A 72,089-nucleotide genomic window follows, 5' to 3' on the forward strand; every position below is an offset into this window, starting at 1 on the left:
AGAAATGATTTTTAAAGTGATTTTTCTCTGTCAGAATAATATGACTGTCCCCTCATTCATAGTATTCTAAAACAGGGGTCTTCAAACTTGGCCTTTTTATGACTTGTGGACTTCAACTCCCAGAATTCCTCAGCCAGGCATGCTGGCTGAGGAATTCTGGGAGTTGAAGTCCACAAGTCATAAAAGGGCCAAGTTTGAAGACCCCTGTTCTAGAATGACAGGACTATTTGGAATACAGGTGATGCTCAGCTCAGAACCACAATTGCAACCGAAGCTTCCATTGCTAAGTGAGTGCACTTGATGTTATAAGCTTTATTGCTGTGGCCATTAAGTAAAATACACAAATATGCGTGAAAAGGGGGAAAAAATGGAATCCAGAAAAGTTAAGTAGGCTCCAGCAATTCTGCTGAACTTTTCAGGCAATCGCAGAACACTTTAGTTGATTTGGATGGTGCAAAAGCAACTCTGGATGGGTTAAGCAACAAAAAACTGGTGCTCCTTCTTGCCCTTCCTTAGATGCTGGGATGACATATCCCATTGGTCCACCTGCCTCCGTGATATTCAACATTTTCCCTGTCCTCACTCATATCTGTCCAGAATAAATGGTGTTTTGTGTTGTGCCCAGAAGAAAACACCAGAAACAGGTATATTGTGCACAGTAGGCTGTAAGCAGTTTGGTACATGCACATGCCTAGTTTGAACCAGGAATAGAATTATGTGTTCACAAAAAGCCAATTAACAGAGGTTTCCTTTCTCTATGCTGTAATGAATAAAAGAAAATATTTAAAAGTTGGAAGAAAGAGAGGATAAAAAGAACAGACACATCTTGGTAACAAGACTATGTTTTTAAGCAGAGCAGGGCTTTAGCAACCATTTTAAAAGTCAAACATTCAAGACCAACATGTAAAGAACAATATTTACATTTTGATCTTTGTAAAGGTCAGGTATTCCATTACAGAGTTCCTTAATGAAAAGAGCACAGGAAACAAAATTAAGAATGAAAGCAACCCTTTGTTTTAGCAGCTAGGCCATCTGCTGTTCTTCCTTGGGCTGGTGTTGGTACAAAGAACATAGCTTGGGTGTTTGTTGCTTGACAACTAAAGGAAAATGGTTGGATAAACACGGACTTGCAAACAAGATATAAAAGAAAATATTTGCTGAACAAGACTGAAAGAGCATATAGGCTAAACAAAGGCATCACGAAAATAGTAGCTTAAATAATAATAAAGGCAGTTATCCCTTGTAGTAGAAAATATGGGATGGCAAGAAGAAAATAGCAATCCTAGTTTTTCAAGATAATTCCGAGCTACTTTTTGTTAAAGTCAAATCTCCCTTTCAATCTCTTATTTTTGCTGGCAGTAAAAAGAGTGCAACAAAATCATTTCCTTCACAAGAATTCCTCTTTCCACTGTTTAGGGAAATAGCTCTGAGCAATTAGGTTAAATGGCTTGTGGGAAAAGATAAGGAAGAATATTGTTAAAGATGTGGGAATTCCAGAAGCTGATATGGAGTAGGAATATGCAAAATCCACCCAATCTGGTCTAGTGTGCTTTGGAGATAAGGCAATCTTACTTTATGTCTGCATCCCAGAGTGAGATGCAGAAAAACAAAACTCCTTCCACAATTTAATATAAAAATAACAGGTGGCATATTGGTTTTTTTACCAGAAAGAAGTTGAAGTCACACAGTCTCTAATATCTAAGCTCAGCGTAGCATGGTGATTACAGTACTGGCATGTAGTATATTGCTGTTTTGAAAGCCAGCAGAAATTAATAAAACAAACAGAACTATTTCTCACTTAATATTGGTAATTAGGATCAGAAATTCCATCATTAAGTGATATTGGCATAAAGCATGATATCACATGACCATACCACATTGTTTTAGAGTCCTCAGTTACCACTGTTAAGCAAAGCACCATGGATTTGTTAAGCGAGGACTTCACCCAGTGGTGGGATTCAGCCAGTTCGCACCACTTCGGCAGAACCGGTAGCTAATTTTTTGTTGCCCAGGGCCAGAATGGATTTCGGGAAGCGGCATCCACACAGAGAACTGGTTGTTCACATATTTGAATCCCTGCACTGACTTCACCTGATTGCAAGTTTCAACTTGCATGCTTCCCCACTGACTTTGTTTGTGGGAAGTCAGCAGAGAAAGTCACAAATCATAATTATGTGACCAGGGGATGCTGCAACCGTCAGAAATCTGGGCTGCTCATCAGTTCCTAGACTGCAATCACATGGCCACAGGGTGTTGCAACATCCAGAACTTCAAGAATTGGTCATAAGTAACATCATTCAGGACGACTGCAACTTCAGGTGCTGAACAACTAGTCATTAAATGAGGACATGTATGTACAGGCAGTGGTGGGATTCAAATATGTGAACAACTGGAACTGGATGCCAGTTCCGGAAGTCCATTCTGGGCCTAGGCAACAAAAAAATTAGCTACCGGTTCTGCCGAAGTGGTGCGAACCTGCTGAATCACATCACTATATACAGGTAGCCCTGACTTGTCAATTGCCCTCCCCATTTGAACATTGGAAGTTCAATGAAAAAAGTAACTTTATGAGGGTCCCCCCCACTAACAATAATTGCAGTGTCTCTGCAGTTACATGACCAAGATGTCTTTGCAGCTGCAACCATTTACAACCATGACAATGTCCTGTGGTCACATGATCATCATTTGCACCCTTCACAGCTAAGTTCCAACAAGCAAAGTCAGTGGACGGTTGCCAGTACGAACTAGGCAAAAAAATTAAAAAAAAAATAAAAATCAATCTACTGCAACATGAAGGCCATTAAGATTATGAACTCTAATCGACTATATGTGATCCGGTGCAACTGATAGATGTTTTCTGAGGTCTCAGGCTATGCCTCTATGGCTTTGAGAGAATTTTGGTCCAAAGTCACCCAGCCTGCTTCTGTGTCAAAGTGAAGGTTTTTTGCTCCTAGAGGGAAATAACTATTAACTACTATACATATATATATATGTGTATGTCTCTGAAGAAATGATGGAAGAATGCATTTTTGCATTTATGTTTTAAAGAATGGGAAAGGAGGTAGTTTCAAGGAATGGAAAATAGTAATTTAAAAAGTGCAAGGGTTCAAACCAGCAACATCCTATATGCCAGGCAATTGTAAAGCATTGCCCTGTTGTAGTGCCATTATAAAGATTGCTTTAAAGAATTTTGCAACTGGCTGTTCTGACTGCATGTATGTGTACTGCAATACTTTAATTTTGTATAAAAACCATTTAACTTTGGAGAGGCAGATACATACATACAGGCAAAAAGTATTCATGTTCAGTAATCCCCACCCAAAGAGAGCAGCATCAGGAAAAATTTTCAGGGGGAGGGTATGCCAGCCTGCTGCCCAGACTGAATACCTTACAACATTTTTTCCCCAACCTTAGCAACTTTTAAGATGTGTGGATTTCAACTCTCAGAATTGCTGGGGAATTCTGGGAGTTGAAGTCCACACATCTTAAAACTGCAGAGATTGAGAAATACACACAAACACACAAAGGAGTAGCTCAAGGGCTCAGTACAGATATGTTCGGAGAGAGAAAAGAATTAGACCTACTAGAAGTCTGCGCTTAAGCATTAGCAGTTCTGCAACAACAGATGAAAGGGAACTGGCCAAAAAGATAATGCAAAACAACAATGGGATAAACTTCACCCAAAGTCAATCCGAGGCAAAAACGGTAACTGTTTGTAAGTCATGTAACAAGCCCAAGCGTGAGAAATCATCAACTTTTTCGTAACTTGAACTACGTACGATTTTAGGGGGGGGGGGTTTTACACCTTGTAATGTAAAATGCAAACTAATCCATCCTCAGCGCTGCCTACGGATGGAGAAGTCGCGTTACCTCTTTCATCTTTCACTCCACGGCGAAATGACTACCCCTTATGTACTACACCGGAGATACTACAACCTATACCACACTATAAACCAGGGGTCTTCAAAGTTGGCCCTTTTATGACTTGTGGACTTCAACTCCCAGAATTCCTCAGCCAGGCATGCCCTGCTATAAACCGAATGAAGAGACGCCTCTTCGGTCCGCTCTCGCCGTTCCAGTCTTCCACAGCTCCGATCTCGGCCCGTTTCCTCAAGGACCCAACGCGCATGTGCATTCAAATTTGGCCACGCCCAACTACGATTTCTGAAGTGGGAGGCGGCTTAAGCGTGTTTGGGATCGGGAAGCTCGGCAATCGGCTGCTCTGCCTTGGCGGAAAAGGAAGGAAGCGTCCCGGTCCAAACCTATCGCTTGCCGAGGTCGCGGTCGTCGCTTTCTATCACCTTTTCTGGTCAAGCGCCGGCGCTGCTGTCCGAACGCTGCCGACATGGTGAGAGGCGAAGCACCGGGGTGGGCCGGCGGGGTGCGGGGAGGTTTGGGCGAGCGCGGAGGCAGGGGAGGGAGAGGCCGCGCTTTCGTTCTCCGGGGCGATAGATGTGACTCAGCACTTGCCGGCGGTGGCAACTTTGCGGCCCAGATTGCCTTGTTTTTATTGCCATTCCACCCCCCACCCCCCCATTTTGCAAACCTTATACTCACTAGGAGTGGTCTGCATGTCTCCGGTGCTTGGAGTTTCCTGCTCCGTGTGGTTCAGTCCTTGCCCTCCTCCTCCATTTTTTGCATTCTCATCGGCCCTTCTCGTGGGCAGCCCAGCAGACTTTTCTACTGAAACAAGCATTCATTTCCTTTTTTTGTTTCGTTAATGTATCTTTAATAAATTGAGACGCTTGAGTCGCTGGGAAAGACTTTCTAAAGAGTTGTGCTTTCGCACTGTATTCAAACCAATGCAAAATAGGGTATCCTTTATTCTTGTATACGTTTCTTTAAAGTCAGGACCCCGCTAAAGGAAGGGACTCCCAATCCCAATTTTCTCCCTATATACCTCTATTGTTGTACCTCCTAACACGATCGCCCCACTTCGTACGTGTGAATACACATGCATGAATCAGCATTTCTGTTTTCCAACCTTTTGCTGGATTTGGTTGCAGAGAGGAGCGAAGGAGATGACCGGATCTATAGTTTTACATGTCTAGTTATGCATCCTATGCCTTGTAGAGTCCTTGTGATGTCACAAAATAAAATCGGACAACAAAAAGCCAGTCTAGCACAGCAGTTAAACGTGTGTCAACAAATATAAGAGCAGTATAGTTACACGTTGTAGATAGTATGCTACAGAGATGCATCTTAATAAAGTCTGTTGCATTGAAAACAATTGTTGAATGGATTTTTCTCAATTTCAAAAGGGGATATAACTTAAAGTACATTTTAATTTCTCACCTTGCAGTCCTACAAATAATCAGAAGTAAATTTCATTTGCCTAAACCTGAATAGGTATAGGATATTGATGTAGTAGTTAAAAAAAACATTTTTCTTTTCTTTCTTTCTGATCCCTGTTTCATCAGTCAATAGTTGTGCAATACTGTTCTTACTGAAACTGAAAACAAAACTGTTTTTACCTAGTTAGATTATTAGTTTTAGTTTAGAGATCTCCACATGAAAATTGGAAATGTGGGCTTATTTCTTATCATATTTTTTGAAATGAACTGCTGGATATTAGTTTAGCAAACATTTCCATGTTTGCCTTGATTTATAACACAGTGACTTGGTTAGATGTCCACATTGTAAATGTTCATTTACTATTTCCTTCATGATGCTTTTTTCAACCCAACTTTTATTTTCCTTTGTCAAGCTTCATCCCCTGAATTTCTTAATAAAGTTTAATAAGTATGAGTGGTATACTTGCATGTATTGAACAAACCAAAAATACTATTTGGTAAGGATGTGCAATTTCCCCAAATTGGGAATGTTTGAATTTGACTTAACATATGTGCTATATTAATTGGTAATATTGTAAAGAAGCTGTATGCTTTTTGTAATATTGCAAGGTGCTGCCAATAGGTATGAGAATTTTCACATTGAATCTGAAGAATCTTTCCTGCTTTGAACCTGCATTCTGCACACCTCTACAATTTTGCTCAACCCTATCTTGAAAAGAAAATTAGTTATTAAATGCCATACCAAAGTTCTATTTCCATAAACTTTTTTCAGTTACAGAAATGATAATCCATAGTACAGATGAGATTTTGTTTTAATTTTTCTTATTTTAATGGCAGTCATATTAATCAATTTCTTTTGTTCACTTTAGTTTCGCAACCAATATGATAATGATGTCACTGTATGGAGTCCCCAGGTATCATTTTTGTCTTTCTATTTTTTGTATATTTCCTTTTCTCATCAGTTGAATAATAAAAGGATTTAAATCCTTTGATATCTTTTACTTTCAAAGTAAGATTTAAAACTTACTTTGAAAGCAAAAGTAATAAGAAATTTGTATATGTGAAATGTGTTCATTATAGTAACAACCTGCATGAGTGATTTATACAGAAATACCTTTCTCAACTGGATTTTCTGTGCTAATAGCTATGGGAAATGCAGCTTAGCCTACTTATTGTTACTTGTGTGATGCTAGGCCCAGGAGTATGAGACAACTGAGTCAATGAACAATAAGATAATCATTATAGTCTGTTGTTTCCTAATTTCAGGGACAATAAGGGATATCTGCATAGATTAGAATTTGACAACCTAGAATAGTTGTAGCCTTAGAGGGAATCTAAGTGTAAGAATGCTATACTCACATTCTTTTTTATAAAGTTATAACTAAAATTATGTCAGATTGAGTTAGGTTTATAAAAACCATGGTTTGTTGATTAAACCAGTGACCCCCCCAACCTTTTTGATGCCAGGGACCGGTTTTGGGGGAAACAATTTTTCCACAGACCAGCAGTGAGGTGTATGTTTCACACGCTACCTATATCCTGCAGATGCTCAGATGATGCTTCTCTTGTTTGCATGGCCTGGTTCTTAAAAGACCATGGCCTGGTACCGGTCCGTGGACCAGGGGTTGGGGAGCCCTGGATTAAACCATACTTGGCAAGGTGCACATAACATTCAAATCCAAACAAACCATATTAGGACTAAGCATGATGTAGAAACCAAAACATTAATTCTATTCCCCGTTCCCTGCTTTCATCTGAATACGTTCTGGAAAACTCAAAAGTTCTACCTATACTGTGTCATTTTTTATTGGTCTGATAAAGATGTTTGCCGTACTATGGAATTTAGTGGGCATGCTGTGCACAGAGATTGTTACTAATTTGTGCTCAAATGTCCTGATTTAATGCAATTGTGATAAACATAACATTTAGTCTTAAAACTATCATGGAATATTTTTATTCACTAAAGATAATGTTAAGTAACGTTTGAAGGAAGCAACCATTGCAATGAAAGAAGCAAGAAAAACAAAGTGTTAATTAGTTGTAACTCATTGGGTAATTTGGAGCCAGCATCTCTCTCTCTGCCCAGCCTGCCTCAGGGGATTATTGTGGATGAAAGTAGGACAACGAAGCCACACACATACACACAAGCATATACGGTATACATATATGCTGTGAGTTCCTGAATGAAAGGCATTCATTCTCATATTATTCCAGGAGGCTCATCTCATTTGCACTATCAGCATGTTCATAAGGCTATCTTTTGTTTTTTAGGGTCGAATTCATCAAATAGAATATGCAATGGAGGCTGTCAAACAAGGATCTGCAACTGTGGGGCTAAAATCAAAATCCCATGCTGTTTTAGTTGCCTTAAAGGTAAACTCAAGAGGAAAGCAAGTTTGTTTTTTTTTAAAAGCATATGTGATACATAAAACATTATAATATTCACAATCTTAAAGTAGTTTTTTGAAATCTAGAAAATGTACCTGTTGGCCAAGAAAAAAATTGTTGTAATCACTTTTGGTTTGTAGGGGCAAGAGCTGAGAAAGTCTGTTCTAAATAATTACAGTATTCAGCTTGAAAATACTATCATATTTTAATTATTGTACTTCTTGTTTACCTAGTACCAGGTGGGGAGATAAGTGGGACATAAATTATTATAAATAAAGTTTGGAAACATGAAATGCTACACACAAGAACATTTTTAGAATAAAATGATAGGAAAGAGCCAAGCAATTTTGTGGGGCCAGTGAGAGATCATGTGGCAAAAACATCAGGTACATTATTTGATTGTAAATGCAGTCAGAGAGCATTGCAAATTTTTATTACAGTAAGGCTATATGTGCTATAAATAATAGATAATGGTTCCATTTCCAGCAGTAAAGACCACATAGTTTTTCTTGGAGAGAAAAACAATGGTGGGATATTACTGCAGAGGCTATTTTTGGGTTCTCAATAGGTGCATCCTTACTAGGCCTGGTATGTAGGACAGGAGATTAGGGATGGAGTTACAAGTGTTAGCTTATTGAGCAAAGACAGACACAACACTTGCACTATTAGGAGTGTACTAAATTTATTGATTAGGGAACAGAAAATTAAGTTTTCTAGAATGCTCCATTGCATTCTAGACCAGGGGTGTCAAACTGCTGGCCCGTGAGCCAGTTTCATCATACCGAAGCCGCGCCCACCCCTTTGCTGGCAATGCAAAAAGAGTCGCGATGCGTCACGACACATCACGTGACGTGGCGAGTTTGACACCCATGTTCTAGATCGTGTCAAATTTCCTTCCAAATTACACTATACAGAGATGGTTTGCAGGTTTTTGGAAGTAAATGAGAAGCCATTTAAGTCGTCATAAAATAATTGCATTAAGCTTCTTATGTTTACATAAGGAATAACAAGAGTTCAACAATCTTTACTATAACTGTTTAAAATACTATTATTAATTCAGTCAAACCTTAATCCACTGGGCTTTAGATCCAATGAATAAACTTCCCACTATATTAATGTCATTTTGTATGTTTTTCTGAAATGACATTATATACAAAGTGTTAATTTCTGCAATGATTTGCAAATTATATAATTGGTGTCATTTGCTGTTGTCACTACAGATTTTATTCTCTCTAGTTTAACAAACAGTGAGAAATAATGCATACTTTCTCTCCCCCCCCCCTAAATTTGTTTAGAGGGCACAATCTGAACTGGCAGCTCATCAGAAAAAAATCTTGTATGTTGACAACCATATTGGTATTTCCATTGCTGGACTTACTGCTGATGCAAGACTCTTATGGTAAATTTGGAATTTGATTTATTTGATTGATTGAATGAGGACTTGTTTTAAGTTTATAAATATACATGGAGTGGGTTTGTATCCAATTCCTAATTCAAGCCCTTGGTTCCTGAGATTGTATCCATGTTTCTCTATTCTTTACCTTGTCTAGTGCAGTTGCTGCACACCATAACCAGGTCTCCCAATAAACCTCTGCTGAATTTAACTATATGTATGAAAATTGTTCTTAGTCATTTGTGAGGATTGTATATAAGAATAGTGGTGGGGAAGATTAATTCCACTGCTCCATCCACACAGTTACTGAAAATACTGAGGGACTGAGAGTGGACCTGATTGAATTGCTGCTGTAGGAGCAGAACGAAACACCTGGAACATACTTGCTAAGGAGCATCCAATAATTTCATGCCAAAATGAGTTTATTCCCCTTGCCTGTCTTAACTCTTCTATAATCAAATAGTATTATAATATCCATACAAGTAAGCTTTCTATTGAATAAATCTAAGAAGTCCTGAAATTACTAATGGAATAAATTCTATTTTACTCCTGCAGCAATTTCATGCGTCAGGAGTGTTTGGATTCCAGATTTGTATTTGACAGGCCTCTTCCAGTATCTCGATTAGTGTCTCTGATTGGAAGCAGTATCCTTTTTTCTGTGTGATCATTATTGAGGGTTTCTCACAGTTGCCAATATATTGTTGGATAATCATCTTACTGCAAAGGATTCAGGTAGTTTTATTGTATAATAGCAATAGCACTTAGACTTATAGACTGCCCCATAGTGCTTTAGAGCCCTCTCTAAGCGGTTTACAAATGTCAGCATATGGCCCCAACAATCTGGGTCCTCATTTTACCGACCTTGGAAGGATGGAAAGCTGAGTCAACCTTGAGTGGATCAGGATCAAACTCCTGGCTATTACTATTACTTTTAAGGAAAGTGAGGCAATACAGGGAATTATGGACTGTTCACTGATGCTAAAAATCTACTCATTGATTGAAAATCACAGCCACATAATAAAAAAATAAAAGTTGAATAGTAAAATGAGAATTTTCTGGATTTTAGATCAAATTCATCTATTCAGGCAGACTCATCCACAAATTTTACTTCAACATTACATAATTTGGATGAATTAAATTTCATCACTTTTAATAATTTAATGTTGCCTCTTATCATTTCAAAGATTTCCATAATAGTTAATACAACAGATGTTGAACATTCCTATTGAGTATTTTGGATTTTGTTTAATCATAATCCCATGATTTATTTTTTGATGTTTAATTGGAGATGACACTGGGGGTCAGTTTAACTCTGGTGATTATTTTAAATTCTATGAATAAAATCCAATGCTAGTCTTTTTCTGATGGAACTTCAGCTTTCTGAGAAGCTGAATGATCACTGCTACTGTTATTTTCCATTTGTGTCCTATATCTTAAAGCCTGACGGGGGTGGAGGTGGGGGTTATATTTTAAATCTTGAAGAGTGTATATGAAAGTTTTCATAAAAAAAATATGAATGTGTAAATCAGCTTTTTGAGATGTATTCCTCAGCTTGTTTAAGAAACACAGATACCAACGCAGCGTTATGGCAGAAGACCATATGGTGTGGGACTTCTTATTGCAGGCTTCGATGTAAGTGCATCAACTGTGGGAGACATGTTATTGTATTTTTTTTTTCTGGAGAATTTCACTCCTAGAGTAAACATAGTAGAACTGCAGCAAAAAGAGTTCGGAGTCTTATTCTGTGTCATAAAACAATTTGTAAGTAATTATGAACATTGAATAGGAAACTTGGATTTGGAACTTCTTGCAAGATACATTTCAGTTTTAGTATATTATTCAGATGTTTAGGAATTAGGTTCCCATCAACCCAAGCCAGTATAGACAATGCTATGTAATATTTCAGACTGTTTTTGAACATCAAGCTCTGTAGAATTTTGGTTTTTTTTTTCCAAGGAGGCTGTTGTTTCAGACGTGAAGGGAGCTGTTTTAAAAATGCTTGAACTAATTTTGCATTTGAAGTGGGAGGTTTTGGAAAGATTGCACTTAAAGCAGTTCAGAATGAAATGTGTTGGATGCCCTTAATAGCCAGGGGTTGTAAATTACACTGTAAAACAGCTCAGAAAGTATATATATTTTTATTTGGATGGTGAGATCAAAACACTGTATGTAAGCTGTCTGACAGATTCCTCCTTTTTTTTTTAAAAAAAATGTCCTTTTAATTTGTCAGGATATGGGTCCCCATATCTTCCAGACTTGCCCTTCTGCAAATTATTTTGATTGCAAAGCAATGTCCATTGGTGCACGATCCCAATCAGCTCGAACTTATTTGGAACGACATATGACCGAGTTTTCTGACTGTAAGTACAGCATGTTTGCAGTATCTGTCTGTCTATCTATCTGGTTCATTGCTGAACTTACTTGGCTATCAGAAATGTGATGAAGAAGTTGACAGTGTGTTTAACCCATTCAGTCCAGAAGATACAGCTTTTCTGAACTAGTCATAAATGTAGTTATTTTGCAGGTAACCTGAATGAATTAGTGAAGCATGGACTGCGTGCTCTGAGAGAGACACTTCCAGCTGAACAAGATCTAACTATTAAGGCAAGGCTGAGATTTTTCTTCTTCTCGCAATTCAATCTGTTTCTGAAACACGGCTAATGGTAGTTATAAACATTGTGGAAGAGTGACACATGTATTTTTGTAAAGCAGAACCCAAATTTATAATTAAACATTCACATATAAGAGTATGGAGAGATGTGCTTTGAACATTAAAATAATCTGAGAAATCAACTCCTGGCTCTAGGACATATAGCTCTGAATTTTACAGATTCTCTGTCCCTGATAATATATTTTTGTAATCATATAATTTTTAAATACATGCTTTAAACATTGTTTTTATATGAGTCTATAGGGCCCTAGATATCCTTTTTTGGTAGGGAAATAATGTATATTTTCAAGTATGTATCTAAAGTAATTCTGACGCATGGAACATCTCAATGTATTGAAATATTAATATGATTCAGTCCAATTATGGCTTCAGCAAGTTCAGTAAAATGCATTCTTATTACCCTTTTGAATTGTAACATAATATATATTTTGTATTACTTTCTTGGGAAAGATAATGAATTTCTCTCCCCCCCCCTTTTTTTTTTTTATATTTGTCATTTAACAGAATGTTTCTGTTGGGATTGTTGGTAAAGAAATGGAGTTTACAATTTATGATGATGATGATGTAGCACCATTCCTGGAAGGTCTGGAAGAAAGACCACAGAGAAAGGTAGGCAACTCACAGTTTATAAGTGTTTCATTAGGCTATTTTCTTTTTTGCTATATATGCTTATCTCAGTATTTTTTTTCAATCTTGTAACTCAGTAGCTGGATCACATTATGAAACTCTCCATTCTGAGGACTTTTTCTAGATCAGGGGTCCCTGACCTAGTGGGCCGTGGCCTATTGGCCGCTGGGCCACAAGTGGCTGGCCGGTACACATGTGTGCGTGCGTGCGCACAGTCCCACTCGTGTGTTTGCAGCCCTGTTCATGCAAGTATCATCATGAATGTCACGGCATTTGCGGCCCCACTTTCGCAAGCATTGCAGGCATTTGCAGCCCCACACATGAATGCTCACATCAACACGAGTGTCGCGGGCGCTTGTGGCCCCACTCGCATGAGCGCTCGCGGCTCTACTAGCACGAGGGTCGTGGGTGCTCGTGGGCCCATTCATGCTAGTGTCGCAGGTGCTCGTGGCTCCACTTCGCCAGTGCTCAGGGCCTCACACGAGCGTCATATGTGCTCTCGGCCTCACTCGTGCGAGCATGCATGCACCCCTGCCCCTCCCACAAAACCATCCCCCACCAGCTGCCAACCGGGAAAGCTTGCAGAACTCTGTTCTAAATCGCCTGTCCTCCAAGATTAGATGACTGGTGACATAAGAGAATGCCTTTGGAGTGTGATATTCTGTCTCCTGCTCTCCTCGTAATAATTGTAGTATTTACTCATTTGACAGTAAAAAAAACCCTTTACTTAAGTCTTTTTAATCTGACTAATAAGCTTTTGATTTTAATTTTTGCAAAAAGTGTATTCCTCTCTTGCTCTTTCAAGGATTCTTCCCAGTATCATGCAAACACATTTCCCATTTTTTCTTTCTCTTATTTTCAAAGCAGACTTTTTAAAAAAGGGGGAGATTTGATTTCTTTCCATATATACATTCCATTGATATATTAAGAAAATTGGACGTTTTGCTTAACAGACCAAATGATTATTTTATACACATTTATGCCCTACATATAAGCATTTTAAATGTATATACTGTATGTCTTACAAATAATAACTCTGAAGGTATGAGCCAATTAACAAGTGTAGAAAACGTGAATATTCAGTTTTTCTGGGGATTGGGCTAAGTTTTATGAAATATACAAAAGGAACAACACATTTTAAAATACTGTATATCAAACCAAATTTTGCCACTGTTGAATTTTTAAAGCAGAAAAATTGAAGTATTGGAAATCTCCCAGTCTATTTATTACAACACTGAATATTGGGGGATTGTGTATTTGTAGAATATTTTGTTAGGGGTTTTTTTTCACAGTGATGGTTATCTTTATTTCTTTTATTTTTTTAAGACTGCTCAGCCTGCTGAAGATACAGCAGAAAAGCCTGAGGAACCAATGGAGCACTAAATGCACTGCATAATGTATGCGTTACTTCAGAGGAAATAGTGCGAGGAGCACTATTTGTATTGTGGTAACTTTAAAATTCAAGGCATAATGTAGTGATAAAACACCAGTGTTTAAAAGAATTACAAAAAAAACACCTTATGTTGACAGAAAAAAATAACTGACTTCTATTAAGAAATGATGTCATTTTCTAGAAAAGACTGAAATACTGTTTTATATGAAAAAGCATGTTGCTTTTATGTTGTAAAAACATCTCTGAAATAAATTTTCTTTTATGAAAAAATGTGACTTTTTTATACTCAAATTTAAAAAAGTATACAATATTATTGGATCCCATGCTTTTGGGATCCTGTACTATGCCAGTATTTTTAAATATCATTATGAATTTCATACCAAGTTAAATCAGAACGTGTAATCTATTTGTAACTATCAAACCAGTTGAAAATATAAAATGGGATCCAATTAATTTAAAGACATTCACAGAGAGATTTCTGCCAGGGATGTGCAAGATGGACTCTTGCAATATTCTGAATTTCAAAAATTATTTCTGGCAAAGAATAAAAAAGGGAAATAAAAAAATGTGGCTGATCTTAGAGCCACTAAATTATAAATGACTTAGATGAGGGAATAAATGACTTAGATGAGGGAATAGGAGGGGATCTAATCAAATTTTCAGATGACACTAAGCTGGCTGGAATAGCCAGCACCCCAGAAGATAAGCTCAGAATCCAAAAAGATCTTGACAGACTTGAACAATGGCCCTATCTGACAAAAAGATATTTAATGTGGAGAAAATCAAGGTTTTACACCTGGACAGAAAAAACCAAAGGTACAAATACAGATTAGGCAAAACCTGGCTCAAAAATAGTAACTGTGAGAGGGACCTTGGAGTCCTAGTGGACAATCACTTAAACATGAGCCAGAAATGTGCAGCAGCAGCCTAAAAATAATAATACAATCCTTGGTTGTATAAACAGGTATAGAATCAAAATCACGTGAAATATTAGTACCGCTTTATAATATGGTTTTGGTCACCATATTAGAAAAAAGATGTTGAGACTTTGGAAAAAGTGCAAAGAAGAACAATTAAGATGATTAAAGGCCTGGAGACTAAAACATATGAAGAACGGTTGCAGGATTTGGGAATGGCCAGTCTAGAGAAAAGGACTAGGGGGAACATGATAGCAGTATTCCAGTATTTGAGAGGCTGCCACAAGGAGGAGGGGGTCAATTTATTTTCCAAAGCAGCAGAAGGCAAGACAAGAAACAATGGATGGAAACTAATCAAGGAGAGAAGCAACCTGGAATTGAGAAACTTCCACAGGACAATTAACCACTGGAACAATTTGCCTTCAGACATGAGCGTGCCATTACTGGAGGCTTTTAAGAAGAGACTGGACAGCCACTTGTCTGAAATGATAATAGGGTCTCCTGCTTGAGCAGGGAGCTGGACTAGAACAGAGGTCCCCCACTTTTTGGGCACCAGGGACCAGTTCCATGGAGAAAGGTTTTTCCAGAGACTGGAGAGTGTGTGGTTTTGTGTGCTGCCTGAATTCCACGGATGGGGCTTTGCTTGGTTGTGTCGACCGGTTGCTGGCATGCCACAGCCCGATACCAATCCACAGACCAAGGGTTGGGGACCCCTGGACTAGAAAACCTCCAAGGTCACTTCCAGCTCTATTCTGATTCTGATATCAGAGTGTTGGAGAGCTTTCAAGCATGAAATGTGGAGGTAGAGCAATCTCAAACCTTGCTGTAAAAAAGTGGATTAAAGTTTGTAAATTCTGTGGATTTGGAAGTTAAGGTTTTAACACTTTCCATGATATCTGATGGACCCCTTGGCTGCTGTGAAACAAAGAACCAAGGAGAGTTCAATTTAGGACTTCAGACAATTTATACAGTAACCTTTCAAATGAATTCAAATCATTCAATTCCTGATAACTGGTGTTTTCAAAAGTGATTTAGTTTTGCCTGCTTCCTAGGGTTAAAAGGGAGTGATTGTCCCAAAGTCACACAACTGGCTTCATTCCTAACACAGGACTAGTTTCTAGCCTGGTGCTTAACTACTATACCAAACTGCTTTCCGCACCTAGGTACACAATTGTGCACACATTCTGTTCCCTTAAGACATTTTTTTAAAAGAAAGTAAGGAGGGAGGCTACTATATTGTGCAAAATTTGTTATAGGAAAAAAAGCTGTCACTTTAAGGAAAACCTGGTTCTTTAATAAGCCAGGTTTATATTAATGGTCCATCTAAGTCGGGTCTGCAACCTTGACAACTTTAAGACTTGTGGACTTCTGGGAGCTGAAGTCGACAAGTCCTAAAGTTGTCAAGGTTGCAGACCCCTGATCTAAGTAGCCGGAATGTAAATAATGATGCGCTAAACCAGTGTTTCTCAACCTGACAATTTTAAGGCATGTGGACTTCAACTCCCAGAATTCCACAGCCAGCATTGCTGGCTGTGGAATTCTGGGAGTTGAAGTCCACATGCCTTAAAATTGTCAAGGTTGAGAAACACTGCGCTAAACAGATTCCAGGGAAAATGTATAACAAGTGACTAGGTTAGGTGCTTCCCCTGTGCTTAAGTTAGCGATTCCTGTGGGCAAGTTTTGAAAAAAGTACTCTGTGGCAACTACACAAGGTAACTTCCCAGCCACGTGTATGAAGGCGAACCCACGCTCGTCCTCTTCAGTCAGCCTTCCTCCGCGCTTCCGCCCGAGCCGCGCAGCTCTCGAACTTCGCCAGAAGAGGACGGCGTTTCTCTGAAGCTACTGAGCGCTTTTGCTAACGGAGGAGGCGTGTCCTGAAAGGGCCGCCGTAGTAGAGAGGTGGCCTGTGCGCCTAGGGCTTCCACGTCAGCTGGAGCGGGCGGCGGACGCCAGCAGGACCGGAGAAGGGAGCAGCAGCTCTGCGACGGCCGACTGAGCAAGAGGAGGCGGCCGCCGGTGCCGCCGCGCGGGTTCAACAGCCGCGTCCGATTCTGCCACGGGATCCCCTCGGCCGAGGTAGCTGCGGCGGCCACCGGGTCGTTTGCAAAGGGCTGGGAGGGCAGGCGGGCCAGGGAAGTGCCCGCGTAACGCTGCTCGGGTGGAGGGAGGCAGGCAGGCAGGCAGGCAACGGGCCGAAGCAGCGGGCTTTCTGGGTGAAAGGTTTGGAGTCGCCGACGTGGTCAAAGGAAAGGACCCTTCTCGCCGCGAGCCCCGATCCTCCTCCTCCTCCTCCTCCTTCTCCTCCTCCCGGGTGTGCAGCGGACTTTCCCCTTCCTAAAGCCGCCACCTTTCAGATCTTTCCGCGGGGCCTAAGAGCCCCCAGCCAGCCTCGCCCCGTAAGGTAGGGAGGGCTTTGCGGTCCTTCCACGGCAGGGCGTCGGGGTTACTCCGTTAGGAATACAGGACGCCGGGTTCCGGGATTTTCCTCCGAATGAATGAAGGCAGGGCGGGGGATGGATGCCCGGCTGGGGCTGGACCTCCCTGCCTTGGGGGGGAGTCGTTTGGGGTTCCCAAAGCATCGATGCTATGGCCCCCTGAACGCCTCTAGGCCAGTGGTGGCGAACCTACGGCACGGGTGCCAGAGGCGGCACTCAGGGCCCTCTCTGTGGGCATGCGCGCCGTCGCCCCAGTCCCAGGCCTTCAGCTGGGTTTTATAAAACCCTTTTCGCTTTAGGCCTCCGCCGCCGTGTGCCAAAAAAAAAGGTTCAATCAGTCAATTTCAGCTTCTCGGGGGGGGGGGAAGATCTCGCAAAGTTGGAATTGATGGATTGAACTTTTTAGTCCCACCCAGTCGGCCGTTACCACGGCAGCCACGCCCACCCAATGGGCCACGCCCAGCCAATGGGCCACACCCACCCGGCACTCGACGATGCATAAGTGGGTTTTGGGTTGCAGTTTGGGCACTCAGTCTCTAAAAGGTTCGCCATCACTGCTCTAGGCCAAGGAGACTCCACCAAACTATAGCAGGCGAAAGAGCCATTGGGGGCCAGCCAGTCCAACCGTATACTCGGCTTCTCCCCCCCCCCCCAAATTCTTCTTCCTGTGCCTTCTACTCAATCTTGATTCCCCGGCAATTACCTAAACTAGACCCTACAACTTTCTTGGCAGTATTTTTTCCAGAAGTGGCTTGCCATTGCCTCTTTTCTAGGGCTGAGAGAGAGTGATGGGCCCAAGATCTGGTTGGCTTCGTCACTAAGGCAGGACTAGAATTCAGTCTCTTGGTTTGTAGCCTGGTGCCACATCAAACTGCTCACTTTAGGAGCTCAAATTAGAGCATCCCGGCTTGATACCTGCCAAGCCTCCCTTTGAACAGCACTGATGAGAGAATTTGCTAAGTTACTAAAAGGAAATCCTTCATGCTGATCTAGCCAGTTATAAATGTTATCAATTTTAACTGTCTCTCAAAGTCATAATAGGGGTTCTGCCTTTTCCAGCTAGCCAGCAGGATGTAGCTTACTTTAGCCGATCTCCGAAAGTTAGGCAGGGTTAGATCTGGTTAGTACTTGGGTGGGAGACCTTCAGGAAAGCCCAGACCTCTAGTATATATTGGGATGTTGTGGAAATAAGAACACCCTGGGAAAATGCAATAGCAAATGACTCCCATATTGTTCAGAAAGAAAGCTATGTAGATATTCATTTAGTCTTTGGGAATAGAGCTTGCTCTGAAAAATACTACTATAACCTATTGTTTATAGGTTATATAAGGAAGGTCTGGTACAAATCACAATGATAAAAAAATGACAAAACATGGGTCATGCCACAAACCCAGCTCAAATCTTAATGTTGGATGCAAATACTAAAGTCAAATTTGTATCATGCCATTTTTAGATGGGCTGGTCAAAACCTAACTGCAGCCATGTTACAAAATTATAGGAAAGCTATTATAGTATTTTATTGGTCACTAATCTGAAACTCTTCCAGTAATCTTCTGCATCAAATCTTTCTTGTGTGTTTCATGGAATTCTCACAGTAGTCAGATTTATATTGAGCCATTCAGAGCATATCATTCTTGGTCATTTGTCATATATTTCAATTCTCTCTGTGTGTCTCTCTCTCTGTCTCTTCTATGCATGCACACGTGAAACATTTATAATCCACCTGTTTTACCTATCTAGTTGTCAACGTAGCTTCTCCAGAAAAATTTTTTTTAAACATCTCAGTCTGGAAATTTTAATAACAAAAAATTGGTTTACTTTCTAAAGTTTAGGGGGCATCACATTTTACAGACAATTATAAATCATTTGACATTTTAGATGTATTTACATTATTTTTTCTTGAATATTCACAAGAATCATAGTATTCATTTGGAACTTTTCTTTATATGAATTTTCATCCATTTTTCTGTTTATCTTTGATCAATACTATTGGTCCAAATAATGATATTGAGAACTATTTCTTCTTCCTTTGTCTATACATTTGTTTATAAAATCATTTTCTAAATAAATAAAATTTCAGGAGTAGAAAAAAATGCAGAATTAAAAATAAAAATAGATTGAGGTGAAAAATAAAAAAAGGGGAAAGAAGGTAATGTGAATGTGTTTGGGATCAATAAGTTTAAATATTGATATTTTTATCCAGTTATATTTGTATAAAGATTATCTGTTAAGAAACATTGATAACATAGCTAATAAATGAGATCAGATTTTAATAAATTTATCTTTCACTATAGGATTTTTCAAAACTTTTTGCTGTATTAACTTCAACAAGATTGACTAATTTCAAATTTGAAGTCAGCCACTAATGATTTTTTGAAGATTTTCAAGACTATCGAATTTGATGTAAGAATGTTACATAATACAAAGGTCAAAGTAGATACATAATGTTCTTTAGAGGTAATATTTTTAATGATTGAGTCCCAGAGATTTAGAAAGAAAAGATTAAACTTGACTGGTCAAAAAGCAGGTTAGGATTTGTGACCTATCCTTTTACAATAACAGATTTTACATAATTAAGTCTCTGATTCTACAAAATCCTGTTTATAAAACAAATGTAGCTTTATACTTTAAAAGAGCGTGATAGATGATAAGGCAAAAATTGTCTCCGTATTTTCCAAATTTGACTTTAAAGTGTGGATTTCAAATAACTACATATTAATTTCTTAATGTCAGGAGGAATGGTGTCATCCAAGCCATACAGGTTATAATACTTCAATGTGTATCCATTACATATCTAATTATATTTTTAATTGTCTTAATTGAAAGGCCCAAATTATTGTGTACATTTAGTATGGCTAAACTTCCATTATGGTTTATTTATATAGGTACATTGTTTCTGGATTCAAACAGTTTTTAGAATTTTATGCTTAAACACAGTCAACTGATAAACCAATAAAGGTTTTATACATGCACAATTTCAATGTGTACCTGAATGCACTGTAGATCAGACAGGTGTTTGTGATACTGTGTAAAAAAAAAACATTAAGAGGAACAGTGTGTAAAATCTTCTCTGAAACTATGGCTCTAAGGATTGTGACTTTTGAAGAAGGAGCTATTTCAGAAGGTTTTCTGTGTTTTCTTACCACTGTAGTTGTGCTACGGTACATCTATGTCTGCATATTCATAGGATGAGTTTGGGAGGCACCGGAGTGGTTTTTCTAAACTGTTAAAGAGGACAGTTGCTTGTTTGTGAGTTGAGGATCCAGTATGGGATTGTTGCTGCCAAGATGCTTGTATAAAACAACCGATTCCTGGATTTCTTTTTGGGATAATGATGTTATTTGAGGCTAGGAAAAAAGGATAATTGGGTCATGCAATTTAAGAACCACTGAAATAATGCTTAAAACTGCAAGGAGGGGGTTATAGAAATGGTTTTAGCAGTCTTATGTGTTTGATTCTAGGTTTGGTTTTGGAAAAAGTAGAAAGAATTTGTACCTTATGTACTTAGGTGTGTAACTTGAGGACATGGCTAGTTATTTTAGTGAAACATAGTCAACTTTATTTTTATACTGTGTGTGGTCTTAACCAAAGAAAGGTTAGTGACTATTTTAAAATGTAGAATGTCCCTGAGATTAATTATTCCTATTGTTTTTCCTCATAATGTTCTCCTGTTTCTGAAAATTGTTAAATAGTTCTGTGTTGTGCACTTTGGTGAACTATAGACTTCAAACTTTTACCGGAATAATGTGTTGTTGTTATTTTCTACTGCGTTGCATGTAGAATCATAATGCATAATTAGCTCTGTTAATATATTTTCTAGAATTTCTGAGACGTATTTGGAAGAACTTATACTGGGGAAGCCTTTTTTTAAAAGGCCAAAATGACGGCTGCAGAGAATGTGTGCTACACGTTAATTATAGTGCCAATGGACTCGGAGCCACCATCTGAAATAAGCTTAAAGAATGACTTGGGTATGTAATATTTCCTGAGCTATTGTTTTATACCTTTGGGCATATTTGAATCAGAAATTTAAATAACATAGTTTGTAGTCATGTTATCATAAATGTACAATTCTTTTAAATATTAGAAAGTTGCAATGATACTGAAGATAAACAGTCTAAAATATATAGTGATAGCTGAAGTGATTAATGAACTACAGAGCAATGAAAGCAATTACAGAGCAATTAAAAAATATTAATGGCTTGAATAATAAAAATGAAAGAGCCCGGCAGGGAGACAGGTTACTCAGTATCCCTCAGAACTTAAGTTTACATAAAAATAAATTTATAATGGGCTGTTTTGAGCATGAAGCAGAGCTCTGGGCAATGTCTCAAGGGCAACCATCTATTTTGCATTCAAAGCACGCTAGCTGTGTGTCTAAAACTGGATTTTTCATAAAGTTTCACATTCAAAACAATTTGAAGTAAAACATTTTTCACACTCTTGAGTATTACTTTTCTGCAGTGTGCTGATCTTATATCTTTGCAATAGATTACTCCTCACTTGGACACTTATAAAAGACTTTGTTCTATGATTACTCTGTTTGCATTCGAAATAGAATTGCCTTCAGTGACTGAATGTATGAACTTAGTAGCAATTATCAGCAGAGCTTCTATTTTTGCTTCATTGGCCTGTGTACTTTTTGTTGTCGGAATACAAAACAACTACACCAGTGTTTTTTTCAAACTTGGAATATTAAGTATGCCACCTGGGAAATTCTGGGATTTGAAGTCCACACATCTTAAAAATTGCCAAGTTTGAGAAATACTGAATTATACCTTCATCAAAGTAAAAGAGCTATTAATGACATAGTTATATCCAAAAGAAGCTGTGTAAAAATAAACAGAAGTGGTTTGCAGCACAAAATAACATACATTGTGTATGTTATTTTGTTAACATACATTGTGCTTATTTTAAACTTTTTCACTTAACAGAAAAAGGAGATGTAAAATTGAAGACAGAGGCCTTGAAAAAAGTGATAATAATGATCTTAAACGGTGAAAAGTTACCAGGACTTCTGATGACTATTATTCGGTTTGTGCTGCCACTTCAAGACCACACCATAAAGAAACTGCTTTTAGTATTTTGGGAGATTGTTCCCAAAACAACTCCAGATGGTAGATTGCTGCAAGAAATGATCCTTGTTTGTGACGCCTACAGAAAGGTAAATATTTTAATTGGATTTAGTATGAATAAACGAAAAATCAAATATTCTTGCTATAGATCAGTTTATAGTATTAATTTTCTCTGTGAGCAACTATAAGGACCAGTTGCCATATAGGTTTTAAATAAGCTGAATCATTAGAATTGCATGATTTGTGATCGGTGTTTCAAAATGCATTTAGGATGTCATCTTGCTAAAAATGACCAGGTGTCACTTTATGCCAGTTTTTTAATTCTCTCAAAAATAGATTCTTCCTTTTTTATTGAAACACTCTGGATTTATATATATATATATATATATATATATATATATATATATATAGATAGATAGATAGATAGATAGATAGATAGATAGATAGATAGATAGATAGATAGATAGATAGATAGATAGATTAGATTAAGTTTTTAATACATTTCTTTAAAACATACCAATGTATGTTAAAATGTCTGAAGCAAAACAATATGAATAGAGCCATGCATACAGTAGATCTAGAATGGATTCAAAGCAGAGAAGTAATCTGACTGCTGACACCAGTAGACATAAATCCTGTAATATGTTTTGTTAATGTTGTTGTCTTAGGATCTTCAACATCCAAATGAATTTATCAGAGGCTCCACTCTCCGTTTTCTTTGCAAACTTAAAGAACCGGAACTGCTAGAGCCATTGATGCCAGCTATCCGGGCATGTCTTGAACATCGTCATAGTTATGTGCGCAGGAATGCAGTCCTTGCAATTTATACTATTTACAGGTAAATTCTATCTATTGACTAATATCGCAAAGCCTGCATATAAAAAAAATGTTAACCTTAAATGTTAAGCTAAATGGTGAGGTTTTATTTATTTTTCTTGAAATTGATGTATTGGCTAGTAAAGGCTTAATTACTGGGCCATTTATCTGTTTTGATTTTGCTCAAAAAAGATTAAACCCCAGAGTACTTATTTGTGTGTGTGTGTGTGTGTACACATATACATACATACACAAATTTACCACACATACTAACATTACCACACGTATATCTGAGATATTATAAATTGCAGATATTATAAAAATAAAAGCTTATCATTTCTGCTGAAATTCATATGCATGATGAAAATTTACTAACATTTAAGGATTTATAGTAGTCATGCTTTTAAGTAGTCTGATTGATGTTATATGTTTTTTTAATTTATGGTGGTTTCTTTATGTGGTGGTATTGTTCTATACAACTGGATAGATCATACATTATAGGTGATAATATGTAATGAATAAATTGTATATCAGCAGTGTATGCCCATTTTCCTAGAAGCTGATATAAACTTTTGTCTTCGATTTGAAATATTTAATCATTTTGAAAAGTGTTTATTTTATTTTTGATGCAAGTGAAGTAATGTAAATTTAAGAAAAATGAAATTGGAAGAATTAGCATGCCAATTAGGCCATAAGCCAGAAATTACCTTTGTGGAATTATTTTTCTTGCCAGCTAGTAGTCAGATTGTCTTAGAAAGGACTTTTACACACTTGCTAGTGTCTTGTTAAACAATGCATTAAAAAAAATAAGTAGAAGGCAGACAATCAGCTCCTATTAATTTTACATTGTTTGCTCCCTCAGTTATAACATGGATATAATTTCAGTTTTATAGATTCACACTATTGGTGAATTTTTCTTTTATGGAAATACAGTATGCTAGTTTGGAAAATCTTGTTAAAATGCAAATTGCATACCCTGAAAGAAGAATTGTTCTTTAACTCCCTCATCCTCCCAGTTGTGTTGCAGTTTGTGTTGCATTATCCAATTTCTTTGCTTGTAAGTATTATCGGTGCTTTCTTTCCCAAAAGAAACTTTGAACATCTTATACCTGATGCCCCTGAGCTGATCCATGATTTTCTGGTGAATGAGAAAGATGCAAGTTGCAAAAGAAATGCCTTCATGATGCTAATTCATGCTGATCAGGTAAAAATATAGCCTACCTAATTCTGATTGTATTTACTAATTGTGGTTAACTTAGCACTAACACTTCAATCTGATTTCTTCACTGATACATGCCAAGTCACACTAGCCTAAGTTTCACTGTGCATGTCCATCATCTAAAGCTTTGTGAATCCCTGAATTCTAATCCTTCCATAGCCTGAAAAGAAATTCCAGAAAACTCCATCCCTGTTTATGATGCATGTTTGCTAATTCTACATCCAACCCCCTCTGCCCAAATTTACTTTTCATCACTGTTTTATTTTAGTGGATTTGGCAGGCATTATATAAATAATAATTCCGATAAAGTAATTATGAGGTCCCTCCTAGATAGAATGTCAAATATAAATATGTATAAGGAATATTGTGGAACTAAATTTCAAATCAGTATAGCAAAACTCATACTTGATTTTGTTTTTGTTTTTTTATTATTTTTAAAGGACCGAGCTTTAGATTACCTGAGTACCTGCATTGACCAAGTCCAGACATTTGGTGATATTCTCCAGCTAGTTATTGTGGAACTAATCTATAAGGTGCAGTAAATCAAATTAATCTTTTACAATGAAAGCAATTACCTCTGAATAAGATATGCTACTGAAATAAGATTCAGTTGTGAGTTCAGTTAGTAATTTGAGAAGCTTGAAAATTGAGAAGAAATTGTGACAGAAGCTTTTATAAGCCAGAGTATACACTGTTAGATGGAAAGAGAATTAGATCCAAGCACTAGAAGACGTTTCTGTTTGTGCCATCTATGACTGTGGATAGCTGTCTCTTCCGTTTATATTTTATTGTGTCTATATACTGTACTTGAGGTTTTTTAAGTTCTTACAATTGGCAATTGGGGTGGGTAGGTTGCCAAAAGGGTAGGAAGCCGTGAAGTACTAATAATAATAATAATAATAATAATAATAATAATAATAATAATAATAATAATAATAATAATAATAATAATAATAATAAAGTTGGAAGGGACCTTGGAGGTCATCAAGTCCAACCCCCTGCTCAGGCAGGAACCCTACACCATTTCAGACAAATGGCTGTCCAGTCTCTTCTTAAAAACTTCCAGTATTGGAGCATTCACCGCTTCTGGAGGCGGGTTGTTCCATTGGTTAATTGTTCTAACTGTCAGGAAATCTATCCTTAGTTCTAGGTTGCTTCTCTCCTTGATTAGTTTCCATCCATTGCTTCTTGTCCTGCCTTCAGGCGCCTTGGAGAATAGCTTGACTCCCTCTTCTTTGTGGCAGCCCCTGAGATATTGGAACACTGCTATCATGTCCCCCCTCATCCTTCTCTTCGTTAAACTACTGCTTGAAGTTTACTCCATTTGTCATTGTATTTTTTTAATACTGGGTACTTTGAAATATAGTCTGATGATGGTCTTCCATTATAATGTAGTTATAAAGGAAGTAAGCATTTTTTAAAAAATATATTCTGCATAAATAATGCTTCTGTGTCTCGTTTCCAAATGTAGGTTTGTCATGCTAATCCATCAGAAAGAGCTCGGTTTATTCGCTGCATCTACAACCTACTACAGTCATCAAGCCCTGCAGTAAAATATGAAGCAGCAGGAACATTAGTCACTCTTTCCAGTGCCCCAACCGCAGTCAAGGTACCACGGTGCATTGTGTCTTAATAAAGTGTGAGAATACCGTATAGTCAGAAACTAGGCAGTCTTCATGCTGATTAATGATGCTTGCCAGTCAGGTTTGAAAAGTGTTATGGGCCAAGAGAATGGGAAATCTGGTTGCCTTGTAGAACTGTTTGGCTTGTGCGTTAAACTGAAAAGCTGTGTGAGGAGTTCTCACCAAATCGAAATCAAGCCCTTCAGATAAACTTTTCAGGAAAAAAAGTGACCAATATAAAAGGAGAACTCAAAAAATTCAAAGCATCCGTTGTTGATTTTTGAGCTGTGTAGTTCACTTAGTTCTTTCTCAGTTACAGTTGTTTTTGGTAAATATGCAATCTTGTGAATTGTTGTCTATACAGTCATATACAAAACCGATGCTAAATGAAATAATGTACCTAATCACTCAGATGTGGATGCGCTGCAATTTGGGTTTGGATCTGCAGTTTGCCTTCAATTTACATTCAGTCTTAGTAAAGGGAAATGTGTCACACAAGAGATGGTCAGATATTAGAGGTTTTTCTTTTTTTGGACCGCTAACATGATTTATCTAAGGGAAAGAGAGATTTGAAACATAACATTTTATTTCCAGTCTTTCAGGTAACCCTGTACATGCAAGTGGGTTTAAAATCTTTACAAATATTACAGGACTTCCTGTTTTTCCCACTTTTGCAAGTTGTACTACTTGTGTAAAAGTGGGTTTAAATGTTCACAGATATAATATACTTCCTATTTTTTCCACTTTTACAAGTTGTAGTAGTTGCTTAAATGATTGCATTTTATTGATTTATGTTTTAACTTTTTTCGTCTGGATCACAAAAGGATAGCATGTTAAATACCTTAATTCTGTCTTGTAACTTAAGGCAGCAGCTCAGTGCTATATTGACCTGATTATTAAAGAAAGTGACAACAATGTGAAACTGATTGTTCTGGATCGCTTGATTGAACTCAAGGATCACCCTTCCCATGAAAGAGTACTACAAGTAAGTACAATAAACTACAATTTAAAGTAATTAATTCTGTACAAAATTTCAGCCTGAAATTTCTCAGGCTGGTTCATGAGTGCCTATAAATGAAATGTCGTTTATTTCAGGATTTGGTTATGGATATACTGAGAGTTTTGAGTACTCCTGATCTGGAAGTTCGCAAAAAGACATTACAGTTGGCGCTTGATCTTGTATCTTCCAGAAATGTAGAAGAGGTAAAATAAAATGTTACTCTACCAATATACTTGGAAATATATAGATTCTTATTTTAATGTTGTAAAATTAATATTGTACAGAATTGCATAATACACAATTAATAGTATTGTTTTGTCACTAGTTGGTGATTGTTTTGAAGAAAGAAGTCATTAAAACAAATAATGTGACTGAGCACGAAGACACTGATAAATACAGACAGTTGCTTGTTCGGACTTTACATTCTTGTAGTGTTCGGTTCCCAGACATGGCTGCAAACGTCATTCCTGTGGTATGTAAATCAACTTTGTTTTCATTGCTCTGCAATAGTTGTTATTGTTAACTTACCCCGGTTATCAGCTTACTTTAGACAATATCATTATTCATCCCTAATTCATGTTTCCTTTACATCGCTTCCTTAATTAACTGTTTATCTTTGAGACACTTCTAACTTACATAGTATTTCTTTATTTGAGAAGTAATGTTTAGTCACTACCCAGTGCCTGGTGCTTGCTGCATCCAGCCCCAGAATTGGTTTAATTGGTTAGTTTAATTTGTAGATATTTTGTTTTAACATAACTTGTCATTTCATTGAAAATAGTGGAGAACAGTCACCTTTTGACTTTACCCAGATTTAGTCAAAAAACTGATCCAAAAGTAGGCAAGCTAGGTTCTCGGTTCAGAGTTACTTCTAACCCAATCTTAACCTCTTATACCATTCTCATTTATTTCCAATGGGGTTAGGAAAATTCTGTATTCATTTTTCTGAGCTGAATTTTAAAGAACAGAGCTTTACAATGTTGTTAACAATCAGCTTGCTAGATTCATGCTAGAGTTAATCTACTTTTCAAACTCTGATCTCTAGTTCTCTAGATTAAAATGGGATTGAATAGTTTGTAGTTCAGTCTGGCAAGGCTGTTCTCTGTCTCTCTCTGTCTCTGTCTCTCTCTCTCTCTCCCTCTCTCACACACACACACAAAATATATTTCTTTTTATGGAATTGTATTAAGAATTTTCTGTTTACAGAAATATGTCACTTTCATTTAAGTGTTCATAATTTAGCTTTACTGGGTCATGACCTACATTCCAGGCAAATCTATTTCACGTATGTTATATTGATTAAAAAATGAACTGTGCCACAGCTATTATCATTTAGATACACATCTTTTGCTAAGCTGAAGGCCATCCATTCTGCATTCCCGATCTACATATTAAGATATCTCTAATTTATTAGTGGAATGTACTATGGTGCTAATAAATCATACCCAAATGTCTTTTGTCAATGTAAATTGTCATGTCAAAAACAGTTGAACATAAATGCTTTTAAACTGGCAGTCTTTCCCATTCTTAACCTTGTATTTGCCAAAACTTAAGCAGTTAATCTTTTGTGTCATCCCATGATTTTCCACAATAGTTCAGGCAAAGATGTGAGATATTAAATCTCCAAATTTTACCAAATTCCGTAAGATTTCAGTAATGTTTAATTTAATATGGGGGGGAGTTGGTGCTGGCATACATAGTCGGATACTGTCTTGCTGTATCTGGTATTAGCCAGTGGTACAGTGGTTTGTTCCAAATTTTGTAGTGCTCATGTTCATACTTACCCTTCTAGTTGATGGAGTTCTTAAGTGACTACAATGAAGCGGCAGCTGCAGATGTGTTGGAGTTTGTGCGTGAAGCCATTCAGCGTTTTGATAATCTCAGGCTGCTAATTGTAGAGAAAATGTTGGAAGTCTTCCATGCAATTAAGTCTGTCAAGTAAGTTTAAGATCTGCCTTGAAAATTCACTAACTGAATTTCAGTGTGGATTACTTTTAAGACTTTGTGTTTGTAATACTGTCAGCGCCACTGAAAGAATCCATGTACAAATGACTTTGGATAAGTTTCTTGCAGTAGGAATGGATTTTTATTGCTGAAGATTTCTTTTTTCTCTGGATGCATTTAAAATTCCATTTTGATGTGTACATAAAACTTGCCAGATCTAAAAATGATCCTTAAAGAAACCTGCATTGCAGTTCTCTTAATGCCTACTGAAAATATCTCATTGTATTTACTTGGCTGTGTTCCCAGGATTGCAGCCTTTTGTTACATCACTTTATCACAGAATTGCATTAAATACTTTCTTAAAGCAATCTGAAGCACAAGTGACCGTTTCTAAGTAAAATATGTGTAGATTAACATTCAGGGATTTTCAAGTTTCATTCTTCTGTATAAACTGGCCCATTTCTAGCCCACACAATTTTTAAAAAGGCAATGTCCAATAGGGTATTTTTTTAAAAAAATCTACATATGTGAGTGAAATCCAGTAATTCTGGATTATTTTTCAAATAATATATATGTATATATTCTGTTTCAGGAAGAATATGAAGCCTAATTAATAAACTACAATTTGTATTAAAGGTCCCTCAAAGGTGCAATTGTATATATCTCAGGGGTAGGCAACCTTGGCTCTTTTATGACTCGTGGACTTCAAAGTTGGCTGGCTCAGGAATTCTAGGAGTTGAAGTCCATGAGTCATAAAAGAGCCAAGGTTGCCTACCCCTGGTATATATTGTACATGTACTGAGAGAAGGTCTCAGAGAATTTGTCCGAATACTTGTCAGGACTTTGCTATCAGTTAATTTTTGTGGTTAGTTGCAGAAAGTCCATTCCTGCGACATTTCCTCTCCTACCTGTCAAAATCATCTCTGCACTGGCAGCCCTCCCTTTGGAGTGCTTTCTTTTACTTAGACCCAAGCATGCATCTGTGACCTTCACGCAACTCACTGTATTGCTAGAAAGAAGATTGGTGTCAGGGAGAAATCGAAAAGAAGAGTTATTTTGCTGCTCTTCTGCTTTTTCTATACATACTTGACGCTCACGCTTGATAATCGGTGGAGTAGAAAAGGGCATTTCTTGAAAGGAAGCTACACCCATCTTTAAATTTATGATTTATTTTCTTTGATCTGGGATAAGTTGGTGGCTCTGTGCAATTCTTTACAAAATCAAATCCATTCTCATAAATAACCTGGCTGACTATAGGTAGTCCTCGCCTTACAACCATTCCTTTGAAGTTACAAGGGTGTGACTTAGGACCGTTTTTCACATGGCCATTGCAGCATTCATCCACGGTCATGTGATCAGAATTTGGATGCTTGGTAACTGACATGTATTTATGATGGGTGCAATGTCCCGGGGTCTTGTGAACATCTTTTGCAGCCTTCTTGACAAGAAGACTCAATGGAAAGTCAGATTCACTTAATATTAAAATATTAAAGAGCCGTGGTGGCGCAGTGGTTAGAATGCAGTATTGCAGCTAATTCTGCTGGCTGCCGACTGCCAGCAGTTCGGCAGTTTGATCCTGACTGGCTTAACGTTGACTCAGCCTTCCATCCTTCCGAAGTCGATAAAATGAGGACCCAGATTGTTGGAGGCCATAGGCTGACTCTGTAAAACTGCTTATAGAGGGCTGTAAAGCACTGCAAAGCGGTATGTAAGTCTTATTGCTGTTCCTTTGCTGACTTAAAAATTGCAGTGATTCACTTAACAACTGTAGCAAGAAAAGTCACTTAACAACTGTCTTGCCTAGCAACGAAATTTTGGGTTCAATTGTGGTCAATTTAGGATTACCTGTAGTTTATTTTGCTTTGCTTTACAGAATTTATCGGGGAGCACTTTGGATCCTTGGCGAATACTGCAGCACACAGGAAGATATACAGAGCGTAATGACAGAGGTCCGTCGATCATTGGGAGAGGTATGTGTTTGCATTTTTGTCAATTGGAAATATTTTCCCAAGCTGATATACAGTATTTTAGAGGAAAAACATAGTCTTTGAAAAATTCTATCGAATCTTGAAACCGGTTCTTCATTTCTTGAGGATGCATTTAGGAATTCTTTAAATGAAAAGCTATGTAATAGTATCCACAATTTCTGATAGAGTAACTGAACAGAGTTTCATTACGTTGAAGTAATTGATCATTTCATTGATGGGTAATGAAACTAATGGCAACCTTTTGACAGAAATATAATTAATATGGGCCTTCTTATAAAAAGGATTGATTAACTGGGAGGCATTTGTGATAATGGAGTGTATCTGCCAACCTTCAGCTCCCAGTGGAAACAATTCTTTTCTGCCCTCATTTTAATTGAGAATCCTCGAAAGCAGTATTGGGGAAACATAGAGCAAAGACAATTATGAGACTTCCATCTTTGCAAAGCAGCTCAGATAACATTGAGTTTATAGATTTAAAAGAAATTCAGAAAATTCTAATGATATCCAAGATCAAATCCAAATTGTCCTTCTCCCAAAATCTTTTGATCAAACAGTTTTGTGTAATAATGAAAAGATAACTTTACCTTGAGTGAAATAAATCTACATAATCTTAAGTACTAATAGGAACAGAAGCAATACTCTGCTAGATTGGATCCCTGTCCAGCAATCTATTCTTACAGTGGCCAAACAACTGCACAAGGAGCTCATTAGTCTTCCAGCAGATGGTCTTCACTGCCATGAAGACTGATAGCCATCGGTCCCCATGACTACCACAAACTTGCTCATTTGAATGCAAGTTGGAATGTACAACCATTTGTTATTGCAAAATACGTAATGCATACAGCAGGAGTAAGATTATTAGTAATGAAATCTCCTAAGCTTATAGCCTCTTCTATTTTCCCATCTTTTTATTGTAATGTATTTATCTTACTGCTTGAAATGTCTTTATTACAGCTAGAAGTCAAATGTAAATAAAACATACATATGTACGTATGCATATGTGTGTGTGTACACACTTTATGTATTTGTATGTACATGTGCATGCTTGGGTCAATTTTGACTCCTTATAAGAAAAGATGGATGGTACATTTGAAAGCACAAAACTGAGCAATCTGGATCTAGGTATATGTAGGGGTGTGGGTCTATACATATGTTGTACATAGTATGTTTTAGGTCTGTGTCATGTATGTGTTTCACTTTGAGAGCGGGCAACTAAATTTCATTTTTGATGTGTGCCGTTGTACCCACAGTAAAAAAATGACAATAAAGGTCTGTCTATCTATCTATCTATCTATCTATCTATCTATCTATCTATCTATCTATCTATCTATCTATCTATCTATCTATCTATCTATCTATCACTCATCTTACTCAGACAAAAGAGGCAAACCAAATACATGTTGGAACCACAAGGAAAGCTCTAGTCAATTCAGATTGAGTAGCTTCAAGAATATTAAGTTTGAAAAGATAAGGAGTGAGAGTAGGAGAGAGCAAGTTTGTATTTTTAACAACTTTACTCCTACTGCTCCTTTTTTACATTCAGATCCCGATAGTAGAATCTGAAATCAAGAAAGAAGCTGGTGAGCTGAAACCTGAGGAGGAAATCACCGTGGGTCCTGTCCAAAAGCTGGTAACTGAAATGGGAACTTATGCTACACAGAGTGCCCTTAGTAGCTCCAGACCTGCCAAAAAGGAAGAAGAGAGGTGATTAAGTTTTTTTGCTGTTCTTAGAATGATTTGTACAAACATACGTATATGTTTTTTTTCTTATAATTGCACAAATCGCTGAATGTGATTTTTATTTTACCTTTCATAATATCTCTTTGGTACTTTTTTTTGAATTTCCGGTTTGGACTTCAGAATGTAATGATAATAATTTGTTATAATAACAGTTATTTGAAAGGACTGCAACTTATATATATGTAGGAGATGAACAGGCTGAGCCTGAGGGTGGGGTCAAATGCATCATTAGGCTGGAGGCTCTATGCCCCCAAGACACCTAAGTCCAGTCCCTGAAGTCTGTTGACTGTTATCTGGCACCAATTTAGTAGATCAGATTCTTGTGCATAGATAGCATGGAATAAACTCACAGTGCTTTTGAACTCTGTTCTGGCTCTAGGTTTCTTGCACCTGACAAAATGAAACTCATAGTCATGGCAGCAGACATTTCTCATCCATTTTATAGCCCCCTCTTCCCCTAATCCAGGAGTCTGCAACCGTGACACCTTTAAGACTTGTGGACTTCAGTTCCCAGAATTCCTCAGCCAGCTATGCTGGGAGCTGGGAGCTGAAGTCCACAATTCTGGGAGCTGAAGTCCACAAGTCTTAAAGGTGTCATGGTTGCGGACCCCTGCGCCTAACCCTTCAAGTAAAATTAGAGGCTAGAAGTGAAAAAAGAGTTGCAGAGGATTGGGAATATTTTTTTTTCCTATGAGTTCTCTTGATAAAAGCATTCCACCTGTGGAACAATTAATATCATTTCTATTCAATTTTTTATAAAGAAAATCTAACAAGATTCTACTTTTTTTTTCTTTAGCAAGTAGCCTTGAATTAAAAACCACAGTGATCCTTCAGCACCTTCAAGTTGGCAGAATCATGCACAAAAAGAATCTTGCTTACAGTAGCACAAAGCACGAATGCAACATTTTAATGAAGGAATTAGCGGTTTGCAGCTTGTGGGGGGAAAAACCTTCCTATAGTGCTTGTTGCAATCAAGTGATTTCCGTGAAATAACTTGGCAAACCTTTGATAATGTTAGAGCTAGGTTGCTTTTTATAATTGGCAACTTCATGAATACTGTATCAATTGTTAAAAGTCTCAAGAGTTTGCAACATTTTGTATCCAAAGACTTTTCACAAAAACATTAAAAACCTGGCAAGATTTTAGTATTCTCAAACTAGAATTAGAACCTTTAAAAGCCTGTGAGATTTCAGCTATTTCTTTGGTGGATTCATGGATGAACTCTAGAACCTGGGAATCTTACCACAAACACCAACATTTCTGTCATGTTTTTACCCACTTTTGGAGGGAAATGGAACAAATAATTGACTTTGTCACTGACCACTTGTGAATTTTCTGTTTTCATAATTCTTTGGTACCTATTGCTAAGATGGGTACCTTACCCATGTAAGGTATGTGCTTCTTCTCAGCCAGTATTAGGTTGGTAATAGTTATCTGTGGTCATCTAGAGTTACTGAAGCACCTAAATAAATTTTCCTTTAGTATATAAACTAATGAACTCCCCAGCAGATAAAACTGTAATGAAAGAACCTTAGATGCAGGAGACAGGTTAAAGTTCCCAAAGGTATTTGAAACTCAAGCTCCTATATTCATCATATGTCTTGATCTTATCTGGGGAAAGTTTTGTCACAACATGAAAATAACTTTTGCATAGTTGCAATGGATCATTGAAATATCATACAAATGCATACAAATTCCTTCATACAGCTAAGTGAAAGCAGAAGGCACGGGATTGCCAGCTGCTCTTTTTTCTGAATGTCAATTTTACCTTTTCTTTGTAGACCTCCGCTGAGAGGCTTTTTGTTGGATGGTGATTTCTTTGTTGCAGCTTCCCTTGCAACAACTCTGACCAAGATTGCTTTACGTTATGTGACTCTGGTTCAAGAAAAGAAGAAACAAAATGTAAGTGATTTTTCTCTGATTCATAGAGGCTTTTGTATCATTAAATTTCAATTTTTAGGCAATAGCTGTATACTCAACTCACTTATGGTTCTTTGCAGCCTCACATGGAGGTACAATTGACCGAACCGTTTGCTGTCAGGATGTTATTTTTGTATGGGTTTCCAAAGGCAGCAACTTGGTTTATTGTGCCTTAGAGTATTTGAAACAAATCAAAGGACACCATAAGTTATCTATGTAATTAATTTAGAGAAAGAAAGAGACAGTGTTATCCTAAGCCCAGTTTAGACCAGGGGTCTTCAAACTTGGCCCTTTTATGACTTGTAGACTTCAACTCCCAGAATTCCTCAGCCAGGCACACTGGCTGAGGAATTCTGGGAGTTGAAGTCCACAAGTCATAAAAGGGCCAAGTTTGAAGACCCCTGGTTTAGACCCTGGATGATTGGAAATTGCATGCCAAAGCATCTTCCCTAAAGAGGGAAGGCTCCATCATGGTTTTTCTTTGGCGCCACTTGGACATATTTAGCATAAGTAGCCTGTGTCTTGCAATTGCTACTTTTTTAGGTCTTAACTCAGTCTTACATGTCATTTTGAAGAAGAGAATAGTGGAATGCATGGGATTAAAAGAAATGTCAGTTGTTTAATTATCATCTCTCTTGTCAGTCTTTTGTCGCTGAGGCGATGCTGCTTATGGCCAGTATTCTCCATTTGGGCAAGTCTTCTCTCCCCAAGAAGCCAATCACAGATGATGATGTGGATCGGATTTCTCTGTGCCTGAAGGTGCTCTCAGAATGTTCCCCTCTTATGAATGATATTTTCAACAAGGAGTGTCGGCAATCTCTCTCTCATATGTTGTCTGCTAAGTTGGAAGAGGAGAAGCTGTCTCAGAAGGTGAGAACTGATCTCCACCTCTGTACTTAAGATCATTAGAAAAGATCGGTTCAGTGCCAATGCCAAGGACCAATTCTTAGCAGAAGCCTTTTCCTTTTTGTTTACACTTCTCTTAACCATTTCTTTTTTTTTTTCCCTTACACCAGAAAGAGTCTGAGAAGAGGAACGTGACCATTCAGCCAGATGATCCTATTTCTTTTATGCAGCTTACTGCTAAAAACGAAATGAGCTCAAAGGAAGATCAGTTTCAGCTCAGTCTTTTAGCAGCTATGGGAAACACTCAGAGAAAAGAAGCTGCTGACCCACTGGCATCCAAGCTCAACAAGGTAATATAGATTCTTCCCAGGCAGTTCTTCAACTAAATCCAGGGAAATACCTTATCTCATTCTAAATAGTGAAATTTAATGAAAGCCTTGGAGGAAACTGCAAATAGGGCTTAGCCAGTGGGTGAAGCGAAACGGATGGCCTGGCTTCCTAGGCGAAATGAGGAAGCGCAGTTAGAACTGTAAATATAAAGTTTATTTAACTGTATGACTGAATCTCTCCAAATATGGATTGCCATACTGGTGAGAAAGAGTAATTGTGTTTTGGAATACAGTAATTCATTTTAACAGCTTTGGGATATTGGTGAGTGTAAGAGTGGCTTGTTGAGCTACACAGGATTAAATATTACTGCTAATAAAAGTAAGTGCAATTTTTTTCACCAAAGTTCTTATCTGTTTTTTAATAAGTCAGCAATACTTGGATATTCAGGCAACTGCATTATATTCATTGAGGTTATTCTGGTAGAGACTGACAATTCATGCCTAAGTATCTCCTTATCCTTAACAGGTAACTCAGTTGACAGGTTTTTCAGATCCCGTCTATGCCGAAGCATATGTCCACGTCAACCAGTATGACATTGTGTTGGATGTGCTTGTGGTAAACCAGACCAGTGATACTCTACAGAATTGCACGCTAGAATTGGCTACCTTGGGTAAATAATCCACCATTTTTACTTATTTCTTCTCAATATGTCTGCTGTGTTTCTCATTAACATTGTCCTTCTGTGTTCCCTTCAAACCATTTCAATTAGGCGACTTGAAGCTTGTGGAAAAGCCATCCCCTCTGACCCTTGCGCCCCACGATTTTGCCAATATAAAAGCGAACGTGAAAGTAGCTTCCACTGAAAATGGGATTATTTTTGGCAACATCGGTAAGTGTTCCGTTGTATATCTAATGTGGGATTTTGAAAGTGTCAAATCCCCGTTGAGAGAAAATGAATGGATGGATGGATGGATGAATTATATACAGTGTACAATATAGGAGTTAATCAGCAGCACCTAAAATACTGGAGAATACTATTTTCAGAAATGAGCCACTTTTCAGAATGAAACTATGTGTTTATTCAGCTTTAAAACTGTCACAACATATGTTGTTCATTTCTACTGACTTTTCTCTCTCTATTTTTAGTATATGACGTTTCTGGAGCAGCCAGTGATAGAAACTGTGTGGTTCTTAGTGACATACACATTGACATCATGGATTACATCCAGCCTGCTACCTGTACTGATGCTGAGTTCCGTCAGATGTGGGCAGAATTTGAATGGGAAAACAAAGTGAGCTCTATAAACTGTTTCAATATTTATACTTTTTATTATTGAATATTTTAAAGAAAGAAACCACGAAGTATAAGAGTCATCTAAAAGAATAAAAATGTAAAGCACAGTTAATAAGATATAAATAAGCAAACATGGAATCTAAAATGTCATGGAGATTACTTTCTTAAATCGTATCATTAGTAATTTATAAAGTTATGAAATGTGTTACATCACTGGAAGAAAAATTAAAAATCACTATTAAGCTTTAAATTTAAGAATATCTGGTTAACATAATATAAATCATTAACTATAATTATAAGTGATAATGAATTAAATCAGTACCAGGGTTTTGAGTAATTCAATACTGGAATCACCATCCACAAAAATATTGGAAAAAATTGATTGATTGATTGAAGTTATTATGGATACTCAGTTATTATGGACATTATGGATACTGGGTGGCTTCAGTTTCTGTAGGCTCTGTTGAAGTGTTTGAAAACTAGGGTTCTTTCAGAATACACTTAATGGTAACATTTAAAAGCCCAAGATTAGAGATTAAAAGCCATGTTTTCAGTTGTTCCTTATCAATTGAAAGATAGCTTGAGGGTTAATTTCTATTTATTTTTGAAGGTTACAGTGAATACCAATATAGTGGATCTGAATGAATACTTGCAACATATCTTAAAATCAACTAACATGAAATGCCTTACCCCAGAAAAGGTAAGATCTTATATTCAGATCTGGAGATAGATTGGGGCTTTCTTGGTATTTCTTCCTTTCTGATCACCCATCCCTGGCATGCACCTGCCAAAAACTTTTCTTGAGGCTTAGATCCTTGGAATGGCATAGGATATGTTGGTGCAAATGACACCAGTGACAAGTGGAATGCTTTTTCCTAAACATTGTGACTGAAGAGTTTACTAATATTACGCTAAAGAATTTAATGGGTTTAAAATTTGCTTTAATTTGGCTTCACTGTCCATTCATGTAAATCTGTTCTTGGATGAATAAGGCCTGTATATGTTTATTGCTTTTTGGATGGTTTGAACTGTAATGTAACGAGAAGATCAAACATTATACCACAGACCTGCTCAATTATTAAGCTTCAAGAGGAAAAATATATTTTTATAAACATTGTATCAAATGTTGTTTTCTAGGCACTTTCTGGTTATTGTGGCTTCATGGCTGCCAACCTGTATGCACGCTCCATATTTGGAGAAGACGCACTTGCAAATGTCAGCATTGAAAAGCCAATTCATCTGGGACCTGATGCTCCAGTCACGGGACACATAAGAATTCGGGCAAAAAGTCAGGTAATTATATTTCTATGCTGTTATTTTCCTAAATTTGTGAACTTTTCACATCAGTGAAATGTTTGCTCTTAATTTACCATTTATCGTTACTCTGATGAATAATTTGATTACTGTATATTGACTAATGTAGCACATTATCCTGAATGAATTCTTCAGACTATAGGGAATGCCCTGTGAATCTTTGTAGAATAAACATGTAAATCTGCCATTAGGAGAAGTGCTGATGAAATAGACAAGTCCAAAAATGACATGGGAATTTTCTGAAGTGCCATGAGCTGGATTATATTTATCACTATATATGTATCTTCTGAAAAGTTGCTGGATATATTTGAAAAACTTTTAAAATTACCGTACTTATAATTCAGTGAAACTAGCTATTATGAAATATTTGGGTTCCTTTCACTCCCCATTACAGTACAATTGGGTTTGGCAATTAATATGTACAAAAAATTCAGAATCTCAGAATTTGTGTATCATTGCACTTCAGGAAGAATACTACAGTTACTTTTAGAACCCATGAACTGCCAAATTATAAAAATCAGCAATACTGTAACATACCAATTCTGTTAATCGTATTTATTTATACAGTGCTGTAATAGCATGCACTAAAAAGTAATTTTTCCCAAAAGTCTTAGGAAATCAGAACAAGATTACATTTAAATACTGCTGACAAAAATTACCTAGATGAGAGTCTGATTAATGGGACATGTTTTCAGTTATGAGATTTTCATCTCACTCAATTTGCACGCTCATAATCTGGAGAAAGGAGAAGAGTATTGTCATGAGATGCTATCCCTCATGATTAGGTGGCCACCTTTTGCATTACTTATTTGATGATCTAAATGGCTTTTGATTTATTATAGCATCGAATTGAGAAGTTTCTATAAAATGATAAGTTTTAAGATTGTAACTAAAAGTTAACTGACTAAAAGGCATTACCCAAAGTTTTTCTGAGCTGTAGTGGTAAGAGAAATTAGGAGAAAATGTGTTCAGCACTGAACTGAAGAATTAATTGTGATTTAATTATTTCAGGGTTTTCTCATAAAACATTCCAAACTTCCTAAAAAATCTTCTCAAGAGTCATGCAGACTTTGGGGAAAAAATATTTTCCTTACATGTGAATTACTGAATATTGAAATTATTATTTTAATTGTGATTATTCTGTTCCTTACAGGGAATGGCGCTAAGTCTTGGTGACAAGATCAATCTCTCTCAGAAGAAAACTAATTTATAAGATTCTTCTGAACATTTACAACTAAATGCTTGGAATTTTGCTTGTTGGGGATCAGAACATTTTTCATATTCTGTGTTTTTTGGTTGTAGAAGCCGAACTTGTAATGAATAAATTCCAGCAAATAATGTTTAGGTTTTATCATTCAAGATCATTGTTGATAAAACTTCAAATATATTTTTTCTCTGTCTGTAAAAGTCAATTTGTCTAGTCTCTTACATGTACTCTTTCCAAACTAAAATAAAATACAATTCTCTATAACTATGTTGTGTTACTTGGACATCAGATCTATATTATTGAGAACTTCAGAAAAATTTCATAGTAAACTTTAAGATAGACTATGAGCAAAATTAGGATTTCTTGTCATACACACAGAGACATATTTATTTATTTAATTTATATGCCACCCAACTCACTATCAAGCGACTCTGGGTGGCTTACAAACATCATAAAAACAGGCACAGAACATTTAAATATTAAATAACTAGAAACTGAATAAGTTTTGAAAACTAGAATATTATGGGGTGGAGAAGGATCTTGCTACTCCGAAAACCACCTCTAATATGGAATGCCCTAAGGCCAGTCAGCAAGGCTAGGTTTTTAGGCAGTTATGTAGCCCAAGAGAACGGGGGTGGATCTCAACTTGAGGAGAAGGAGGAGGATGTTCCAGAAGGTGGGAGCCATGCCAGAAAAGGCCTTTCTGGAATGAGTTAGATATGAATTTCATATGAATTAGACCCCCTTAGCAGCAAGAAGGCCATGTTTCCTGAGGTAATATGCTTTCCAGTAGGCAAAGTAGCACCAGTGTAGCCTACTACTGTATATGGGACTTCTGGTATCCTGATTTGGGGGGGGGGGGGCTCTAGTCTCCATTGTGTCATCAAACTTAGTAGGCTATATATGCATTATTTTTAAGCTTTAAACACATTTTTACCCTTTAAGTTAGATTTGTTTTCTCTGGACTTGTGATCTTCAGGAGTAAATGCCTAGCAAAATTTTCAGATCACGAAACAGAACTTCAGGTCATTCAAACAATAGTACATTTGCATTCTGAACAATTCCTTTATATTAAATGAAAATGAATGTCAAATGTTCAAGTATGATGCTAAGTTCACACACTGAATGAAGATAAGGCTTATTAAAAAGCCCAGAATTTGCTAGGTTCCCACATAATTATAAACCAAAACAACCAGGCCGTATTATGGCTTAACTATTTCTTGTGACGCTATTTTGGTATTGATTTGAAATTTGGGCTGTGCTCCAACTCCCAATAATGAAGCCTGAATCTGATACTACTCAGGGATGTTAATTTTTACTTGCCCAAGATGGATACAGCATTAATCAACCAGCCCCAATTCAAGACTCCCAAGTAACTAATCTCAATTTGTTATTCCAGAAGTTAAAACCGTGTCCATACAAATTACCTCTGCCATCTTGATAATGATGGTTTTACAGCAGCTACTCCATATTCTTGTCCTGAATGGTTCTATGTGACTTGCACTTGCAAATTGCAATCGTGAGCAGTGGGATTATTTCTTTTCATTACCATTCTCATTTTTGATATTCTTTTGATTCCTCTCTTCTTTCCAGCCTATCTCACCTTTTGCAGTACAGGTAGTCCTCGACTTATGACCACAATTGAGCCCAAAATTTCTGTTGCTAAGTGAGACATGTGTTAGGTGAGTTTTGCCCCATTTTACCATATTTCTTAGCACAGTTAAGTGAATCACTGCAGTTGTTAAGTTAGTAACGTGGTTGTTAAGTGAATCTGGCTTCCCCATTGACTTTGCTTGTCAGAAGGTCGCAAAAGGTGATCACATGACCCTGGGAGTCATAAGTAGGAGTCACTTGCCAAGCATCCGAATTTTGGTCACATGACCAAGGGGATATTGCAAAGAATATCCACAGAAGCCAAAAGTAAAATAAAAAATGAATGCATTCATCATCCAGAAAAGAAGAGGTCTAACCCATGCTGTTTAACACACTGAAAATAACGTAAAAGCTGCTTCATGCGAATAATATACGTGTGAAGAAATAATGGAGACTAAATGAGGATGTTCTGCACGCTGGTACATCTCTCATTTTAGATCAGTGCATCTGGCTTTTTATGCCTCTTCCTTAGTAAGTGATAACTTTCTTTTTTTTTTTCTTTTAACCATTACAATGTGTGTTCTCACTTTGGAATGTTTGAGTTCTTCAATAATAAAATGCTTTTGTTGCCATGGGAACATTGTCACTTTTGGAAAGGATACTGTAATTATGTGTTGGAATGCCAAGGAAATCTGTACTGCCATTGTGCTGATATGAGGAACCAATAGATATTCATCTGTAAGTCATTATGGATCATTTATTTATGAAAAAAAAGAAGCCTCAACTGTACATTTATATATAAAGGAGAAATGGAGAATTGCACCTGAGCAGACAATTCATGATATTGCTTCCTCTCCCAAGATTTTCTGTAATAAGAAAATCAATAGGTTAAAAAAAAAAACCCCTCTCCTACGTGGCAGGAACAATTGTGTAAAAGATATTGTAAAGGGGAAGAAATGTCTGAAATAAATTACAGTGTAGAGTAATAAGGTTTATTTTCAGAACAATTATTGTTTGGCTTGTCCTCTGCATGTTTTTGCAAGTCCTTCGTTTACAGAAATTATCATGTCTGCAAGTTTCCTTGCTCAACTGCTTTACATTCTGCAATTGTCTGAGCTTGATTCTATAGGCTACCTGCATTTTTCTGTTGCTCATTGTACTGCAACAAGAGGAACATCTTCAGTCTTCCAACAATTGCTTCCTGTTGCTTGAAAAACCAAAAGAAAATGTAACGCAATATAGAAAAAATAGGGGTTTTTTCAATAAAATTTCCCAGGAAAACATATACAGTTTGTAGCCTACCTTTTGTTCACTTAATGCTATTTCCCTGAATGGATAGCACCCTCAGGATCCATTCATTTCTGTTTATAAATATATTTCAATAAATGTTATTGAAATGTTATTAACAACCTTCACTCCTTATCTAAAAAAATGGTCTGCCAAATCCAACACCTTCCTACAATTACTTGCCAAAAGATTTGGACAACTGAAAACATTCTTTTGGAAAGTCATTGAGGCCATTTGGAGGTTTATCCGTGTCCTCAGGGTCACCTAAGTAGTGCAAATGTGTGTGGAGCCTTCTAGGCTGCAGGATGTTTTCTGCCCTGTGTCCCTTCACTGCTGAAGACAGGCGCAGGTTGTTGGGGATGAGTCTGTGTTGTCTGAAACTTAAACTGAAGCACAAATGGTTCCTGTAGTCTGCAATGTTTTCTGGAAATCCGTTCATACTCCCGCACCATTTGAAGGGTGTTCATCCCAAAGTACATAGCTAAATGTCTACGGAAATTCTCAGTCATTCAGGTCATGGTTGTCCCAAAGTTGCTTTTTCAGGACATCCTGCACACATTTGCACTTCTCAGGTGACCCTGAAGACACAGATAAACCTCCAAATGGCCTCAATGACTCTCTAAAAGAATGCAAATGACCAGCTGTCTACAAGGAATATAAATCCTTCCATTCCTCACCGTCCAGTCAGAACTGAAGAATAGAATAGAACAGAATAGAACTTTATTGTCACTTTGAATGTACACTAATCGGCATACATTAAAATGAAATTTCGCTGCATATAGGCTCTCAAAGGGTCACCAAGCTACTTGGATGAGAAGCAAAACGTCTTCAAAGAAAAAACAAGAGAGTCCAGTTGCCTCCTGAAAAAGCACCTTTGGGACAACCGTGCTCCGGATGACTGAGAATCTCCATAGACATTGAGAGATAAGAGTTGTTGTTTTTTGTTGGTAGTGTGCCCACATGCCCAGAAAAAGGACAAAAGTAAGCAGGAGAAGACAGTTTCCTGACAAATGGGATAGAGAGATGTATGCATAGTAATAGTTAATTGATGCCTGCTTTCTATTTATGTCTTCTGCATCAGCCACTTTGTGAGAACTCCCACATACTCTCAGAATTCTGCATTCAGTAGAATTATAAATACTTAATGCTGACTACATTCTTGCAATCTCAAAACCCACATATTACATCTGTCTCTGTAACTTCTGTCCATAAATGAGACTCACATTTATTAAGTAGATTCTATTTTTTTCCTTTTTCTAATGCTTTCATTCATAAATGAATGCTGTGGCATTCAGATGATATGTGTACTCTGCTAGATTATAATGGGGTAGCTAAATTGAATTCTTCCAGAAAGACTCTCTTTAGAATTGTATTTATGGATCTCTTTACTTTTCTTAAACTCTCAGATTAGAGAAGTCAATTGTATGGATGTCACATTATGCCCTGTCCTTGTATACCTGAATTCCATAACTTCCAGAGAGACATAGAAACCATGTTTTCTTACACCATTGTCCACGGAGAGGGAAAAGTCAGGATAGTGATCATGGCAGTATGATCAAAGCTCCAGTTTTCTATACCTGCTCTGCCTTCTGCACTATTTCTTTATTGTCTGTCTGTCTGTCTGTCTGTCTGTCTGTCTGTCTGTCTGTCTGTCTGTCTGTCTGTCTGTCTATCTATCTATCTATCTATCTATCTATCATATGGTGATGTTACATTAGTCAGCAGACTATTACGCTAATACAGAGTTGTTTGACTGCCTTAAGACTGCTAGCCCATTCAGTTTACGCTCATGTGCTATCCTTGGTGCACCATAGCGGGTGAGTTAGTTCTGCACCCAAAAGAAAAACAAACTGCATCCTGCAGTGCTCTGGATCCTGAACTAAGATGCTTTGTCATTCAAGACCAGACAGATAACTCAATGAAATGGTTTAAAACAAATATTTAATCCGGGAAACTTACATTTCTGAAGATGTGTCCAGAAGCTGAACATTTGCCCATTTATGTCGGTAAAATCAGTAATTCCTCCATATTCACTTTAGCCTGATTACATACGATGTCCATGCGTGCGGCATGGTTGGTTTTGCACAAAGACAATTAAACACAAGCTGGCACGTAGCCAGGATATCCTGTGATGAACTTAGTAGCCCCTCCCACTTACTTATTAACATAGGATTCACTGAACAGCTAAACTACATTACCCATAAGCCATCTCCTAAGGAGACAGCGCTTAGCCCTTTAAATGCCAAACATTCTAACATACAGATCTATATGCTCTGGTCAGGGTTACATTGATCCAGCACATGCAGCGTCATCCGGGTCTTTCTCCCTCTAATCGAAGTGGCTCCACAAGTGGGTGCAACATCAGGGAAGGTCCAGCGCCAGCAGGGATCTGACTGCACAAACTGCCAGCTCTTCTTCCCACCAAAGTGGTACCTATTTATCTACTTTCATATAATATGCTTTCGAACTGCTAGGTGGGCAGAAGCTGAGACAAGCTTCATCACATGATGCTAGGACTAGAACTGCCAGAGGAGAGGCTTAATGATCTCCAGCCTCATTAAGCCACTGAACCACTGCGCCTCTGCCTTCTGCACTTGGACATCTGGATAACTTGAATTCTTCTTGGAAAACAATATAGGAAGACAGGTAACAAACCTGCTTTCATTGGATCTCATTCTTCTTGATATAGGTTTAAGGTTTTTTTCTCTCTTGTTTATTTCCCATCTTCTTCAAATATCTTAACATTTTTTGTGGACATCTCATTGGTTTCAGTTAATCTGGAACAGACGTTCTCAGGGGTCTTCAAACATGGCTTTTTTATGACTTGTAGACTTCAACTCCCAGAATTCCTCAGCCAGCAAGGAGTGTATATCGGAGGCGGTGACCCTTTGAGAGTTGTATGCAACGAAATTTGCAAATTTCATTTTGATGTATGCTGATTGGTGTACATTCAAAGTGACAATAAAGTTGTTGTTGTTGTTGTTGTTGTTGTTCTTCTTCTTCTTCTTCTTCTTCTTCTTCTTCTTCTTCTTCTTCTTATTATTATTATTATTATTATTATTATTATTATTATTATTATTATTAAAAGGGCCAAGTTTGAAGACCCCTGCTATAAACTTTCAAACTTGTCCAGAAGTAAATTAGCATTTTTAGTTGTAATGTTTAGCAGTTACATCTTAACATGACTCAGAAGTCCAGAATGTTTTTTTTTAAAAAAAGCACTGTCTTTGCTTACACACAGTTCTTAGATTAAACTTGAATGACGTTAAATACTGACTCATAGGGATGAGTTAAGAGTGATAACATCTCATAAACAATAGAAAACAATCAAGATAATAAAAACATAGCTGAGAGAAGTTTCCACCAGCATCTAAATAATTATTCTAAAATAGCTTCCTGCAGTTTTCTTACCTTTAATTTTCTCTTGATCACTGCTATTTGAACCAGTTTGGCCCATTCTCCTTTAGACACCCGCTTACAATGTGGGAAGTTCCTACAAATAAGATTAGAGTTATTGGGAGGTACTGCCCTTATATTAATAAGAATATAGGAGGATAATTAGCAGTCACAGGGCTTGGAAAGACAAAGTCTGCACTAGGTGTGCGTCTCAACCTTTTTAGTCCCAAAATTGATTGAACTCAAGATAACATCAAAATGATTTTTGTCTTTCCAGTCTAAATGGGATATCTGATATGTCTCCTCCCCTTACATAACAAGTAGTTATAAACGTTCCCATCTGTATTTAATAAAAATACAGGTAGTCTTCAACTTAGGACCACCATGGAGCCCAACATTTATGTTGTTAAGTGAGAAATTTGTTAAGTGAGTTTTGCCCCATTTTATGACTTTTCTTGCCACACTTGTTAAGTGAATTGCTGCAGTTGTTAAATTAGTAACACAGTTGTTATGTGAATCTGGCTTCCCCGTTGACTTTGCTTGTCAGAAGGGTCCCCCATGAGTCTGGGACACTGAAGCTGTCATAAATGCGAGTCAATTGTCAAGCATCTGAATGTGAATCATGTGACCCTGAAGATGCTGCAACAGTCATAAGTGTGAAAAATGGTCGTGAGTCACTTTTTTCAGTGCCTTTGTAACTTTATTATTAAATTTATCCAGTATGAATTAGCATACCTACAAGACCACCACATATGATAAAATGTACCTAGAATTTGGTTGCATTTCCAGCTAAATGGGATTCTCTAATGGTGTCTTGTCCATGTACTACTCAGGTCCTCTCCTCTTCTCCGCTCCTCCTTCCCTTTCCCCTCCCCTCCCCTTCCCTCCTCTCCTTTCCCTCCCTTTCCCCTTCCTTCCTTCCCCTCTCCCACCCCTCTCCCACCCCCTTACCCTCTCTCCTCTCCTACCCCTTCCCTCCTCCTCTCCTCTTCCCTTCTCCTTCCCTCCTCTCCTCTTCCCCTTTCCCTTCTTTCCCCTTCCCTTTCTCTCCTCTCCTCCCCCTCCCCCACCCCTAAATTGAACTAAATTGAAGAAGTTTTTGGATGAGAAGCAAAACATTTTCAAAAGGAAAAAAACAAGAAAGTCCAGTTGCCTTTTTGAAAAACAGCACCGTTGGGACAACAATGACCTAGATGATTGAGAATCTCCATAGACAATTAACCTTGCCTTGAACTGTACCTTAATTTTCAGCCTGCATCTCAGTTGTGCTGGCTTTGACAGCATTATTTCCTTATTAGCCATATGAATATGAATTCAATTTTGTAGGGACAAAAGCTTAAGTATGCTTTACAAATGAACAGAAATAATCAATTATGCCATTTATACTAACAGATGCCTAGTGCTATTTCTATAATAATATGATTCAAGTGATATTCTGCCAGTTGTGTGGGAGACATTTAGAAAAGAATAATCATACTGAAAATATTATCTCTGACTAGCAAGCTATGTCTGTACTCCGATACTAAATGGGCTGGAAATCTAATTATATCAGTGACTGTTAAATTTTGGTCCATGAACAATTGATGACTTCATTGCAACTTCCCCATGTGCGCCACCGCTTAGCTCCCTCATACCTCAAGTCTTGGCATCCAGCATTCACTGCCAGCCAGCTGGTTCATGAAAGTGGATCTGTGGCTGAAAATGGGCTAATTGAAGCACACATGTGATAACACAAGTGGCAAAATAAGTACTGAAACTCAGAGAATGGACAACAGCCAAAAAGTCTCAAGTGAGTTACTGACTGGGAGTCCGTATGTGCAGTGCCAAGTGGAACTGTAATCTTGCAAATGAAAAAGAAAAGGGATAACTGTGAATATAAATATGATTAATATCTAAATATGATATTTCATTCGGCTCAAATGACACTTATGCCTTACTGATGTGTGTATTTTGCCATGCAAGTTTGTCTGATAATGTAAGCTTATGCAGCACTTTCAAATAAATGAATGCACTAGCAAGCCAGTAGGGTTTTTCTTTTGAAATAAGTGCAAAACAATTCATTCTGGTCAGAAAACAATAACTTTTATTGTCAATGGTAGATTAAAAAAAGTAAATAACTCAAGGCATCATTCGGGCATTTGTTCCTTGTAGCAAAAGCAAATACAAAGTCATACCATGCTCTAGGTAAAAAGCAACTTAATGACAAATACTGTGCTCAGAGAGAAGGTTGAACAAGCTATCCATAAAAATTTCTTTAACACTGTGCCATGTCATTCAAAATTCACAACAGAAATGTAAACTAGTAAGAACTATCATTTATATGTGCTAGCAAACATGTTTGTATTATCATTGTTTGCTGACATCTAGGAACCCAGTAAACACACTCTCCATGATTTTAAGAAGCTTGTTCTAATAGTGTACATTAGTGATATATTCACCTTTTGTTTCTAGATACAAATAACCAATTTTTAATGCAACTCACAAAACTTCAGCATTTCTTTCACAAGTATGAATTGAGATGCAAATGGTTTGACCAGCAAGATTTTGAATCATTCTCCACTCTTGGTGATTTTCTCTCTCTACTGTTTAGATGAAGAAATAGATAGTTAACACAAGCATTGAAAAGATACACAAGGATGCTGTAGCAGAATCTTTAGGAATGCTTTCCAGATCTAAATGAAACCAAAACATTCACCATTGTCTTTCAGATTGAAACTTTCACCTTCCAGCTTGTGATGGCAATATGCTTGTTGACTGAGCTTAGAGGGAGACTCAGTTAGAATAATACAATAACAGAATAACAGAATTGGAAGGGACCTTGAAGGTCTTCTAGTCCAACCCCCCGCACAAGCAGGGGACCCTATGCCAGTCCAGACAAGTAGCTTCTTAAAAGCCTTCAGTGATGGAGCACCCACAACTTCTGAAGGCAAACCATTTCATTGGTTAATTGTTCTCACTATTAGGAAATTTCTCCTTAGTTCTAGGTTGCTTCACTCTTTGATTAGTTTCCATCCATGCTGGTTGACAATTGTAAATAGGCTTTATTAAATATGGGTTTCAAAACATGGCTTTGAAGACAAAACTCTCCAAAACGTAAGAATGATAGTGGAATACTTCATTGGTGTGTACTATCCTTGCTGGTTCAAAATCAAAATAAAACATTCCTGGATTGAAGGCCCGCATTATGTGTTCCAGCTGCAGCAAGTCAGACTGCAAAAGAAGGCTGTTGGAGATGCTGTTTTGCCAAACATTCAGTGCTCAGCACGGTACGCTTTCAGTGAAACAATAATCCAGACGCTCTTGTGTTCAGATGATATTCAAGAGAGGTGAGCTGGTGTGCAAAAGATCATTGACTTGAGGGGTGAAGATGATGATGTGCTGGGAGATTTTTCTGTATGCACAAGAAAAACATCTTTAAACAACACCAGAGCATCCGCTCTGCTGGTGCTGATTGACTGGTCTGAAGGTGTATATGAGCCACCTTTGACATGCAAATTGAAGTTCATTGATGAACCAATGCAAGTACCACAGTGGCCCTGTCGTGCCCAATCAATAGAGAAATGTGTGAAACAGGTCACAGAGGCAGCAAGCAGAGTATATACACATGAGAAATGTGAGGGTTATATCACAAGCCAAGAAGCAAATCGGCAGCTGGTGTCGAAGAATGAATCAAAACAAGACTTGATGAAACTCGCTTCAACATTTTTGTAACTCAGGTAATTGCTTTCAGATGTTAGTTTATGATTGCATGGATTATTTTTTGCTTAGCTAGATAAGATTCATGCAGAAAAAAGAACTTTAATTTTTGTAGCACAAGGTGTAATTTTGAGAAAATAATGTTAACAGTATTTGGGTTACAAGAGATTTTTATGGAGCATACAATCAGATGTGGATTTACTGAGCTAAATGTTGTGCAATTGCAAAAATAACAACAGATTTGAATTCTTGATTTAAAAACACATATTTTTAGAATCCCTCACTGGAAAAAATGGGAAACATTAATTTTCACCCCATTAAATCACATGCTCTAGCAATCTACTCCAAGATGAGCAAGAATTAACACCAAGGTTAATATTAGACCAAGAGCTTGGACAGTAAACAAAGCCCAATCAAGGAACCAAAGGGGAAAAAAAAGGCAGACAGAAGGCTGAGAATACAGTGGGACTAGCTAATACAAATATTGATGATGTTTGCAATATGTTGCCTGTTGCACCCCTTCATGGCTAAAAAAACCTCTGAAATCTCAGCACATGTAAACAAACATATTCATCTATTTATATATAGAAATTACAATCATTAAATATAATAATAACTGTTTAAGATTCAACCACTGTCTTGCAAAATAATTCACGAAGTTGTTGAACTATCTCTGGAATTTAAAAAATGTATTAGATAGGAGGGAATGTGGAATGTGAGTTGGCAAAGGGAGCAAAGAATTATTTGCTTTCTGAAGCAACCATAAATCACAGCGATAATATTTACCACTTCACAAACTCCTGTTGTCACTAGAGTCTCTAAGGAATTCACCACTAATTGGGAATAGGCTTTCCGTTTTAATGGCAACATTACAAATGATAACTATTCATTTCTTATGTTGCTGACTTCAGCATAAAAGAATGGTTGTGAAAATGTACACACACACAAACACACATTTAAAATTATAGCAGAATTCCCACCCACAGGCTGGTACCCTAGGAATCCACATATTCTTGTGTTGTCTAGAGTTTGTTGTTTCTTTGGCCACCCATCTCAAATTCACGATTCTGGGCAGCTAAATCAGCATAAAACATAAAAGAACAAGATACTGTACATATAAACTGCAACTGGGATAAAAAATATTTCCCCTGCACCCATTAATTTGTTGATTAGCGCAATGATAATAGGAAAGAGAAAAGCAAACTTGCAAAATTACAGCTTTCAACTTAGCATGGTTTATCACCAGCCTGATTGTTCATACAGTTAAGAAGCTCTTTACAAATAAGGATGAAAAGTACATATACTATAAAGACCGCACAAGAGTTTGGCACCTCTGCTTTTTAATTCGTTTGATTCCTGCTGGGTAGTGGCCTTTTAACAGCTTTAAGTGGTCTTTGCTATATAAGTGCCATGAATCCTTACAGTGTATGGTGATGTAGAAATAAAGGAAATTAAAATAGTGCTTTCATGGACTTTCTTTACTTTTGAAATGAAGTGCTTTCCGGCAATACGCTAACCCTATATTGATTGACCTTATTGTCAGTCCTGTTCTTGCCTCTATTACCTCTCTTCCTAGTCACGTCTGGTCGCCTGACTCTCCTTTCTCCCAACAATAATAGCTGACAAAGCCTAACCCATTTTATAATCTGCCCTGGCATAGTATTGGAATAAGGAGGCAAAGGAACCACTGAAAACTTGCTAAGAAAACTGAAGGGACTAATCTAGGCAATTATCAGCAGACAACAAAGACTTGAACATGTCATATATATATGTCTAGTAAACCATAGGAAAGGAGGAGGGAAAAAGACATTGTTATTCACTGCTGATATGGTAAGAAGGTTTTTCTAGCGAGGACGATCACCTGGTTAAAGTAACTCCAATCCACTATGCAGTGAAGACTTTTTTTTTAAATCTAGCCATGCCACATCAAATGCCTGGGATGCTTCTGCTGTGTTCTAGCTAGGGAGCTTGAAAATATTATATGAAGCATTCCATCATTCAAGCCTAGTTATTCTATTTATACTTTTTTGCTATATCAATAGATGTATAATAAACATATTGACATTCAGATATTTCTCAATCACCAACCTGATGAGCAAACAGCTGTTCTTCAAATCTCCGCAGGGCACCTCTCAAACCCCTTCCCAGGTACATTTGACAAATAAATCTCCCTCTAGTTTTACATTCGTTCTTAATACCTTTTTCTTTGGAACAATAAAAGCATTCTTTTCCTCATCCATCACAAATGCAGTCCTCATACACGGACATTAAATACAATCATTTCGTAAGAACCCACATTCATATTTTATTCATATTTTAATGTTTCTCAAGTTACACTGGCTGTATCTGTAACCTTATCATGCTTGCTATGCTCACATCATTTATGATTTCCCTTCCATTACTTTTTAATGGACAATAATGCTTAGAGAACTAATTCCAACCCTATTTTTGACATATCACTGTTATTACCATGCAAATCTCTAAAATATTCTTTCCAGCATTGCCTCACTTTTGTGTCACACCAAATTTAATCACTTTTAGTTTTGATTCTGACCACTGCTAGAGTGGAAGGAAAAAGAGAAAAGGAAGACCGGCAGCAAAGTGAGTAGATTCAGTTATAGTGGTCATGGATGCATTATCAGAAGACCTGAAAAACCAAATTAGGAACAAATTGTCATGGAGAAAAATCTATCTATGTGATTATAAGAGCAACCTGATGGCACAGTCAGTCAGTCAATCAGTCAGTCAGTCAGTCAGTCAGTCAGTCAGTCAGTCAATCAATCAATCAATCAATCAATCAATCAATCAATCAATTCCCAAATACTTTTTTTAATTTGCATCAAATTCATTTATTATTTTCCTTGCTGAAAATCTTATTTTTTTTCTTCTTTTTATGACCCTGTTGTCCAGACATGTCAAACACAAGGCCAGGGGCCGGATGCGGCCCGCGAAGTGGTTTCATGTGGCCCGCGAAGCCATCCTGGAAACAGTGAGGGAACAGCCCCCACTGCCTTGGCCCTGGCCCAGGCCAGCCGGGATCCAATGTACAATTTTGTTGTGGCCATCTATGTTGAAATGCATTCAGTCTTAGCTCCACAAGGCCGTCCAGAAACAGCGAGGAACCAGCCCCTGCTGCGTTGGCCCTGCCCCCTGGATCCATGCTGGGGAGTGTCACCCTTTGTGAGGAATGAAGAAATGCACCATGCCTTGGCGCTTGCCCCGGTCCCACTCCCTTCTGCCAGAGACCCTCAGATCTGTCCCACTCCTGCCCAGGCCCCCACAGGCACCCTTGATGCGAACGATGTAGAGCTGGCCACGCCCACCAAGTAGGCCACACCCACTCCATCCACGCCCACCCAGTAGGCTACACACACCCTGGCCACACCCACCCAGCCCCCCAAGGGCAACCGCAATGCTGATGTGGCCCTCAATGAAATTGAGTTTGACACCCCTGCTGTATAGTCCCTTGATTTGGGATAGAGTTGGGGCGACTGAATGGAGTTGAACATTTACTGGCTGGATGCCCTTCCTGATGCCTACATGGAGTTCAGTTCACAGCAGATATTTTCTCTTTGCGCTCTAGGAGAGACACATCTGCCACTACCTAGGATTGAACTCTCAACCTTTCAAATGGGAGGCAAGTGTCTTCTCCACTAGGCCACCACGCTGCTCTGCTGAAAATCTTAAGCATTACATCAATTTCATTATGGCCTTTACCTAGAAAATAAAACAGAGATAAAAAAGAGTGGGGGAAGAATAAAAATAAACACAAATAACAATATATAGCAAACCTTTTTAATTCTTACTATGGAAATCCTGCTGAAGCCTTGATGCTAAATAAACTTTGCACCATTGTAAGTAATATAAAAACCTTATCAACAATCAGAAAATCAGTACAGGAACAAATGCTTGGGGATTGCTGCTACAAGAGAAAAAAGAAGATTTTGATGTAATGTCATATAAAATTGCAATATAAAAGAACATGTATTATCGTGTCTACTTCTTTTGCACCATGAGGGCAGAGAGACAGGGTCATGGGGAGTTTGCAATCGCAACGCTGAAGGAAAGGTGTTGTACTTAGCCCCAACAATAGCACAGTTGTAGTTTGAGTAAGTCAGGGTGTAAATATAGCAAACCACGCCTCTTTGGTTCGTTGTTTTTGATAGCACAAAAAAGCTGGGAAGTCAGTTCAAATTATACTGCAGCTCAATTCTGAGTAATTGTTGGCAGGTCAAGTTTTTTTCGCCTGAGACCAGCCAAGGTTGCCTAAAATGGCCTGGAAAGGCCACATGAAAGAAGCTTCTGCTTAAGGGACTTCTTTCTGACGGAATGAAGTGCATCACTTCGCACAGAAGAGCTAAAATGGACTGACAAAATAAGTCAAAGCCAAGAATTAAATATTAGTAGTTAAGCTTATGACATTGCTCTGATCAACCCTCGCTGCATTGAAAAGAAATAATTTAAAAATGCTGAAAAGGAATGAACTGCCTCTCATTTCCTATGAAGAGAAACTCTTTTGACTCACAGCCCAACCAAGCCTAACAATTAATGTTAAAGGAAGTAAATCCTGTGTTTGTTTTGCTATTTTGTATCTTAAGTTTAATTTTTACCTTTAAATGGTTATCACCCACTCCTTACAATGGAATCCTATTTTATCCTCATAAGAATAAAACTTACTAAGCACTGTATTCACCAAAAGGGCTGCTGATCTGGTACCATATTGATTCCTTCTTAAACTTAAATAATTCCTTGCTCTCTTTTATTAATTTTTGCAGCTATCTTTTTCTCTATATTCTCTATATTACACAATCTCTTACATCCTATTTTTTTGCAGCAATCATTTTTAATATACTTTTGTTTTTCATCCATGGCCTCTTTCATTTAATCATCCCACCAAGCATTCTTTTTCTTATTTCACAAGCATAATTACCCACACTGAAATATAATTGTTTGAACTCTGTTCCAAGGTTTCTTATCCACATTTAATTCATTTTGGGAGATTAATCGTATCTTCTTCTTCTTTTGGTACTTTCTCTTTCTGCAAGTGTTCTGTTTTTACTCTAGTCCCCCCCTTCTTTCCATCTCATCATCTTTGTATATTTCATCAACTCTTTAAATATTTCATCTGAAACAATTAAATCAATTGTGTTTCTGATTCATTCTTCTTCCATGTATGTAGGTGAATGTGCCACATATTGAAAACAAACTGTTTTCTACACATCAAATATTTATCAAACAATTCCCATTCTAATTCAGTCTTGGATGTCTGACTGGTCCAATCATTTTCATTGTCTTGTCTCACCATGGTCCCACCCATCTAAAATCCATGACATCTGGATATAATAGTAAACCCCCCTCCCTCTTGGAGTACTTTCATTCAAACAATTACAGTGAGGCCTATGTCCTTACAACACGGCCTCATTTTACCCATCCCATCTCATTGTCCTTTGTGCAATGGTTTAGCAATATTGGCTGAAGTCCACAAATGTAGAAGCCAAGCTGAAGATCTGACACAAAGTCCTTCCCTTTTCTCACAGTGCAGATGTTCAATGCTCTATCTATTGATCATCGGGTGGGCAGCAAAATAAGAACCCGGGGTCTATCTTCCCCTTAAACAGCGAGGTGTACTATTAGAGCTGATAGCATTGGCAATCTTAGAATAGAGTAGAGCTGGAAGGGACCTTGGAGGTCTTCTAATTCAGCCCCAAACAGGAGAACCTATACCATCTCAGACAAATGACTATTTAGTCTCTTCTTAAAAATCTCCAGTGATGGAGCGCCCACGATTTCTGGGGGCAAGCTATTCCACTGGTTAATTGTCCTCACTGTCAGGAAGTTTCTCCTTAATTCCAGGCTGCTTCTCTCTTTGATCAATTTCCAACCATCGTTTCTTGTCCTGCCCTCTGGTGCTTTGGAAAATAATTTGATTCCCTCTTCTTTGTGGCCACCCCTCAAATACTGGTATACTGCTATCATGTCTCCCCTATTTCTTCTTTTCTTTAGACTAGCCAAACACAAGTCCTGCAGCCGTTCTTCGTATGTTTTAGTTTCCAGGCCTTGGATCATCTTAGTTGCTCTTCTCTGAACTTTTTCCAAGGTCTCAACATCTTTTTTGTAGTATGGTGAACAAAATTGGTTGCAGTATTCCAGGTGTGGTCTCACTAGGGCTTTATAAAGCAGTACTAATACTTCACATGATCTTGATTCTATACCTGTGTTTATACAACCCAGGATTGTATTAGCTTATTTGGTTGCTGCTACAGATTGCTGGCTCTGCTGGGGGTGGGGTGAGGTGGAGAGAAGATGATGGAACACAATATTTTCCTTCTTGGGTGTTTGTTAGAAGGCGATTCCTCTCCTCTTCTTAGTGCAGCCCATGAAATTGGAAATCGTTGTGCACTCCACCTGAGAATGGCTCTCCTCTGTCCATTTGGATTGCTCCTTTGGAAACTCCTATTGCGTAGTCCTCCTCACCCCTGAAATAATTCGGCTTGGAAGAGTCTATCTTGCCTGCTGCTTGTTCAGCAGTTTATCTGGCAGCTCCATGTTCAGTTCTGGTAATATGCAAAACTCTGTATCGGTATTTGATTACGCTATCTCACAAAAAAAGGGAATTTCTAGCCCAAAGAAACTATAATCCAAAATCTGATAGATGAAGAGCAATATTAATACCATAGTGGTATGCTCTATTTTCAAAACTTTGTTTCATGAGTACAAACTGCATTAATCATCCAACATCTTGGCTATGCCTTAACACTATTTTTATTGTTATTATTGAAGAGTGTGTATTTTTCAGAACAGTTATAATAAAAGTATTTCCAATCTTCTTCATAGGAAACACATTCAAAACAACGGATATTGTAACAACATGCACATACCATGTGTGGACATCATTGTCTGTTTCAGTCTGAAGTTTATAAGAGCTTTCCTTCTCTAGTGCCCTCCAAATATCTTAATCCACAAGTTCTGTCATCCCTGTTCCCTTTGCTATTTGTGGATGCTAAACACTGTAATCCAACATCTCTGGGGAAGCTAAAGTTTGGCCTATAATGTTTTAAATATAATGCATTAGAGAGTAGAACTAGTCTTACAACAAAAACAAGATAAAAAATGTTTCCTTCACTCAACCTAAGGGTCTTTGGGGGCTGACAAAAGGGTAATAAAAGGTGGAGGTCTGCATCCAGGGGTAGGCAACCTTGGCTCTTTTATGACTCCTGCACTTCAACTCCCAGAATTCCTGAGCCAGCCGGTTCAGGAATTCTGGGAGTTGAAGTCCACGAGTCATAAAAGAGACAAGGTTGCCTACCCCTGGACTGTATAGCTTGTGTCTGAATACATGATTGAGATGGGACATGAACTATGAGACAAGACACCATGTTGAATCACTGAAAAGTGAAGGGCCAATGACCCTCAGAGTTCAGGTTCATGGTATCTTTTTTGTCTTCTCTAACCAGAGATGCCATTTGTACTTGGTCTATTCTACAAGCAGTTTAGCATTAATATAACTTTAGTCTAAGCAAATATGTATCTTATACCTGTCTCTCAAGGAAATTGGTATGATGTATATATTGGATTTTTATTTGCTACAAGGGATATTGGAAATTTTTTTTAAATAGGTAGATTTTTGTTGATATAAATGGAGATGTTGTGAGAACAAGAAGATCAGAATTAAATTATATACAGCCAAGTATCTCCTGAAGGTTATAGGTTAAGGTTGACCTTGAGGTTAAATGCTCACTGGTCAAATTCGATCTCATTCCTAAGATTTTAAAATACATTTAGATAATGTCATTTTCTGCTGGCAAACTTAACCTTTTTTCTTTTCACAGAACATCTGCTGAAGGAAGACAACAGCTGCACAATGTGGTGAGACCGATGATGCTTAGGCGTCATCTGTCTACAACAGATTGAATGTTGCACATTTTTGGGAGAAGGGCCACTAATGACAACAGTGGGTGGGATTATGTTCTGATGACATCACACAAATACGAAGGAACAGGGTTTAGGGAAGAACTGAAGAACTTGTGAAAAGAAGCTTTTCTCATTTTTAATTGCTTTTTTTTTATTTTATACCCCTTATCCCAGTGGTGGTGAACCTATGGCACGGGTTCCAGAGGCGGCACTCAGAGCCCTCTCTGTGGGCACGCGCGCCGTCGCCCCAGTCCTAGGCCTTCAACTGGGTTTTATAAAACCTTTTCGCTTTAGGCCTCCACCGTGTACAAAAAAAAAAAGTTTCAATCAATCAGTCAATTTCAACTTCTCACGGGGAAAAAAGATCTTGCAAAGTTGAAATTGATTGAACTTTTTAGTCCCACCCAGTCTGCCGTTACCACGGCAGCCACGCCCACCCAATGGGCCACACTCACCCAATGGGCCACACCCAGCTAATGGGCCACACCCACCCAGCACCCGACGATGCGTAAGTGGGTTTTGGGTTGCAGTTTGGGCACTCGGTCTCTAAAAGGTTCGCCATCACTGCCCTATCCTATCGCTCGCGTGCCCTTTTCATGTTGTTTGCCACCCCCCAAGGCATGAAAAACATTGCCTATGTATAAAGGATCCTCTGCGGAAATGTCAGTACCACAAATTCTGGAGAATGTAGAAAAGAGATTGGGGACAGATACAGGCTGCCCAATCCTGATCTAGAAGCATCCACTCATGCTTTTGAGGATCTAATGGGCCAAGACTTTGTTGACCCATCTCTTCCTGTCTAGTTCAGTTTTTAATAGCTTTTGGAAGGCAACAACATGGGGGGGGCTAGAGGGATTTTTCCTGAGGCCGGTCTATAATGAAGTTGCAGCCACTGAAAAACTGTGCCTGGAGGCCTCAGCCTTCTTCGTTTTTGCAGAATTGTGGGGCCATAAACAAGTTCTCTGAGCCAATTCCTTGGAGAAAGGACTGGTGCAGGTATAAAAAAAAAATCCTCCTATGTTACAGTGGAAGATTAAAGAAGCATCCGCCGTTATCTCTGCCTGAAATGAAACTCTTCCACAAAGGGGTAGGGGAGATTATTTGCTTTTCAAACAAACTGAATTGCACCTCTGGAATCTGCATTCCTCTGGAAAAAGAGATTTGGAGAGATGTCACGACCAAAGGTGGGCTGAACGGGAACGAGCGCGAGGCGGGGCAGCCCTAATTCCGCCGGGAGTGAATTCCTTCCACAGGCGGCAGTTTGGGGTGGGACGGGGCTTCTTCAACTGGGGAGATGAAAAAGAAACATCTGTCGCCGTGGTTCGGGCAAGAAAAGGGCGTCGATCTTCCCCAGAGGTTCCATCCAAAGCGTGAAATCGTCCCCTCCCCTCCCGCGCTTAGACAATGCCCGGGCGCGTGGCCTCCGCTCTTTCCCCCAGGCTGGCGGAGAAAGGAAAACCTCCTTCCCACCCGCTGAATATTCATCGCTCTTTTGCATGGCTGCCCCCACCTCCCGACGGCCATTTGTAGCCGAAGCGGGGGCTGCTGTCGCTTTCACTCTGTGCGAGGCCGCCGCGCAGGAGAGGAGGAGGAGGAGGAGGAGGAGGAGTCTGGAGCCGCCTTCGAGTCGCGGACTCGGCTTCTTCGCCCCTCCTTTCGCTACTGTTCGCTCGACGCTCAGAAGCGGCTGGGCCTGCGGTTCTCGCGGCTGGCAAGCGGCGCCCAGCGAATCCACTGCCCGGGCACAGAAGGAGCCGCGAGACCCGGCAGCGCTGCGCCTCGCTCGCCTCTCCTAGCCTGGGCTCTTCCTCGATGGCCGCGGGCTGCAGGGACGGCCCGGGGCAGGAAAAGTACCGGCTGGTCGTGGTGGGCGGCGGCGGAGTGGGCAAGTCTGCGCTCACTATCCAGTTCATCCAGGTGAGAGGCCCGGAATGGGGCGGCGGCGGCGGCGGTGTCAGTTTTCTCGTCTTCCTCGGCGCTCTGCTAAGGGTGGGGACCAGCGGAACGGCCAGGCGCCCGGAGCCCCTTCCTCTTCGTCTGTCCTGGCTTCGCTGCTGGAGAGGGTGGGTGGGTGGGCGCCTCCTCGGGAGGTGCCCTCGCCCCATAGGGAGAGCCAGCGCGCGCTCCGGGGAGAGGCTTCGAGGCCTGGAGGGGCCCTTCTCTGCTTGGAAGCGGGAGAAACCTGGCGCCTAACCTCGGGAATGCTCTGTCTGGAGGCCGAGGGTAGTCTGCCTGGGCGCCTTTTTTTGTCTAGGAGGTATCCGACCTTCGCTGCCGGCTTTTGCGGGACTGACGGGAGCTCCAGGCTGGGTTGAGCCGAGCGCCTTGTAAGCCCATAATTTGTCCCATCGCTGTTGTGTGCAGCCGAGCTCCAGCTTTCTGGGCGCAGCACCGCTTCGCTCCCTTCCTTAGCCGTAAGGTCCGCGGAAGCCGGAGTTGCAGGCTGGTCGCTTCTGGGTGCGACGAAAGCGGGACTTCTCCGGTGCCTTTCAACAGGTTCCCTCGATCGCTCTCCGGAACCCAGCAGCGTCCGGCCGCCCTCGTTGTGTTTTATCGTTTATTTCAGTTGCTTTTATCCCGCTTCGATCCATTCCGATCCTCTGCTCGCATCATGGCTGACCCAACACCGTGCAATACTTCCACGGCGCTACCCGATGTTTAAACTCCATAAAGTTTACGATCTTTTCCGGTTAATTTCTTTGATCGAAAACGCTGCGCAGCGGCTTTTCCATAAGGACGGTGTCATCTGTTACTTTAACCTAATGCGCCGTCTAAACTTGTTTCCTTTTTGCTAACCGCTGCCCTTCGTGTTAACTATATTGTGGGGAGGGGGACTGTGTCCCCTCACCCGCTTCCCGACAAGCTTTTGTGAAACTTTAATCTTGGGTCTTGGAGCAGATGAAGACTGTTACAACTGAGCAAGCCTGAATAGGAAACGCAAATCTGGCTGAAGGCATTCTTAAAGGGAAGGAGGCTCCAGTTTGTAACAGCTGTTAGTCTCTTATTTAGCACCCTTTTTGGATTCCTCTTTCTTTACTCTGTGGTCATTTTAAAAACTTGTTCTAAGGGAAGCCGGAGCCTTTATCCTGTTCTGGAGGTGGGGGAAATATTTGATAAACAATTTATTTTTAAAAGTTTTGCATTGGCCTTAGATAGCATGTCATAAAGCCTGCAAACTGTTGCTGCGTTTTAAGACAATAAGCTTATATATTCTTTCCATGGAATCCACCCAACTGAACACATTGTTACTTGCATTTAAACCTAAGCATGCCCAGAATTGAGTTGTTACTGTATCTGGTGACTCTTGAGTTCTGGCTCTCTACTGATGTCATTTTGGATGCCAGACTAATAAAGCTGAAAATGAAAGCCCAGGCAGCATCATAAAAGTATCCATTTACATTTGAGTCCTGGTTTGAATTAAAGGACTGCTTATGGCTATCCACGCATACTGCTGGATTTGTTTATCACGCTGAATGTTTGCTGTCTTCCATTGTTGTCATGTGGCAGGCAAAGATCCGAATAGTTTGGCATCTCTGAAATACTGGGATTAGAATTATTATAATCCTATTTTGTTAATCTTATCAGCGGATCTTTACCGATGGACGGAGATAATTAGTTTATCCCTGCATGGCTGAAGCTATAGTTCACATTCAGGCAGGCTGTGTTTAGATGGTGCTGTCTGGATGCTGACTATGGCTAGATAGTTTTAATGTACAGAAGGATCGCCTTGATAATCTTTTGTAGCGCAGATTGATTGATGTGGCATTGTAAAGCTGCACGGTGGAAGCTTTTGTGAGCTTAGGATCTGGCCTGCTAAGCAGGCTTTCATCTCGTGAGGCCCCAAAGGCAGAAATACATAGAAGGGAAGCGGTGCTTCATTTGTCCTCAGCAGAGTGATTCTGTATAGAGATCAGTGAGTAGCAATGGCAAGAGATTAGCAAGGGATTTAAACCAGGGTGAGCCCCTGTCTGCGCCTACTGTACATGGTTGCCTCTAAGAGTTTTCGAAGCTCTTAAAACTGAAAGATTACTGTAGGTTTGAAGGCCAAAAAGAACCTTTTGCTCTATTACACACTGTGTTATATGACACGTAGTTTGTTTTAATGTACATTTCCTCATCCAGTGAGAAGAATGTAGGTGCAATCAGTTCCAAATTTGCAGGTATATTCAGAGCTGCCATCTGCTTGCTGTGCCAACTGTCCATCCCGTTCTTTCATTATTGCTCTTAGGTGTTGTGCTTTGATGGATGCTGCAAACCCATCAAAGCAATCTTTTTTTTCCCCTCCCTCCGCTGAGAACCTACCTGAGGAGCTCATCCTGCTTGTCTTCTTTTGTGCCAGCAGCCAAAACCATCTGCCTTCTTCCATGCCACCTTAAGCAAGCTGGATGCACACTTGGTTGCTTCTTTGCTAATCTACCACAGCAAGTTTTCCTGTTTCTCTGAAAAGAAATATTTGGTTTCTTACCATGGAAGTTTAGAAACACAGGAAACTATGATAGGATAAAGGGGCAACCCGAGTCCTGAAATAAATATGCTTCAATTAATTTTAGATAAAAGCGGAGGTGTACCATCTCTTCTGTCACTGAATTTGCTTGGGGATGGTGTATTTTTAGGATATACTCTTAAGCCTGCAAATAGAAAAAAACTAGTTTATGGGGGAGGGTTCTGGAGAGAAACCAAGATAGAATCCTCTTGATACATAGTATTCCATGTGATATTTCATTTTCTTGTTTGGTTGCATATATTTAGTTTTACATTTGGTCATAAAAGACCTAAGCTATATTTGAAGCAGAATTCTAGAATCAAGTTGTGTGATTTACTATCTGAGAAACAGATCACAAAATTATTATTTAGTCAAGTTTCTTTGGCTCAGCATCATCAAAATAAAATACCTAGGGATCTACAGTACATCCTCTCCTCTCCTGCCCAACCCTCCTCTCTCCTCTCCTCCCCACCCTTCACCCTCCCCTTTACTGGAATCAAGGTATATGTTTGATTCGGTCTTATCTTCTGTTCCATTGAAATGTCTAATCTGCTATCAGCATTTATTAAGGTACATGTGACTCCAGATAGTTGTTAATAACTGAATAGGTTATGTTTGCCAAATTAATAATTGACTTTAAATTACCTAAGAAGATGGGAAGATGTATTTTACTAGATAAACTTTACCCAGTTGGGACTATACTGAACAGTTTTCTTTCTGGATAAAATTGTTTGTTCTTCTTTCATTGTTACATCTGAATGATAAGCAGACTTGTTCTTATTGGGCTTCAGTACACATCTCTTGTCAGCTGTGCAGACTTTGCAAAAATTTCTTTTAGGCAAAGATCACTGGTTTCAAATTTGCTTTGTCTTACTTTAGAAAGTTAATGCTGTTGACAACATTTGCTGTCTAGACTTGAGCTTAGTTTACTTCATTGATTTTATCGTTGACATAATTTTAGCAACACATCATTGAAATGGAAGGAGTCATTCCATGTGCCGTATCTTTTGGTGTGCGGCAGGTCAGTTGCTGCTTCCACTGGGAAGCAAGTAGAGAGAATACAGTTCAGGCATTTATTGGAGGAGTTTCAGCATCAATTAAATATTGAGCCCCATGAGCAGATTTGAGTCTGGACACTGTTCTGAAGATGTGTGGCACGCTGCAGTTGTGCCCAATTTTGTAAAATCTGACTATAGTGTGGCGTGGCTTATGAAGAACAACACAGAAATCTGTAATGACTATATATAATATAGACTGTGTAGCACATTGTATACAGAGGCAAAAAGGCACTTTAGAACGCACAGGGATGCATACCGTTTGCAACTTCTTAAAGCAAAGATGGTTTTTCCAGAAATTGCAGGGCAGCTACAGAGGTGAGTTGCATCATCATGGAGAAAGATACAGTTAGCTTAATGAGTTGCAGGCATATGCCAGGTTGGTGCCCTCATATTTTCTGTTTTGGCCTTGAATCTAAAGTCTGTATTCGTGTCAGAAGCACATACAAAGCTAATCACAGCCCGAATATATAACTAAAGTAAATGTTTTGAATATATTTACACCGTTTCTATGATATCTTGGTTAAATTTCTTTCTTGCTATAGAAATTTAATTGCTCAGTTGTGTTTATAAAAGGCAACCCAGGTCTTTTAGATGGAGACTAAATAAAATGCTGCTACAAAAAAGCAATACTGGAGGATTATAAAAAGAAATTAAAATATTTTTTTAACGATAATATAGGCAAAGGCATTAAGAATGGTTTAGGATACAAATAAGCTTTTATTGGAAGTTATTTTATACAATAAATTACAGTAAATTCAAGAAGAATTAAAGAAATTCCTCAAGAAGATTAATATTTCCTAGCAGTTTAAGCTGTTACAATGCCAGTTAGTTATATTAACAGTAAGAGAAATGGAAATAAAAATGAATTATGCAAAACAAACAGATTTTGAATTTGCTATAGTCAACCAGGGTATTGGTTGGCATATAAATTATGAAAAGAAAAAAGAAAGAAAATGATATTGAAATTACAAGAGGGAGATACTGTATTAGTAATATAACCATACAGAAAGCATGTTATCAATATTATTCTAATTTGTATAAAGAAAGTGACATGTCTTTAGAGAAAATAGATGAATATTCAAAGTTTACTGAAGATTGCAGAGGAATAGAGACAAATTATGAATAGGCATATAACAATAACACAAGTTTCTGAAACTGTAAAAAAGATTAAACCAGGAAAGATGCCCGGACTCGACCCACTATCAGGTATTTATTACAGATGTCGTAAGGATAAACTTTTACAATCTCTACAAGACACAATGAATTCTATCTTACAGAGAGGAAAGGTGCCGACACTTGGAAAGAAGCTAATATAGCATTAATACCTAAAGAGGGACAAGATTGGAATTTAACAAAAAACTATAGTTTGATATCACTATTGAATAATGATTATAAGTTGTTCATGATTCTAGCTGATAGATTGAAAATAATTATGCAAGATTTCATTCATGAGGATCAGTGTGGGTTGTTTTTTTTTTTTTTACCTAAAAGATAATTAAAAACAGTGTTAGAAATGTGTTGGACATTTTGGAATACTTAGAGCAACCTAATGAAAAACAAGCCACACTAATCTTCTTGGATGCAGAAAAGGCCTTTGACAATTTGAACTAGCCTTTTTTTTTTGTTCAAGGTATTGGAAGATGTGAATTTTGGTGTACTTCTTACCATGCTTGGTGGACTTGTAAAAAAGCCAGAAAATTTTGGATTCAGATACATACACTAATGCAGAGCACTTTAAAAAATAATATGCAATTGAAACCGAAGGCTTTCTATTTCGTACTGATAGCTGAACAGTTCTAAAAAAAGTCATGGAACTTTGGTTTTATGCATGACAATTGCGGTGAGATTATGGAAAGATTTGGAATTATCCACAATGGAGGAACGGATGGTGAAGATGATGGAATTTGTGGAAAATGGCCAAGCTGACTTAGTTGATTAAACAGAAGACTTTATCTACATCTATTGCTGACTGGAAAACCCTCAGGGACTTTTTACATGAAGGGGGGGGGGGAATGAACTTACGATTTATGGTTTTGATGATTAGATAGGGTAGATTATAGAAAAAAAACCCCTGAGTAATACTGCAATCATAGAGCAAGAGGTAAATTTATTACTGTATTTATAACTGCTGTGAAGAAAATTGGAAGCTACCTCTTTGTGTTTTCTTTGCTTCTGGACCCTTACCTTTTTCTTGCTTTATATTAATTTCTGTTCTTTTTTATTTTCTTTCATAAAAGTTTTAATGAAATTATATTAAAAAAGAAATTTAATTGCTCAGTAGCAATTAAAAATATGGGAAAATGTGTGATAACTGAGCCAGGTCTGAACAGTAACTTCATGACAGTGGCAGAGAATTCTAGATCAAAGTTAGTGTGTTAATAGTCTTCTTAATTATGCCAACTATTTCCACAATCCATTCATTGTCTCCGCACAAAACCCTTCATAATTGACATAGAAACACAATAAAACATTCATTTAATTTTAGCAATAAAATGGGGTCTTTTTAAAGGCTAAATAAAGTTATTGCTATTATATAAACCAGCCCCAGTTCTATTCTGAACAACTGGGGGTGGGAAGGAGAATTGCTATCATCTTTTTGGCAGGGAAAGAATGAACTGATTGTACGAGAGTTCTTAGGAATGTCTAAAATTAAGTAGTATTAGATGCATGTTACAGTCTCTTTAACAGTGCAAGGACTGTTTGCCATATCTCTGTTATTCAATGCGGGGATAGATGAAGTGTTTTCAGTCTATGAATTCTTGCACTATTTCAAACTTAAACAGCTTTGTTTTCGTTTATTATGCTGCTGTGCTCATAATACTGCTCTCCTTTGTTTTCAACTTATACTGGCCATCCTGAATCAAAGTCCCCCTCCTTTTGTGATGGACTAGATCAAGATACGTTTGCTGTGTAGCTTGATTAAGCAACAGTAGCAGGGAGACATATTTAAAGGACTGTTTCAGAGTGGCAAACAGTAGTGTTTACAATGGGATCAGCTTTAAATCAGGAGCAAGACTATTCTCCAAGTGTGCACACCAACATAGTCACCAGACACAATGGGAAGAGCAATAACACAAGAGATATTATGATATGTTAACTTGCTTGGATTGTTGTCTTTTGTTTTTTTTAATGTCATTTCAGTCATTAATTCTAATTAGGAATTGTAAATGGACTATTGACTGATGAGGAAATACAGAAAAAAATAATTTTCTGGATGTAAGTAATCCTTATTCTTTTCCGCTTCCAAACAAAACATCAATAACAGTCAAATATGCCCCAGTTTGGATATCTGAAAAAAAAAAAGCTACATTAAACATGGGAAAGATAAGATTAGTTATTTCAGCGGGGAGATGAGGATGGGGACAAAGCAGTTTATATGCTGAACTCGTTGAAGAATCTGATCTTAGCCAATTGCTTGGAAAAGTGACCTGAATAAATTGCTTTTGCCTGAAATAAGGTAGAAATGAGCTCCTTTGTGATTTACTATATAACAAGAGCAGCTGCTGTCACGGAGCTTTCCCCAGCTGTCACACGCCAGCCTTTCACAGTATAACTCTGCATTATCTTCCAATTTAACCCTCTTAACATTTGTGCTTCTCTGCTTAGAACAGGGGTAGGCAACCTTGGCTCTTTTATGACTCGTGGACTTCAACTCCCAGAATTCCTGAGCCAGCAAGGCTGGCTCAGGAATTCTGGGAGTTGAAGTCCACGAGTCATAAAAGAGCCAAGGTTGCCTACCCCTGGCTTAGAAGAACGGAGTGTAGTGGAATTACTGCATCTGTAGACTACTAAAACTCCCCGTATTTGTCTGTCTGTAACCTTCAGTTAGCCAAAATGGTGCAACAATTTGACCCAATGTATCTCAAGCAGCTAACTTAAAGAACATGTACAAAACTCAAGACTCACTACTCTAGTGGAATTGAAATTTCAAAGATCTTCAGACCAGTTGTGTTGGCCAAGTTGTGGCTGCTGCAGTGCTGCCATTCCGCCACAGTCAGATGCAGTCATGTGATAGTGATTTCCAATGCTTCCTGCCAGCTTCCCACAAGCAAAGTAAAAGGGAAAACTGGCAGAAAATTGGAAATTGCTTTTGCTCCCACTGATTTTTTTTTTTTTTTTGCCCTCCTGACAAAGTAATACCAGTACCATTCAGAAAAAAAAAAAAGTTAATTCTGGTCATATCACACTGCACTACCTTTTTCTCAAAGGTCATAAGTTGTCTAGTAGTTTTTTTAAACCTATTAACAGCAACTTACTTTTTACTTATTTTACACACAAAATTTGAAGAGCAGTCTTAAGTTTTTCCCATAAACACATACGTTACTATATGTTTCATCTTTTTAACAATCTAAAGGTAATTGATTTAATTTCATAAGTATTCTAGCTTATTTTAGTGGGGATATGGTTATGTAATTGCAGCAAACCTGCCTTTGCCAGCATTAAGTTCATTCTCAGAATATGGAAGGCGAAGATCTTTATTATGGGGGTAGGACAGCATAATTCAGAATAAGCCACTATTCATTAAACTTTTGGAGAGTTGATAATTTATGTGGATGGTTCATAATATAAATAAAGTGATGTGCAAAAAATGGGGTAATAGAAGTTTAAGGATGTTGTATATCTTAGATATTTTCCTTTTTTGCCTGTTGTCCATTAAAAAACAATTGTTTACAGTTTCATTCAATATTTTGGATTGCATATTTGACAAACAGCCTATTGGGATCCTTAAATTAAAAGAACACATTTCATGGGCAATCAGAATCCCAAAATTGTATAATACAGCCGTTTATCCATGGTCTTATTATTGTCCTATATTTTATACTTTGATTTTTTTTACTTTATCTGAATTCTGAACACATTAATTTGCTGTACACATTAACTTAAATAGCACCATATTTCCCAATATGAATAGATTTTAGTGAAATTACAGGATATGCCAATTTAAAATTTTTTTAAAGTCAAGCTCCAAAAGTGGCTTGTTTTTTTCTTAGTAAAATTGCTTTTCCAAGCAGGAAAAAAAGAATGCTTATTCCTCTTACATCCCCAATCCTAATAGATATGACTATTTTTTTTTAAAAAAAATCATTTTTGTTGCAGTTATATTTTTGATTTCACAACAGCTTCTGACCGGTACTTTGATAATCTGTGCTCACTTTTCTCCATTAAAATAGGAATTTAAAATACTAAAACATTACATAATGTGTATGTAGTGGTGATGGGGAGACAACAGAAACTGGTACCTCTATATCACACTGAAATTGTAAAACTCTTAAATGGATAAATATATCGAGAAAGAAACCACTTGAAGCTGAGAAATGTTTTATTGTCAATATTTCGATAAGGCTGATGCAAGTACATTAACAACTGCAACAAATATAGAAATAATGGAGATACACTTTGACATTTAGGATTTCTAAGAGATATACAAATAGATAGGAGGAAACAATTTTATTTTGGGGAGAATTGATAACTAAGTATTGATATTGGGTGTTGAAAATGCTTAATTTTCAACAATTTAAAACCAGGAGACTGACTGTTTTTCATTGGGCTGGTATTTAAGCTGTTTTTGAGGTTTTTACACTTTTCTTTCTGGATGTGTTTGGTAGGGTAGAATAAAGGAAGTGGTGAACAAAGTGTTTAAGACCTGACTTTACCAAAAAGAAAAAAAAGAAGAACCACATACCCTAAAGTAGAATGTGAATGTATGATATACGCTCTTAAAATAACACTGTGGCAAATGGCTTAATAAATAAAATCATACACACATTTGTATACACAGGTTTGTATCTCACATGTTCATTCTCTCTCTCTCTCTCTCTCTCTCTCTCTCTCTCTCTCTCTCTCTCTCTCTCNCTCTCTCTCTCTCACACACACACAGCATACAGATTCAGCTACTACTATTTAAAGGCCACTATAAAGACTACAATTTTATGAACATTTTGACAGTGAAAAAGTGAATAATAAGCAGTTCCCTTTTCATCTAATTGAAAAAAAATATGCAAAAATGCAGAGTAAATTCTAAATTTATCAAAGTAATTTTTCAAAACATTATAATACAAAGATCACATATTTTATATAATTTCTGGAAGAATAAATTGGCATATAATTTATTTCTGTTAGCTGATTTGGAAAGTAATGAAGGGTGAATTGCCTGTGCTAACCTGATGCAAATTTGACAGTTCAAAGAGTCACATATCACAGGGATAGGATATCAAAATACACCCAAAAATCTGGTTCAGCTTATCCAGGGATAGGCTTATCTGTGAATATATATGCGTATACTTTTTAAAGTATCTATATTTCTTATCTATATTCAAGGATAAACTGACCCTTGAACCAAAATACCCCTCCCCCAAAATAAAAAAATTGCAAGTTGGCTTATCTGCGAGTGGAGCATTTTTCATATTTTGGATGACAAATTGAGGTTGGCTTATCTGCGGATGGGCTTATATGCAAGTATGTATGGTAAATAACCGAAGGAGAGCCACAACTACATCTTTCCCCATCAGACATGGCATGTAATGCACTCTAGTAGCCACAGGGACTTTCTTGAAAGAACTCCATTTAATGCATGTTAGGCATGTGATATTTGACCTACAAAAATCCAGATGGCATCAGAGGGAAACTACCATCAATATTTCATGTCAAGTTGTAACTTGGATGTTTGCAACCCCAATGCAGGAGCCTTATCTAAGGGCTGCGCATTATTGCAAAGTCTGTTCACTTCAGGACTTTTTCAGATAATAGTGTTTATCCTCATGGAACCACAGCATTTATCCAAATAGAGGAGGCCAGCTGTCACAGTACTTTTAACAATTTGGTTTTGTGGCCTATAATTACTGCAAACCTGCTGTTAGATAGGACAGTAGAAAAACAATCTTTTCCTTAAGAGAAGTGGGGAAGGAGTCTGATTTGAAAAGAGGTTGGGTTCCAGTCATATTGAGTAAGATTTAATCCTAAATCTTCGCAGTGTGAAAGAAGCTGAATTTCCTCATAATATGTTAAAATACTTTTCTGAAATACAACCATAATTATCTATTCCCTTTTGTGGAACTTTAAAAAAAAAAGAACTTTTGAATATGTCATGGCTAAAAGATGTACCACAAAGAAGTATTTACCACAAACACCAGCACGCTTATAGGAATTTTGTGATGGTCAGTTAGGGTAGAAGAAAATGCCATAAAAATGGCTCATCAGATAGAAATGCCAAAGCAACATTAAATGATAACTTGATAGTCTGAATCACTGGATCCAAATATGAGGTACATAAGGCACTTCAGAAATGTAGGATGATGATAATGTGCCATCATCTGAGCAACCACATATATAGATTTCCTCCATGACGATCTGTCCATAACCTGGTCTTTCAGGTCTTCAAATAATGTACTCATTGCCATTGTAACTGAGTCCATCCACCTTACTGCAGAGGTCCTCTTCTCTTTCCTTCCATAGGAATGCAGGACCTTTATATAAAATCAAAATTTGGGGGTTTACAGTTCCACAACATTTGGAGAGAAATGGGTTACAGAACGTTAATAACTGATATACCTTGAGATAAAGCCTGTTCCTTCTGCCTCAGTTTGAGCTACCAAATGGCACATTGACTTACCACAGAGTGGAAGTGGCAAATTTTCTTACTAAGAGACTGGATTCTATAAGCTGTGAGCAAATTAATTTTCTGTTCATTGCACAAAGCCTTCCTGTTCTCTACAAAACAGCTTTTGAGGGCATTTTCAAGAGTAATATGTGGCAGGATTACATAGGTTTATTATCAAATCCTTGGATAATATTAGCATCATTTATTATCCTTATCATGAAAAAACATATGAAAGTGGTTTGCAGACATTGTTTCTTGTCAAACAATACAGAAAGCTTCCATGTAAGCTTCTCTAAGGACATAAATGCAAGCTTTGTGAGTAGGGGGTACTTTCTAATTCAAGGATCATTTGTGACAGGATAAGGATCTTGAAATAAATTAATAACCGGACTATATGAGCTAAGCTTATTTTATGAAGCATCTTGTCTTCTTTAAAACTAGCAACCCAGCAAAATAGGAGTGAGATGTATTGTCTCCTTAAAACCTTTTTCTGGAGTTCAGAAACTGATATAATGCTCCAATGCACAAAATTGCAATTTAGTGAATTCTTTTTATTTGCCAAAAAAAGGCAAAAAAGCTTTTATTTTGCAAATAAAAAGAAAGTGGCTTAAGAACTCAAATTGCTTGACAGAAATACTGCATACGCATCCTGTATATCCTTTTATTTTTTTAAAAAACAAAGCAACCTCAAATACTTATATAGAAAGTAAAAATGCTAAAAATGTAGTTGGGAAGAACTACATTTCACATACCAATTTTTTTCTTGTGTCAAGTTTGCTTTAAAATTACTTTTAATAAAATAGTTTAAGTTCTAGTTTCAACTTACATATAGCCAGTTAGGAAGCTCCTCTGTGATAACACTTAGCTGCCCAAGAAATTTATTTAAGCTTGCAAGCCATTGATATCTTAAGTCTGCTCTTTTCTTCTTTACTCTCAGCTATTAATATTTTCCTCTTCCCTTCCCTCCCCTCCATTTATTTTACTCTAAATCAAGTTAGTATGTTCCAAATGTGCTTAGGAAGTCAAAATACCATTGAGTTGGTTCCACTGGTGATGAAACTTATAAAACAGATATTCTGCTTTAAATAGTCACCTTCTCCAATTTAGAAGCTTGATTTGTTTTGATGCTTGGATCTGAAATGGGAATAAGTAAATAGTGTTTGGGGAAATTTCAACTATCAGTTCATTTTTATGAGAGTGGAATGGAATTCATATGACAGTTATATTTCTATGCTCGGGTGAGGTTTGGCAAGCTTCATAGGATTAAGAAAAATCATTATCTTAAAAAATGAGGATGCCCCTTCTGAATGCAATGGAGCTGATTGTCAGAAGTTAAAGTATAAAAGAGTAACACAATGGTCTTTTCTATAAAATAATTTGTGTGGAAATGTAAATTATAAAATGGTATTAAACTACTTTTTAGGATATAAGGCTGCATGACTATTGCTTAAAATAAATGGTAGAATTAATTTTTTTCCTCAGTCCTCAGCCTTGCAAAACTGGACCTTTATGGTAGTTCAAAACAGAATGCTTCCAATTCACCTCCATAAAGGTGGATTTAATTCTAAATTCTACTCTGAATTACATTGTTCCATCCTTACAATCTGGGCATTGAGTGAGTCTATTGCAAACCCC

General features: G+C 38.0%; 2 protein-coding genes across 2 annotated transcripts; both read left to right on the plus strand.

Annotated features, from left to right (window-relative positions):
* Nucleotides 1-4,285: 4,285 nt before the first annotated feature.
* PSMA1 (proteasome subunit alpha 1) lies at nt 4,286-13,878 on the plus strand (the record flags this gene model as incomplete). Its single annotated transcript, XM_015824313.1, is given in 10 exon segments — nt 4,286-4,348; nt 6,164-6,208; nt 7,566-7,667; nt 8,978-9,081; nt 9,631-9,719; nt 10,637-10,707; nt 11,306-11,435; nt 11,600-11,679; nt 12,251-12,355; nt 13,700-13,878. Coding segments are annotated over 10 exon segments (846 nt in total), but the record flags the coding sequence as incomplete, so codon positions are not given.
* A 7,101-nt stretch (nt 13,879-20,979) lies between these two features.
* On the plus strand, nt 20,980-39,691 carry COPB1 (coatomer protein complex subunit beta 1). Its single transcript, XM_015824314.1, has 21 exons — nt 20,980-21,089; nt 22,053-22,282; nt 22,862-23,031; nt 24,099-24,213; nt 24,669-24,761; nt 25,700-25,837; nt 26,716-26,835; nt 26,946-27,053; nt 27,176-27,322; nt 28,643-28,788; nt 30,668-30,764; nt 32,326-32,486; nt 34,304-34,424; nt 35,085-35,312; nt 35,459-35,638; nt 36,144-36,288; nt 36,388-36,507; nt 36,765-36,910; nt 37,523-37,612; nt 38,050-38,205; nt 39,380-39,691. Exons 1-21 carry the CDS (start codon nt 20,999-21,001, stop codon nt 39,437-39,439), a joined length of 2,862 nt encoding a protein of 953 aa, XP_015679800.1. The 5' UTR covers nt 20,980-20,998; the 3' UTR covers nt 39,440-39,691.
* Nucleotides 39,692-72,089: the final 32,398 nt, after the last annotated feature.

Source organism: Protobothrops mucrosquamatus, unplaced genomic scaffold, assembly GCF_001527695.2.
Source record: "Protobothrops mucrosquamatus isolate PMUCROS unplaced genomic scaffold, P.Mucros_1.0 scaffold2198, whole genome shotgun sequence".
In the NCBI taxonomy this organism is placed as follows: domain Eukaryota; kingdom Metazoa; phylum Chordata; class Lepidosauria; order Squamata; family Viperidae; genus Protobothrops; species Protobothrops mucrosquamatus.

Excerpts from the sequence above, each read along its gene's own strand:
- COPB1 (XM_015824314.1), top strand. The coding sequence starts at position 20,999 with ATGACGGCTGCAGAGAATGTGTGCTACACGTTAATTATAGTGCCAATG. Across the intron at positions 23,032-24,098 it reads GCAATTTATACTATTTACAG|AAACTTTGAACATCTTATAC; the intron begins GTAAATTCTATC and ends CTTTCCCAAAAG. Across the intron at positions 28,789-30,667 it reads CATGCAATTAAGTCTGTCAA|AATTTATCGGGGAGCACTTT; the intron begins GTAAGTTTAAGA and ends TTTGCTTTACAG.